Source organism: Parasteatoda tepidariorum, chromosome 4 (assembly GCF_982258835.1).
Source record: "Parasteatoda tepidariorum strain Cologne lab strain chromosome 4, Ptep-v5.0, whole genome shotgun sequence".
In the NCBI taxonomy this organism is placed as follows: Eukaryota; Metazoa; Arthropoda; class Arachnida; order Araneae; family Theridiidae; genus Parasteatoda; species Parasteatoda tepidariorum.
In genome coordinates, this window is record NC_141758.1 from 97,912,067 (window position 1) to 97,984,155 (window position 72,089).

Genomic DNA, 72,089 nt, shown 5'->3' on the forward strand with positions numbered 1-72,089 from the left:
ACATTTTGAAAATATTGACCGGAGAATCTCCTAAAGATGCCAGAAAATGACACTTTGAAGATGGGTGTTTAATTTGCCTTTAAAACTTAGTACCGTAGGACATTTTAAATATATTGACCGGAGAATCTCCTAAAGATGCCAGAAAATGGCACTTGATGATGGGTGTTTAATTTGCCTTTAAAACTTAGTACCGTAGGACATTTTGAAAATATTGACCGGAGAATCTCCTAAAGATGCCAGAAAATGGCACTTGAAGATGGATGTTTAATTTGATTCTGAAACTTAGTACCGTAGGACATTTTAAATATATTGACCGGAGAATCTCCTAAAGATGCCAGAAAATGGCACTTGAAGATGGGTGTTTAATTTGCCTTTAAAACTTAGTACCGTAGGACATTTTGAAAATATTGACCGGAAAATATTGACCAGTTAAAACAATATTTAAAACTGGTTAGGGGAGTTCAATGGAAAGTTTCCAAATAAGAATTTTATCACTTAACAAAGGCTCATTTAACAAAAGATTTTAGCAAACTCATCGCCGAAATAATGCTCTAAAAACGGTATAATGAACAGTGGGCCAGCATCCAAGGTTTCGTGGCCAAAGTTAGTATTTCGATAAAATTTGTTTCAAAATTTGGTGCTTTTTATTTAGGGTTTTCATGTGCAGGTAAGTTGAATTCATAGTTGAAATTTTGAAATACAAAAAAACAAGACGACGGCTGAAATATGGCGAGCAAAAAAAAAAATATATATATATATATATATAAACTCAGTGGCACGACAGCCCATGGAGAGCCAAGGCCTACAATGTCCATCTCTGTTTTCTTGACCTTGGGCTCTGGAGTGCAGGAGCAGGTGTTCCGGTTTGGTGGTCAGCCGAATGCAGAACCCCCAGTGTTTAGTTCCCAAGCATTTATCTACCCACAGTATACTCACTTGGTACTCATTTATCTACCCACTGAAGGGATGAAAGGCTGAGTCGACCTCGCCCGGCCCAAGGATCGAACCCAGGACCTGTAGCAAAGCGCTACCATTCAGCCACCGGGCGTCATATTATATATATATATATATATATATATATATATATATATATATATATATATATATATATATATAGTACGCTTAAATAATTAAGTATAGCAATGAAAATATAATAATTTTCGTAATTTTATATTAAAAATGAGAAGCAAATTATATTTCCGAAGTAAGATTTTCAAAATAACGCGAAAACATGAAAAAAACATAATTTTTGTTTTACGGTATATTTAGTCCACCTTTGCCATACGGGCAAAATGGGGCAGGTTTTTTCGAAAAAAGAAACATCAAAGAAGACAACAACAAAAAAATGTTTAGCTAATTACCTCGTGGAACTTTTTGGAGATAAGTTTCGAAAGTGATTCAAACATTGTAAAATGTCAAATGATAAGTTTGTCAAGAGTATTAACTAATCCAACACGTTGAAAAATTTTACTATAATTTCAAACTAAATACTCTGATAAAAATGTAACAGAAAGGTGAAATTCCTATATATATTTCTGAAATATAAATTTATAAGTTACATTTTTAAAAAAAAATAATTTTAACATAATTTTCACTACATTGTACTCTTGTCGATCCAAAAAGTGTTTGGAATGATTATGAATACTTAATTTGGACGATATTAAAGCTGCCTAAACATATTTTAGTTGAAATTTATTTTTTGACTTTTGGCCAAAGATCATGGTCTTCTGACCCAGTGTGTAATGAGAGAAAATTTTAAAAGTAGAATATGGATCTAATTTAAGTCCTCAATGCCCGGAACTAATTAGGAATATTGAAATTATTGGTTCTTGTCTTGCATTTAAAAACAGATTCCCGGCACAAATTTTATTATTTCAACTAAAGAAAAAGAGGGGAAAAACTCCTATTTAACAAGATATTGATATGACTTAATTCATAATAAAGTATGCGAAACCCGAAATGGGTACTGTCTGATTAAATTAGTACCCTTTAACGCCATGATTTGGGTCAAATCAATTATCAAATCAATCGTTTTGAGAACGAGAAGAAAAATAAAAAAATTATTGGAAAACAAGAAAAGTACATTAATCTATTGCTAAAAACGGATCAATTGCCAAAACTTTAAAAAAACGATTCTAAACAAACGTTACAAAAAAAAATTAAATTACTTCATAATTAATGAATTACTTTAATTCTTGTCATGAAAACTTTGAAATCTGAATGTTAGCTTGTTAAACAAAATGAATCAACTGTAATTCCGAATATTTAAATTTTGATAATGTTAGCAAAGTTTTTATGAGAAAAGATTCGTGCATTTAACTACTAATTTCTATGGTAAAATAATCAAAAAATGTAAAATGTATTAACACTAGATTGCCTAAGGAAGTCATTTTAACTGCTTTTAATTTCAATCAGAAAAACAATGATGTATATAATTACACAATTTCTTAGAATTTTGTACATTATGTATTTTTTTATTGTTAAAACTTTTTAATAATATGTTAGATGACTGTAAATAATATAAAAATATTAAAAATTAATTTTAAACAAATTTCTTTACACGTTATTTATTCTTTTACAATCTAGTCATTTTGACTGCTTTTGGACAATATAGATATTTACTAAGTATCAGTCTTTCTAGTGTTTAAATGTATAACTATAATTCACCTTTAAAATCAAGATACGAAAATCTAAATAAAAGTCATGAAACTTAAATTTAGTAAGTATCCCGACAACTTGTAAGAAAAATCAAAGAAATGAGAACATTAAAAAAAAGTCATCAAATGTAAATCTGGGAAAGCATGCAATCGAACTGAAAATAGAAAAAGAACTTGTCCGCCAATTCATAAGTTTAATTAATAATAAAAAAATTTAACTATTGGTTTCTAACTTTTGTACTTATTTGTAGAATTTAATGATTTGGTAAAATTTAGTTTCTGAATTTTCAAACACTAAGGACTTAGTTCATTATTGAAATGAGTGAAATTTTTGCAAAACTTATATACTTTGTAAATGCCACTTACAATGAATCAATTTATAAGTGGCATTTAACTCACAAAGATATAAAACAGGGGTTTCCAACTTACATGAGGCCGGGAGCCACAATTAAAAACACAAATCAAATGGCGGGCCACAACTTAATCAAAATTTTATGTAGGACTCCTTTATGTTTGAAGGAACATTAAATATTAGTCAGATTTTTAACAAATTAAAATAATGAATTGCAAATTAAAATAAGTAGATTTTTTAAAAATATTTAAATGCATATTAAAAAATTCGGGCTACTATAACTTTAATGTGCACCTATGTATTAAACAATTAATGTGCAGCAGATATCTAATTGTTAAGATATAAAACTTTAAAAAGGTTGCTATTAAAACTTACATAGTAGCACACAAAATGTTCAATAACAAAATTGAGGTTTGTCAGCTGCAAGCACCAGAAAATATAGATTTACATTTTAAATTTAAAATTTACAAATGTGTGTGTAAATATTTTCGTCCAAAATTCAGGGTTTTAAAAAGTTAAATCGGAGAATTCTTTCGAGAAAATTTCTGATACACACATGCTAAATTATATTCACAAAATACAAGCAAATGAAATTAAAAAAAAGAGCAACATGCACGATTATTTTTGTATTTGAATAAATATTTTCTTGGGTGTAAAACCTGAGAAAAAAAAATTTGTTTGCCCCGTTGGTATTATAAATTTCACAGAAACGAAGAAATTAGGTTTTTATTAGCGAGAAAAGTATTTTAAACCCATATAGATTTTTTACGAAAATTGTCCGCAAAAAAATGACAACTATAATATATTTTAGTTCGCGGGCCTCGGGCAGTCAGTTGGAAACCACTGTTATAGAATGTAATTAGTCTTAATTTTGTTTTTCAAGAAGTGATTAGACTAAATTATGATTAAGAATGCATTTAATTATTTGAAAATGTTGTAATTTATACATTTAAACTCAATTGTTTTAAGTTTGATACACCACTATTTTGATTCTTTACTTTGAAGTCGTTATAATAATAACACAAAAGCAGATATGTTAGTATGTTTCAGTAATTATTAGTTATAAGGACAGTATATTGGCGGTTGCTTTTGAAATTGTCGCCAACAAAAACATAGTTACGTATATCGGATAAATACCAAGTTTTAATACAGAAATCAAATATATATATACATATAATTATCAAAATTATAGATATTTAGCAATAAACCCAAAGTTTTTTCTTTAAATAACGTCTATTATTTTTACTGGTATTTATATTGGTCATGACTTTAGTTAAATAAACTTTATCAACACTCAAAGTATTATTACATTTACTAATTATCATTATTTCGGTGTGCAGAGTTATCGATGTTGATCAAAACATTCTCGGTTTTGATATGTATAATTTTCAGGAAATATGGTTTTTTCGAAAATTTTATTTATCGGTATGATCTTTCTAACCAGAATTTGGAATATTTTGTTCGTGGTTCTTTAGAGCCGATAACAATCTCAAATACAAATACAACAATCTCAAATACAAATACAACAATCTCAAATACAAATACAACAATCTCAAATACAACAAATTTCTCAAATAGTCGCATGTTAACCTTAAAAACATTTAATATATTGATAGATGGACAACTTGGTGTGTGAAAAATGGATTACTAGATTAAATACTATTAATTGTGATTTTTCTTTTCTTTTGGCTACTCATTTTTTCAATTTATAAAAGCTAAATAGAGAAAAAAACTATTAACAAACATTGATGAACAATCATACAGCTCGATGATAAAGATACATTTTTCATGTTAATTACTATAAAAACTGCAATAAATAATGAATCCCGTAGCATAATGTCTGAAAGCATGTGAAAAAGTACACTACTACAGAAAGCAATAATTATCACTATAATTTATAGCGTTAAATTTGTGTTAAGTAGACATTTTAAACTTAGTTCATACTTTCTCTGTTATAACAGTAATTGTATTATAAATTATTCAATCCTTATTATTGCATTATCATTAGCAACTTAAAGGAAAAATTTATACCAAATGCATAATTTGAAGAAGTTTAAAATATTTCTATGATGTTACAAAAAATAACTTATTTATGATTAACAGTTCATCTGGATTTTAAACTATTTTTACTTACAGTTTTTAATCAGCTTTAACTGCTTCATATTCGCTACAGCTGCAGCACCATCAAAACTTAACTGCAAAACTTTCAGTTTTTGGAATTCAAATACGACCGACACCCACAAATGTTGAACACAAAATGGATTTAAGCTATTGTTTAAATTATTTTAAACGATGCACACTATTGCAAAAACACGATTTGCAATTTATTAATTTAATCAGTTCTTTTACTGCTTCTATTCTTGTGATGACACAATGGTATAGTTCGCTCACCAGAAGTTGGCACTTGGCTCCACCTTCTCGTACGAAGAGTTCATTTGAGCGCGGGAGTAAGAGGAGAAACGTCTTCCCGCTTGAATTTAAGACAACTAGCGCGCCAAACACAAACAGCGAATTATTTTTCATTCACTCACTTCGCTTCATCATCTGCTATTATACCTTTCGTAACTCTAGCCAATTAAATATATCGCTGCAAAATATCTCAAAAAGGACAAACTATTCACTCGAAAGAGAAAAATATCAAATTTATGAAATATTTAATGTTAAAAAAATGCACATAAAGTTTGCGAAATAAATATTTTTGCCAAATAGTCACCTTATTTAGTACTGTTCACATCCTTCTCCTGATAATAGCGAAATAGTATCGTCGGATACTACGTAAAGGTGGAGCCAAGTGCCAACTTCCGGTGAAAGAACTCGATATAAAAAACTAACTTTCATTGATTAAAAATGGAATATACTAGGTGTCCCATTTTCCCTGCTCTTAGAGGGCATTTTTAAAATTCTATTTTATATCGTTTCTGATGATATTCTTAAGAGCAATTAAACTATTTTCGAATGTCATAATTGCAGCTTTAAATGCTTAAATAAGTAGTACTACTAATTTTTGCGAAAATGTAACATTTTCCATTTAAAATTACTCTATATTTTATTAACTTTTAAAATTTTAAAACTGTCTGCGAATGGCAAAACATATTCAGTTTCGTTCGTAAAAATTTTTACTTTTTTAACTAATAAAATATAATAAAAATGACACCGAAATTGATTTTATCAAAAATTAGAATTTTTTTTTTTGCCGAATTGTGTGTTTTTAAAGTTCGCTAATACGACCTTCGTAAACAATGAAATAACCTTTATATATTTTTAGAAACGAATACTGGTACACATTGAGGGTCAAGTTCTGGTGGCCGAGGGGAAAGAGCGCTCGCTGGCTGATGAGGGGACCCAGGTGTAAACCACAGAGGTGACTGGTCGATACGAAATCTGCATCGGGCTCACAGTATACCAAGATAAAATTTCCTCACAAAGAAAGTTCCCTAGCCAATTTAATAAATTCCTCACCATGCAAATTATTTACAAAGATTTAGGTCTATCGAACCGGGATAGCCCGGTTGGTAGGGCACTGGAACCATGTCCAAGAGGTCGTGGGTTCGATCCCCGCTCGCCGAACACTCCCAGTGTAGTAAATGGTGACTGATGCTAGTTAAATCAGTCGAGTCACAAAATCATTCATGTTCTTGTAACAAATCACACCTCTTAGAGTATTGATCCTGGAGTTTCCTTGTCTTCTGGATAGGGGTCAAAATTACAAGGCTTCGGAGTTGAACATTAGGAGTCGTAAACCCAAAATTGGGTCTGCTATTCAACAACGGTTATAAAATAAAATAAAAAGATAGATCGAGAGATCCCCGGTTCAAACCCGGATGCCCCCTGCTATTTCTTTCTAGCCGTGATGGCTCACGGGGATAGAACGCTCGCTTTCTAATTAGGTGAACAGGGTTCGAATCCCGATGATGGCTGGTTGATTCGAATACCGCGCCCTGCTCGAACCGACCACAGTGCTGACGTAAAATATCTTCAGTGGTTGACGAATTATGGGTAAGAGTCTCCTTGCCGGCAGGTTAACCATGGGAGGTTTTCGTAGTTTTCCTCATCATGCAACGCAAATGCAGGTTAGTTCCTTAAAAATGTCCTCCACGAAGGCAAAATTTCTACCAATACTTTATCCAGGAGTTCCCTTGTCATCTGTATTGGGTTCAAAATTATAATGCTACCTAGTTTGACATTAGTAGGCATTAACTCAAATATTGGGTCGGCTGTTCAACAACGGTTATAAAATAAAATAAAAAGAGTAAGAAGAAAATAATATGTCCCTTAACTGCTAAATTGCATTAAGAGAGGTTTAAAATTGTATTAAAATCGTGTAATGGTTATCTAACTAATACAATTATAAATTCTAGGCAATTTATCATTTTTGAAGGGAAAAATGCAATAAATTTTAACAACTTTTTAATGAATTTACATATCGAATAATCAAAACATCATTCTTCTCAGCCATCATATCATTCGGAAAACAAAGCATGCATTTTATCTGTACCCTGTATCCTGAGAAAAGTTATGAATTTGATGAAGGTCAATTTACAGGATTACATGTTTAAATGTTAAAAGTATCGGAAATATGAGGCTCATAAAAGAAGTGCATCAGACATAAGCATACTTTACACCAGCTACATCTAGCAAACACTCTGGGTGTGTACAGTTTTCTGAAGCGTTTTTAAGCTCTTGAGATTTGCAACCACAAACTTTTTAAAAACACATTTTTGAATTTCACGAATTGTATGCATTTTATCCCCAGAAAAGTGGATTTGCTTTTATCGTAAATAAGGTCTCTGAGCCAAAATCCTGGTACGAACCTGCGCCTGCTCTCCTGAGAGGGAGGCCTATCATGGCTACGGGTATTTTTCAAATTTCTGAATGCCTTATTTTAAAACGGAGTGTGGACTTACCACACGTTATTACTTACCACAAATACAACAACTGACTAAGATATATATATATATATATATATATATATATATATATATATATATATATATATATATATATATATATATATATATATATATATATATATATATATATATATATATATATATATATATATATATATATATATATATATATATATATTGGCCGTGATGGCGCTACAGAAAGAACAAAAAACGCCTCACTGCCTTGAAAATTCGCTTGATTTCCAGCAGGCTTGCTGAATTGGCAAGTGGCATAAGCAAGGGCCGAGCGAGCCTAATTGTTAGAGAACTGGGTCCGTGTCCAAAGGTCGGGGGTTCGATCCCAGCCGGCTGAAGACTCCCCGTGTTATAAATGGTGACTGATGTACTTTAAATCTGTCGAGACGCAAAGTCCTCCATGTTCCCATAACAAATCACACCTCTTTGGGTACTGATTCGGGAGCTTCCTTGTCTTTCGAATTGGTTCAAAATTACAAGGGTAAGGAGTTGAACATTAATACTCGCAAACCCAAAATTGGGTCGGCAGTTCAACGACGAATATAAAATATGAAATAAAGTGGAGTACGTAAAAACAACAGAGCCATGACACCTCGGGGGGTAGAGTTTTCGCTTTCCAATGAGGTGAACCGGGTTTGAATCCCAGCTATGGTAGGTCGATTCGAATTCCGCATCCGGCTTGCACCGACCGCAATGCTGACGTGAAATATCCTCAGTGTGTAGACGGATGATGGGTTAGAGTCCCTTTGCCGTCAGGCTAACTGTGATTCATCATGTGATTTTTAATAACTGATTTTTACGAAGTGACTCGGATTATTTGTACGAATCATGTGGTTTGAATATACTGATTCGATTCACGTGATTTTTATGAAGTAATTCGAATCGTGAGATTCAGGAACAGGAATCTAACGATAGTTAGGAACTCAACCAATAGATCTTATTAACTCAACCCAAAAATCAAAGTAACTCGCAATTTAAATATCGAAGAGCAATTTTATTTATGAAAGCTATGAAAATAACCTGTCCCGCAGTGAAATCGTTAAGACACGGTTCCCAGCAGATCACCGAAGTCAAGCATCACTGGCTGTGGTCAGTGTGCGGGTGGGTGACCACTTGGATCAGTCTGTGTAGGGACAGAGGGTGTGCGGTACGGTTCCTCGATAAACTGTTCTACCGTAAAGTGCTCGACTTCGCGTGCAGGTCGTCGAGCTACCGAAGCAGGGGTGCCATCCCCTCTGCAGAGGATCAAAATTGTGATGGCATGTCTTCGGATCATCCTCAGGAATGTTTCCCAGACCGTCGTCAATAGCCCATTGTGCAGCTCTAGTGCGACGTAAATGAACTACAACAACAACAATAAAAATAACTTATTTCATAACTTATTATTTCGGCGCCAGGTGGCAGAGTGGTTCGCGTTCCTGACAGAGAAGCCAATGGCTGCTGGTTCGAATCCCGCTCTGGGCATGGATGTTTCTCTCTATGTGTTGTCATCTGTTGCGTGTGATGCAGGAATGTGGCCCATCCAATGAACGGGTATTTGTGGCAGTGTGGCGTGGGAAATGTAGCTCGCCTCCATGACTTCGGTTCACGGGTACCCACTGGGTAACGTTAAATGAGCAACACTTCCGGCATCTTCCGAGGTTAAGAACGAAAGTTCAATACCTGCCGTTACAGAAAAAAATTATTAAGATTAAATTATCAAATTTTGCGATGCACGAAAAGAAAAACCACGAAAATGTTTTCAGACTGCTTGACGGTTATAGGATTCCATGTAAATGTTCATTATAGCAATGAAGTAATTTTTTTAATAATCAATCATTTGTTTTATTATCCTTAATACATAGTTTTTCATCTAAGTGAATGTTGTGAAACGATTTTCCTATTTTTGCACTTTTTTTAATATCGAAGAAACTTGTAATTTAAATACAGGAATAAAATCTCCTTTTGAGAGACTTTTTTTGAGGAAAATAATTAGAATTTACGTTACGCACAAACGAGAAAAACGAAAACGTTTTAATAACAAAGTAATTGGAAGCTAGCAGACATTAAGGATATTCTATCTCAGCGATTCTTCACATTTTTCCAATTTATTGTGCTTTATATGAAATTTAAATAAAAAGAAAATAAGCTATATGTGAAAAACGAGAAATTTTTATGTCCCAAATATCTCACTAGATGGCAGCATCATTAGATGTTGTTCCTATCATTTTTAACATACGTTCTCTAACTCAAAGTGGCCCCTTTTTCTGTATTCCACCGTCAAGCAGAGGAAAACTGGCTCCCTTGTTGACAAAGAGAGCAATACAGTAAGAAACCACTTTGGGTTTTGGTTATCTTTAAAAAAATAATAATGCAGTACAGTTTTTTTACTACTAGCCTTAAAAACATTGTTTAAACAATGTTTTTAAGGCTAGTAGTAAAAAAACTGTACTGCATTATTATTTTTTTAAAGTTGTGACTAATTATTATTTTAACAACATTTATATCAACTTGCCTTCGTGTATGTCTGTTTGGGTGGAATTTTGTAATCAATTTTAAACTAGTTTCCCGACTAGCTACAGACTTCAAATTTGGCACATAGTTCAGAATTGGATGAAAATGCATGAAAATGAAGAGAAATACATACAAAGTAAAATAAAATAAAATAAAAATTAATATTTTCGCGATTGTCTTTCGTTGTCGATTCGATTATTTCAAATTAGTGTCACATGACAGTTGAAAAGTTTTGTGTTCAGTGAGTGAAAAAATTGAGATTTTGGAAGTGAGTACAAAAAAAAATCAAAATAAAAAGTAATATTTTTTAAAACCACGTTTTTGCAGTGGAGAATAATAATTAAAAAGCAAAAATTTGAAAAATGAAAAACGTGGTGCGCATGAAATATATAACAGTACATATACACATTTTCTTACTTATACACACGCACAGCCACATACACATCCACATATACATCCTCATACACATGCATATACACAAACATATTCCACATACACGTACACATTCAGATGTAATTACAATTACAGGTATACATACACATACTCTCACGAGCAAACATACACACACTAATATAACATTACTGTTATGTATTTCATGCTCCCCTAGTTTTTTGTTTCTCAAATTTTTGTTTTTTAATTATTATTCACCACTACAAAAACGTGGTTTTTAAAAATATTACTTTTTATTTTGATTTTTTTTAAAAGTTGTGAGTAATTATTATTTTTTCAATCTAAGAGCGTATGCCATTATCTTAAGTAAAACTTATTTTAATGTTGCGTGAAGTAATTTAATATACTGTGTTACTAAATAAATAGTCCCAAGAAACTAAGGCGAAAAGATAAAAATTTTATTGACTTCAAAAAATATGAAGATGACAATAAAAGTAGACTTGTTTTGAGCGTTCAAAAATAGATGTCTCAAGTCATTCTCTCATGTCGAGTCTTGAGAATGGGTGCTTATTTTTGAACACTTGAAACATGTTGATGTTTATTTTCATCTTCATGTTTTTTTTAAAGTCAGTGAAGTTTTCATGATCAAATTATGCTGTGTTACATTTGGGTATTTATTAGGATTTTGAATAGAACTTTATGCTCGTAGAAATAAATCTTTTGTATTTTAATATTTTAAAAAGGTTCATGCAGTCCTTAAAAATGTTAGAGGACCGTAGCATCAATATTGTAATTATGAAGTTATCTTCCTTAACTTTAAAATTAAAATTTGGAAACCTAATATTTGGAGTTAATGAAATTGAACATTGGATGTAAACGTTAAAAAATACATTTTATCATCTTTGTTTTCATCAAAAATTTCCAGTAACGCATTATTTCGCCAAAAGGTTTTTTTTTCCTTGAATTTTTGTACTCAGTCATTTTATTATTATTTATTTATTTTTTTTTTTGAATATCTGAGTAAATCAATTTTTAAAATTCTTGAAATGAATCAATATCCTATTAGTTTCAAATGCATTTTTCTAGATTTTTGAGCTTAAGTCTATTTCATAAACAACTTGATAATCTGGAACCAAATTAACTCTCGCTGCAACAATAATGTCGAGTAAATTTCGCTAACATAAAATGATAGATTGTGCGCCTTTCTACGGTATGTGTTCAATCTTTGATGTTATTTGATTTTGGATTAATGAACAGAAGACCACCAACAAAATCAGTAAGTACATTCCACTTTTTTTCGTTTATATTGCCTTGATTGTTTTCTATTTAATTTTTGTCGTAAATATTTAAATTATCCGGGTTTTGTCCGGTAAGAGTTCGTATATAATTGTTGTCTTTTCTCATATATTTAATAGCATGTGGGGGGGCAGAGTTATCGACCATGCCAACCTTCATCTATCAAGAGGTACCTCGTCATTGAATCAAGTTAGCATGTCTTATATACTAGTGAATTGATGTTTAAGTTTCGTAATGGTAGTTACGCCACAATACTCCCCCACCAGAATTTTAACAGGAATAGAATTCGATGAACGGATACCACTAGTTGCTGTACTTGTGAAAGACCGGGAGAGCTGGATTAAGGCTTCTGGGTTTTTTTGTGTGCTGAATGTGAGAGGTGTATTAACTTCACAATCTTAGTCGCTCCGGTGTTGCATTTAGGAGTCGAGTGTATACAGACTGACGTTGTGTATGATCGAGACGAGACTGAGTAGCAACAGCGTGAGGAAGAGGATAATGTCGCAGTCACAAGTAGCATGTCAACAGTTCAATGTGGACCATCCATTGAAGTGGGCGTTACTAACAAGATTTGCGTGATCACATCACGTCCGTAAGTCACCAATGTGGGGGCGGAGTTATCGACCACGCCAACCTTCATCTATCAAAAGGTACCTCGTGATTGAATCAAGCTAGTATATCTTATATACTAGTGAATTGATGTTTAATTTTCGTAGTGGTAGATTCATTTGCACCGCCACAAGCATAATCTATTACCTTAATTTATCTTATTATAATTATCCTTGTAGCATTCTGAAAAGAGATCCCAGTAATTCAATGACTCTTGTTCATTGTTGTCTATGAAAAATTTATAAGTCATGATTAATAAACAGTAATTTATAAACCATAATTAAAAAAAACATATTATTATGGTAAAAATATATATAAAAATTACCATAAAATATTCCTATGGGGTTTAGCCTATGATCAAATTTTACCACATACGTATGGCAATTATTATTTCCCATATACGCTCATGGCAAAAATTTGCCATAGGCATATGGCAAAATTTTGCCATATGTTTATAGAAAAATTTTACTATAGGCAAAACCCCATAGGAATAACCTATGTTAATTTTTTATGGCAAACTTATGGAAAATTTTCCTAAGGGGATAATTAATTTTAGTTGCCAATTGGAGAAATTTCCGTATCGTGGTCTGTGGCAGAATAATTGCCATCAGCTTCCAGTGTTATCAGCTTCCGGGTAGCGGCCCGCTAGAAGATAAATCAAAAACATCACAGGAAGCGACCAACTCGTAGCCTCTCCCTGGCAAACATCTACATGTTTTGTTTTTTTTTAAATTTGCAAGTTTGAAATCTATTTGGCACCTTGGCGATTGTAGTCGGCGCGACAGATGGCGAAACGGAAATATCCCCAACTAATTGAAGTAAAATAATAAATTGTGTACTAAAAACGATTACTGATACTCAATTGATAAACAGCATGAGGTGAGGGTTCGAATCCCAGCAATGTCTGGTCGATACGAATTCCGCATCCGGCTTGCACAGACCACAGTCCTAACGTGAAATATCCTCAGTGGTAGACGGATCATGGGTTAGATTCCCCTTGCTGTCAGGCTAACTTTGTGAGGTTTTCGTAGTTTTTCTAAACATAGAACGCGAATGACGGTTAGTTCCATCATCTAGTCTTCTAGATTGGGCTTAAAATTACAAGGTTCCGGAGTTGAACATTAGTCATAAACCTGAAAATTGGGTCGGCTGTTCAACGATGTTCATAAATTTAAAAAAAATTTATTAAAGCTGATTGTTTTTTTTATTTGGTCGATTAGTTATTAAATCAACATTACCTAAGTCTTCCAACTCTCTGCTCTTTTGGGGAAAAATTTTTCTCGCGGTTAAGTTTGTTTAAATACATGATTCATTGTTTTGTATGCTTAATTTTCCACTCCATTACATGTAAATGATTCAAAACTTCTAATGAAAAGTCATTTCGATCCAGTTTTCTTGCGAAACTTCAGAAATAGTGGCAAAATTACACCAAAAATTATGTTAACTGCCTGACACTCCATAAAATACTTTGCAAAAAGCATAGTAGTTGGCTGCATGTGTGATTAGTAATGCATTATTTCTTTCTGAAAAAGACTGATAGCAACATACTTTTGTCACAACTTTTTAATTATTCGAAATATATGCACGACTAGTCCCACTCACCATTTTTTTTTAAAACAAACACATTTCATAAATCTCACCACTAGAGTTCTGAATTTAATTATTGTTACACATACTTTTTTTATTTCCTATGAGCTGCATAATCAGTCTTCCCGGTGAGCAGACCTAGTGCGTTCTCCAGAAATGGTATCCACTTGTTCAGGACCACCACAATGGGTGAGATACCGTTAGCCATGTTAATTTGGACGTAAGTTTCTGCCACACTAGATGGCAGCACCGAGACTCTATTTGGATGCTAAAGATAATTTTGCCGGAAATGCCAAGAGCTAATAAGGCACTCTAGTGATCTTTTACATGGCGCATAATCATACAACATGGCCACTGAGGATTTTCTGCATCCCGAAAATCCGATGTCTGGGCCGGGGATCGAACCCACAGACTTGGGCTTTGAAGGGCGACGACAAACCAACTGCCCCACCCAGCCACTTGTTACACATACTTGTTTGCACAATGACAAAGACGGCTTATAAGCCCTTGTCAAGTTGAAGGAGTAAAAAAAGCATATATTAAAGAAGGATATTGCAAAGATGCAACCAGGGTTGCAGAGGGATTCGAATCAGCTACCACCATCTTACAGAGTGTACAATAGACCTGTGCGATTCGGCTAGGGAGGTCCCCAAGATTACAGAAAAAAATAGCGATTTATAGGATTTTTTAATTATTTACATGCGATGGTGGAAAAAAGTGATTTTAAATCAGATTGCCTAAACTATAAATCATCCGTTCTTAGAATTTTATATGAACTTTGAATTATTTACACAAAGCGGACCAAGCTGGTTTCTCTGAATTGATATGTTTCAAAAAATATTATTGCCAAAATAATCCCATTGATGTCATCGTAGTGGCGCAAAATTTATTATTGATATGAAGTGCTAAGATTAAAACTATGGAACATAACTTGACATAAGCTAAAGCAAAATCTATAACTTACAAAAAGATCCAAAAAGATGAAGTTAAACAGACATTTTATTAATTCCCTCGTATTATTCTAGCATTTGAAAGTGTTTTTTTCTTCCAACTAACTAATTTCGTAATTGCGTTTCTGCATTTATTATCTTAGGGATGCCTTTATCTTTCAAAATAAAGCTAAACCAACATAAAATTATCAAATTCTTTTTTTTATTTTCAGTGATAAAAACTCTGAAAGCTGATGTGGGACAGTGCTGATACGTTGTAAATTAACAAACCATGATCTGTAGAAATGTAATTTTCAATATAAGTATTTTGGCAGGCACCTAGGGGAATATATAGGAAATTTATTACAAATATTATTCGATTTTAATATTTAAAAACTAAAATGTTTCCATACACTAAAACTTTTTAAACTTAATTAAAGATTTTCTGCAAGTTTGTACAAAATATCAGAGGCTAAATCAGCTCGATTGTATAGCAAATCTGCCCATTCAGTTGAGCGTAAAATAGTTCTGGAATTTTTGCAGAAATATTCCTGGGCACTTTTCTGAAGCTCTTCGTCTTGGTGGGCATCAGCGAAAACAAAGGCATCACAGATGTTTTTGTCTGATAAATCTCTTCTCAAAAAATATAGGCATTCCTTCTTTAGCAGATCAATCTGGTATTTATCTGCTGCATAGTAAAGTTTAATGGCGGCATCCCACGCAAGATCGCCAATCGGTTCTAAGTGCAAAAATTGCACCAGTAAGAACAAAGTGTTACAATCTATGTCCTTTATGTCGACGATATTGCTCTGATCTTCCATCATATTTCCTTGGAACATGGCATTAAATACGGGAGACCTGGCGCAGAGAAGAGCTTTCTGCACAGCGAAATCTTTCGAAGCTGTTCGCAGAGTGACGTAACGAAACTTTTTCTCTCTGAAAAGTTTCAGTATGTCTTCTAAGTCATTAAATACATTGTCGTCTTCTGTTTGGGTACATTTAGTGCTCATTAAACTAATGGTAGGGTGCAGTGGCAACAACGGCATGTTTAATAAATCATATGGTTTCAAAGATGTGAACTTTTGTAATGATTCATGTATAATTGTACAGTTAGACATCATTCGAGATGTCATAACACATTGCTCATATCGATTTCTAGTCTCCTCATTAGACATGTGACAACTAACCGTTAACTTTCCATCTAGCAAATATCTTTTCATTGGAGTGTGCTCATGCCATTTTATCAGATAAGGAGCGCCTCTAGGTGGTGCCCGAGGACTCATTCCTTGGCAAAGACCTTTTACAACTGATATCCACTCCCTTTCCGTCATTAAAATTGACATTTCTAAATTGATGTTACTTTTACTGGCCGGTCCAACTTTATGAAGGCCTAATGCTAAAGGTTTAGACTCCCGATGATCTAATTCTAAATACCATGTTGAATCTATTAACATCGGAACATCGAATATTTGGCTTTTAATCTTACACTCTGGAACATTTTCGTCAATACAAAAATTTTTTATAATCCAGTAGCAAGTAAATCCATGTTGGAGTTCCGCCATATTTTTATAAGATGCTTCTCTTCTAACTGCAAATTGTACTGAAAAATAATTGAAACTTTATTGGTATAACATTTGCTCTGAATTCATACATTATACATATATATTTTTAAAATTATTTTGTACGATTTAAGCTATAAGCACTGCCAATTGTAATTGCTTACGTTTTCCTTTTTCCCTAAAATATAATAAAATAGAGCGAAATTCATTTGCTACTTTCCCTAGAATAAAAACTTAAGCACATAGTTTTAAAATGCAAATTTGAGCTTCGCCATGGATAGAAAATGTTTTGATTATACCGTATGAAGCTTAATAAAATATTTTTGCCTTCCAACTGCTATCTGCGCGGCTCAACAACACTCGACCATGACTGAAATGACATGGTTGAAAGCCCTTATATAGCAAGACGGAAAAGAAGAAAAACTGGTACGAAAGACATTTTATTATAGCATTTTTTCGAAGAAAAATGAAATATCTGTAACTATCAAGATTTCTTTTATTATTTTAGCATATATATTAATCTGCTTCCTTTCCGAGATAAAATAGACATTGCTGATTAGTTTAAAAAAAGAATAAGTAAACTCCTCTCTCTCTCTCTCTCTCTCTCTATATATATATATATATATATATATATATATATATATATATATATATATATATATATATATATATATATATATATATATATATATATATATATATATAAAAGAGAGAGAGAGTTCTCCCTAGGGGAATAAAATGGACAGGGTGCTTCCTCACAGAATATGACCCTTAGAGTTTTGAACGGTCACTCACTTACCACCGTTAAAATTTACCCAAAGTATATAATATTAAACAATAACTGAATTTGATCACCAACTATTTTTATATTAGAACAGTTAAACGCGTAAACTCAAAGCACAGTATTTTGTACATCAATAAGTTTGAAATTTGATATTCTTTCCCCTCCCCTCTAAGAACACATTCAGAAGAAAGAAAGAAAGTGTTTGATTCTGATAGGAATTTCTTAAATAATATTTACAATTTCTCATAAATTCTAATTTTTCCAGGAAGTAGAAAGGGTTGCTTACGGGGAGATTTCCGTATCGTGATCTGTGGCAGAATAATAGCCAAGTCTTACAAACTTCCGGGCAGTGGCCAGTGAGAAACTTTTAAAAAAAAAAACATCACAGAAAGTGCCTAACTAGCCACCTCCGGTCAAACATCTACATGTTTTTTTTTCTTTTGAATTTGCAAGTCCATTTGGTACCTTGGCGATTGAAGTTGGTGCGACAGATCACGATACCTTGGACAAGATTTAATGGAAAATCTATTGTGGTTCAAAAAATGTGTTCTAGAAGGGTTTTTTATTTATTGAATTTTTCAATAAATAAATGTTTAAGAAACGAACCTTTTGCAGTAAAAATAAAATAAAAAGTCAGTGTTTAGAAGGTTTTTGGCTTATTTTTAAAAGAATGGGCAAAAAGAACGCCTCAGTATTGATTTTCCTTCTAGGCTCGGCTGGGAGGAACGACTTTCTAGAAAACAAACTGTATTAAAACATCCAATATTCGAAGAACTATCTATCGGTTTACAATATTTAATGTAATATTATTATTTGAAACGACAAAAAGAAGACAATACTTTCGTATTTATTTCCTTATTTCTCCCAGTTAAATCGCTCACTAAAAGGCCTGTTTAGACGATCCAATTTCCTGGACAGAGATTGATTGATATTGATGAAAACTTGTTTTGCTTTGAGCTTGGATCGTGTAAACAATCATCCAAGTACTTGGTCCAACCTCTTGGACGATAGTAGAGCATGTTATACTTTCCGTCCAAGTTTTTTCTCCCTTAACCAATAAGCGTCTTAGGATTTGTGACGTCAACAAGCAGGCAGCAAATTATGTCATTGTGTTGTCTGTTTTCATATATTTTAGTTCAAATAAATTGATCTGTTGCGGTTTATTTGTGTTATTATGATTTTATTTGAATTTATTTAGTAATTTTAAACTTATATAAGCATTATTAATATAATGTTAAATATGAACAATGCGCATGCGCAAGTTTTTCTTTCAACGAATCAGCGACATTCAAGAACTTGGATAGTGTCGACGAATCATCCAATTTCTTGGACAGAGAAATCCCTCGAATTTCTCGGATTCAAGAACTTGGACCGTGTAAACAGGCCTAAAGTGTTTACATATTACGGGGAATCCCCGGCTGAAGTGTAAGTAGTAGTTGTTCGGTAGCGCTTATTTTTACCAGTAGGTGTCACTACCACAGTATGACGAGGTTAACGCCCCGACAAAAAAAAATGGTTAAAAACTGAAAACTATTTCAATTGAACATTAACGGACTAACACAAATCTAGAACTACTACACACTGACGCAAGGAACAAGGCGAAACTACAGACAGCACCATGGCGTCGCTGCTCATACTAAAAGAAAACATAAATATTAATAAGCATAATAAAGTTTCCAATGCTCCTTCTTTTTGTACAAAATTAAAATGTACTAAGTTTTAATAAGCTTTCGCAGTGTTCTTTCAATACATGAAAGTCGTTATTCCTCCCAGAAATTTACATTTATTCTATACAATAGAATCAGCCTATTAGTTTAAGTTTACTTTTCAAATAGCAAAATCGATTTTAAATTTACATTTTATCGATTTTAAATCGACATTTTGAGCTATGAAAGTCTTATAGTCACATCTGGTTAACACAGAAATGAAATGGAAAATTTAAAAAATATTTTCTTTAAAGAAAAATTATATCTTACCTGCACACCTATGAATCTCCTTTTATATTCCGAATATTAGCTTAATTTTTTAATTGACTCGATGAAGAATTTATGTTAATTTCATATTTATTTTATGATAATAAATTCAATAAATGCGTTTTTATGATCTTTTTGCTTCCTTAGAAGGTTTGAATGTGAAACTGCCTTTATCTTCCAGCAAACTAAACCTACATTCGCTTATCGGGAATTGTAAGGCAAAAGTATTTTCGATAACAAATGCTATCGATGTGATTGTTTCGAACTGATTATTATAAACGCAGAATGAGATAAGAAGACAAAATTTGACTACTATTCTTTTTTTTTTAAAAATACAGTAAAGTATTTATCGAATTCATTTATATTTATCATTTGCCCTTAAATATTGTCTGTTTTAAGTGCATGTATCTGAGTGTCGCTTAAAATCTTAAATAAAATTAATAAAATATTAAATAAAATTATTTCTAGAGTGCAAGCTCGAATGGGCTTTTTAAAGGCTCAAAAGATGAGTAACAGAAAAAAATGTTGAGGCATTAAAGTTGAGTTTGGTGGTTGTTGTTGTTGTTAATTTACGTCGCACTAGAGCTGCACAATGGGCTATTGGCGACGGTCTGGGAAACATCCCGGAGGATGATCCGAAGACTGGCCATCACAATTTTGATCCTCTGCGGTGGGGATGGCAGCCCCTCTTCGGTAGCCCGACTACCTGCGGGCGAAGTCGAGCACTTTACGGTAGCACAGTTTAACGAGGACCAATACCGCACACCCTCGGTCCCTACGCAGACTGATCCAAGTGGTCAAAGTTGAGTTTGGATTCACTTTTTCGGGTCCGAGCCAAACCCTGCCCGAACACAATAAAAACCAAGCTCGAGATTGATTGGATTTTTCTTTTTTTTTCATATATTCTGAAACCCATCTGAGTCCGAGATTTAATGTAACAGGCAGATGGTAAAACTTTAGAAGAGATAATTTAAGTAAAATACATTATGATAACTAATTTAATAGTTTTCTCCTACTTTATTATTCACACCCTGCTTCTTATTCTATTTTTCGATTCAATCACGCATAAATTAATATTTCGGGTTTTCCCTTAACTAACTGAGGGCACATAGTTCAGAATTGGATGACAATGCATGAAAATAAAGAGAAAAAAGTAAAATTAAGAAAAAATTAATATTTTCGCGATTGTCTTTTGTTGTCGATTCGATTATTTCAAATGAGTGTCACATGTCAGTTGAGAAGTTTTGTGTATAGTGAGTGAAAAAATTGAGATTTTAGAAGTGAGTATTAAAGAAAAATAAAAATAATATTTTTAAAAACCACGTTTTTGTAGTGGAGAGTAATAATTAAAAAACAAAAATTTGAAAAACTAAAAACGTGGGGAGCATGAAGTACATAACAGTACATATACACATACGTATACACATTTTCTTACTCATACACATGCACAACCACACACACATCCACATTCAGATACAATTACAGATATACATACACATATTCTCATGAGCGCACATACTGTTACTGAGGTATTCCATGCCCCCCACGTTTTTCGTTTTTCAATTTTTTTTAATTATTATTGTGCACTACAAAAACGTGGTTTTTAAAAATATTATCTTGATTTTGATTTTTTTTAATACGATATTACTTATTACAATAACTGTATCTCAAAATAAAAAAACACGCATTTAGTAAACCTTTCGTGAACAGTCCGATTCGCGTGATTTCGCCGTCGATTGTTTACTTTCAATCAACAATCCTTAGTCGAACTACCACTATTAGAAATCTGCTACTCTTATCCTATAATTACTAAACCGATAAAAAAAAAAAATTTTTAAAAACATCGCGATCACAACGAAATATAGGGGCGCTGTTGTATGCGACGAATTCCTGCGATTTCCATATGAACAGTCATTCAGTTACTCTGAAGACGTCTTTAATGTAGCGTGTGGCATTGTAATGTTTCTTCTTTATTGTGGCTTATTAAATTTAAAAAAGAAAACTGTTTGATATTCTTTTTTATGCAAGCGGAAACAAAATGGCATCTTTTTTTTTTTTTTTAGAGAGAAGAAACATCCAAAACACATCGAAAAATATTTGTAAATAAGCAGGAAAAAAATACGTATCTTCTTCTTAGAGTTAAAACCTGAGAAATCGTTCTACTAAATTTAATGATGTAACATGAAAGGTCTATTTAAACTTTACATTCCATAGCTTTGAGAATTATATTACTTCAAACATTAAAATAAGCAAAAAGTATAAGCTCATAATTTTATATCATTTGATTCTGCAAAAAAAAAAAATTCTGATAATTTTTATCAAAAAGTTTCAATAAAAATTATTATTTAGAAACTAAAAAGCTAAAATAAAATAAAGAATACTTGCGAAACAAAAAACTATTCTAAAATTTCCTCACATTAAAATAAAAAGCTTTCATGTTTTTTTTATTCATAATTGGACGTAAAAAACCGTTCTATAGAAAATTATTACCAAATAACAAAACAAATTAATTACAAATAAAAACTTTTCAAATCCGGATAACAAATAAAATCCGGAGAATTCTAAAATGATATATTCTTCATTTTAAAACTTTATTCTCAAATAATATATACATAGATTATCCCCTTATTACTTTAAGATGACATACCACATAATAAAATTTTATAATTGCAAGAGCTCGATATAAATTTCAATACGTGACTTGAAAACAGAAACTGAATTCCAGTTGAAATTTATCATTCAAAATTAAAATATACTTACCAAGAAAACGATAAAAATTTATTAATAGTCAAGACAAATGACACTATTTCAAGTTATTCGGATGATTCCTTTTACTGTTGTTTTTCGAATTATATAGATACAGAAATATACACTATTCTATAAAGAAGAAGAATATTCTATAACTATTACAGTTCCTTCCATTCTGAAATCACATTTATTTATTGGAATGAAGTAAGAAATGTTGACTTCACTTCAGTTATGTAATCAATTAAAAACAAAAAAAAATTTAATTTACCGTAATACACACATCTCTAAAGCAAGCGATCATGAAATCGGAAGTTACGTTGTTGATAATAGGAAAGATAAAAACTACCGAGAAATTCTTCAAATGTTGAGCTCTTTCTGTTTCAGAAAGATTGACCGATGTTTTGGGTCGTTCTTCTAGTTCTTCTGTCTTTTCCTTATGGACATTTTGCTTCTTATTTGCTGCTAAGAAAATGGCGTCAGACTTTGCCCATGATAATGATGGAACTAAATGCCTGATATTTTTAGGCTTCCGCTAGAGAGGGCGTACTCAAGCGTTGCAATCGCGAATTGTTGTCGACACTATATTTCGCACAAAATAATGGTAGCACTTCCTATGCCCGTTCATAAAAGAGATAAAATTATGTAAATAAACCTTAAAAATACAACTTTTTAGTTTTCTTTTTCCATCAATGGGAGCTACATGCTGATATTTTCTCTGAACAAATTCGGCACTGTATATTTTTTCAACTTTTGTTTTCAAAATAACTTAAAAAATCAAGTGATTTGTTTTTCCTGTTGATGAATATTTTGCACTATTCTTCAATATACTCTTCATTAGGATGAAAAATAAAAAACTAAGTGATGAGAAAGGTAATATTTCAGGTTGAAAACGTTAGTACAAACAACTTTCTAGTTCTCATTTCTTTATTAGTAGAGTACCGAATGACAATAAAAAAGATAGGGCATTGTTTTTGGGAAAAACATAAGTGAATGAAAAAGGTTTAGTCTTAAAATTCAACTTCTTCGGAATCGGGTCAAAATACAAATAATAGAAACTAATGAACTCAAATTTTTTAACTAGGTCTGTGTCTTTTGAACTATTATCTTTAAATAATGCAGTTATTCAAGAAAAAAATTGATGATGGTTATATAGATAGATATAATGAATTAATATTTAAAAAACGTTTCATTTTTTCTAGAAACTTTTAAAAAGCTATTATATTCCAATCAACAAACTGAACCATTACTTTGGGGTATTACCATTTGTTAAAAAATTTTGTTTTGTAAAAATGCAAAATAATATTTTTAGAAAACCCTTAATCCTTTTGAGCTTTCTTTTAAAAATTACTAAAACTACTAAGACTACAGTACTAAACTAATTAAACTATTACTAAAACTATAGTATAAAATAACCACTTTATTTATATATATATATATATATATATATATATATATATATATATATATATATATATATATATATATATGGGTGATTCTCTCGAAACATGACACTTCGGACCAACAAATTTCTTCAAATTTAAAGTCTTCAAAATAATCTAAATTTTTTTTGTATACTTCTTTAGCTACACTTATTAATATCTTATAGACAGCAGTGTACTATGGCACTTTATGCAGTGGCACTATATGAAGCAGATATTGTGCCTCTGGCTATGAGATTTAGGATTGGTTCCTTTAAATATTTTAATAAACTAATGAGCCTTGGTGATTCTAACAGAACAGCTGCATACATCTTGAATTGGAGAGGTAGTCAGCGTTTGAAAAAAGACACCCCATTGGAATATGTTAAGAAGGAGGGATTTATTGAATTTGAGGTCGTTCCTTCAACCACTCTAAATTGTTTGCCTCCTGCGGTGACCCTTTGGGGCATCAGTTTTAATGACAATCTGAGATCTCAAGCCAATAAACAGGTGGACCATCCAGACCTGTTGAAACAGTTGGTCCATCTAGACCTGTTGTAACAGTTGGCCCTTGAGGTTGTCAATAGTATCCCTTCTGGAGCCTTGGTCATCTACACTGACGGTAGCAGGTTGGAAGACGGTAGAACCGGGAGTGGTGTTTTTGTCAACAGCAATGATAGTGAAATCAGGATCAATATCCGAAACCCTAACAATTGCTCAGTTTTTAGAACTGAGATCATAGCTATTGGAACTGCCCAGACAACGGATAATAATTGCATTTGGATATTGACCGATAGTATGAGTGCTATTCAGTATTTCAAGAACTGGCCGGAAATATTGGATATTCCTGGCCAGATTACGAAGCTTCTATCTGAGATAGGCCTGAAGACAACCACAAGTCTCCAATGGATTCCATCGCATGTCGGGATACATGGCAATGAGACAGCCGATGTGCTCGCCAAGAATGGCTGTGATCTTCCTATGGACTGTTTGAACCATCTTACTCCCACGGAGATCCCTTCCCCGGGAAAACATCGTTTGCTTCCAGTGTGACTCCGTACTCCATCCCATCAGTGGTATGCTGGCAACCGCCCTGGCATATCATTAACATGCTGCGGCCCACGGCCTTTCCAATCGGTCATGGTCAGATTTCGAAGTGGCCACCTTAAGTGTTTAAGGTTTCAAAATGGGGAGAAGACTTTCCCACCTTGTTCCTGCTCCCACCTGCTAGTCCTGATCACCTTCTTTTTTGCCTTGGCTCTTCTTTTAAGCAGCTCCTGGTTGATCGGGACTTTCTGAAGATATATGGGGAACTGAGCAACCTGGTCTAGGCTTTCCTTCTCCAGGGGGATGTGTAACAACAAGATTCAGTGCTAGAATGTGAAAATCTGATCATTAGATCAGAAGTTATTCAGGGTAGATCATTTTTTCCCTCGCATTGTACATTCCAACGTCTTGCTAGAACGTGCTCCCTTGAGAAAAAGTATGATTTTTCAAAATCAAAGACGAAGAGTGGGAAAAAATCGCACTACCTTGAGGAGTCTTTTTTATTTGTAAAGAGTATACGAGGAATACTGGTCATCGTAGTACTTGAAAAAAATAAACCCACCCTTTTAAAATTGTTACATTTATGTTTTCTTATAAAGTATTGATTTTTTCAGAGAGAATCTCTTACGAAGTATTCTTTAAGTCAGAGGGACCAGCAATCTCCCTCATTTTGTCAAAAATTTTGCACAATGTTCGAATTTCCGCTGCTACCTGTGGTGTCGTTGGGGTAAGTAGCACTGTGAGAAGCATTTTCAATCATCTAAAGAAATTTAACAAAGCAACCATTAGTAATAATAGCTTGAACTTCTGTTAAATACATAATTCAAATCTAGTGCTTTAGAAGTGGCTTCTCTTGGCAAAGTACCAAAACTATCTTGAAATTTTCGGCACTTGGACGCAGATCTTCGGGTAACAATCGGTACCCATTACGCTCAAGGATTTACCAACTCCGAACTTATGTAAGTCTAGCGCATACTCAAAATCGACCACCTGCCATGGTGCAAAGAACCAGAAAATGGTTCGTTGCACATTTTTGTCCATGAAGCGGTTGAAGCACCAAATCCGCGCTGTGAAGTGCTGCTGAACCCATAAAAGTTAAAGGACTCGTATATTTCTCGTCTGTGCACTTCTTAATTGATTTTGAATCTTTGATATGGGAAAGGTATTTTACCCTTAACCATGGCCGACTGTGAGTTTTGGAAGGGCTAAAAGAGTAATTTTACTGCACGTACGTCTTACAAGTAATTCTATGTGAAGTTTGTCTTGCACGTAGTTTCGTTTTGCATGTAGTTTGTCCTACATGAAGTCATTCGTCTTGCATGTTCCAAACACGCTCGTATAGAGCAACTGAATGCAGTTTGAATAGTCCTTCAATGTCAGGTGGAACAGGAAGTATATGCGGACCAGATTCAATCATTTTGGCGATTATCTGTCTCGCCAAGGTGAGCTACTTATAGTCTGGAAGAATATCCGCCCTTATCACTAACCTCCGACCCTACGCATCTTTGAAATTTACATGGCTTGGGATGCAGCTCCTTTTTCGCTATTTTGTACTCAGATTTGCGATTGATTTAGATTTCACGTGTGATTTCTCTCATAGAGGCATTCGAATCTCGTTTTATCCGCTCTTTTAGATAATATTGTGGTTCCCAGACGGTAATTTTTTTTTCTTCCTTCGAAAAGGTAACCTATGTAGCCAGACTACTTGATGCTGTTGGAGCCTTGAACAAACGAAAGATTTCGCTCTGCCTTTTTCCTAGACGTAACAGCTCAGGACGCTTTCTTGATACCCTAACGCAGTGATTCTCAACCTTTTTTTTGCCGTGGCACACTTTTAACGATTTCAAAATTTGGCGGCACACGAAGAAAAAGATAGGTTTAAAAGTTGTTTACTTACCTATACACTGTGTAAAATAGTTTATGATAATAATTTGGAATGCAAAATAAAATAATACAATATGTACTACAAAAACAGAGTTTATTAAGGGATTAATTACAAATGAATAATAAGACTACTTTTAATAAGAAATTTGAGCTTTACTTTTTTTAATATTTCAATTTATATTTGGTCGTAAAAATGACAATGCTACTCTCATATCGTCTTCTACATTCAACAGTCTCGATCTTTTTTTTCGTTTTTATGTTGGTTTGTACTGAAAATCCGTATTCACACAAATAAGATGTAGAAAATTGTAATAATATTTTTAAAGCTTTTTTCGCCATCATGGGATAATCGCATCTAATGTCAATCCAAATAAATTAATTGATACTTCTGAATATTTTAAAATTAAATCTCGATTATTAGAAAGCGAAATTAGTTCTTCCTCTTCATTCAAAGTTGATTCAAATACAGAAGTATTCATTGTCACAAATGGATTACGAACCCAATCAAATTTTTTTTATTTCTAAATTTGGGAAATGATGACTAATTCTCTCCTCTAATGTTGTCAAATGGTCAATAACAATTTTATGAATAGTTTTATTAAAACTTTTCCTAATATTCTTCCTGAGCTTTATTCTTCCATAAAGTTATTTGTTTTTGGAATCCCACCCTTGCATACTTGAATTTACGTTAGTAAAAATAACAAAAATGTCTGATAAGTAAGCTAGCTTAGCACACCATATTTTATCTTCCAACAAATGAACAAAATCATAATTTTTATTTTGTTCAAAAACATTTTCATTTCGTCTTTTAATTCCAGTACATTATAATTTTAAGTATTATAATATCAAGTAAAAATTATATAGTAAAAATTATATTGCAAAAATTATAAATAGCATGTAGTAAAAATTATAAAGCATTCGGATTTTTACTATATACACTTCTAAAATTTGGTGGCACACGAAAGTGCAGCGTTACAGTGGTTGAGAATCACTGCCCTAACGTAACAACGTTAATCAACATTATCAAACCAAAAAAAAAGTAATAATAATAATAATTTATGAATCGATTCAAATTTTCTTTTCAAAGGAGATTAAAAAGAAAAAGTATCAAATGAAATTAAGGAAATAAAAAAAAATTGTGATAGCTTTATTACGATCACTGGTTTCCCATTGGTCAAATGCTTTTTTTTCTGGTTTAACTCCAATAAACGCCACAACATTTCAAATAATGGGTTGCAAAAACTGTCTCAATTGATGTTTGTCGTCTGATTGATCTTCATATCCTGCCTTTGTACGTGTTTCAAGACGTCACAAAATACTTTTCCTTCTTCAGTATTCACATTTATATTAAAATCACCATCAAGACAGTGTATTATAAGTTAATAATAAAAAGAATATGAAAATACTTTAAATAATTATTATGTAAATACATTAAGACTGACTGCCAATGCAAATCAAAAGATAAAAAGAATTCTAAAAAAATTATCAAACAGCAGCTGTCGCCATAGCAACGCATGCAATGACGACGCACGCGCACTGCTTACTATTACTCTAGAACACTGTTGAAAAGCGTGATGACGTCCAAATAAAGTGCGCACGCCATCAAACCCAAAACAAGACCCTTTTTGCCAACGGGGTAAAGAAAACTGTGATAAATTTCAGTATGTAAAAATAATTTGGCTGGGCCAACACAAATCTTATAGAATGATTGCTTTGAAATTTAACAATGGGTGTTCTATTACGACTGCTTCTCATATCTATTTTCAGATTCCTTGTAAAAAATGAAATAAAAAATAATTATGCGTATGAAGAATATCTAAGTAATTAAAATATTTTCAACTGCAAGCAAATGTTTGTTGAAGAAAAAAAGAACAAGGGAGGTACTAAAATACAGCTATGTTGCAGGACCCATCACAGAAAATCCCCTTTTTATGATTTTGCTCTACTTCAATAATCATTGTTCAGAGTTTGAAAACAATTTTGTTCTTTTTCTATTTAAATGTCGTTATTATGTGATCACCGTTTTAAAATTTTTACAACAAAAAAAATCTAAAAAATATATTTAAAGAACTGTCGTAACGTACCTTGTATACGAAATCTAAAACTCTCTTTCTCGACTCTGTTTTATGACCTTGAAAAAAGGATAGGATAGCTAAAATAGCGGTTAATTCTTGCGTAAGTGATTCAGATCCAAATATCACCGGTGACAGCCAACACCTCCTAGAAGACAGAAAGCCTCAGCACGGATCAATTTAGTACTCCGGAGTGGTTGTTGTTATTGTTGTTAATTTACGTCGCACTTGAGCTGTACAATGGGCTATTGGCGACCGTCTGGGAAACATCCCTGAGGATGATCCAAAGGCATGCCATCACAATTTTGATCCTCTGCAGAGGGGATGGCACCCCCCGCTTCGGTAGCCCGACGATCTGCACACGAAAGTACTCCGGCGTAACGAATATAAACTGAGCAGTGGATAAAAAGTGAGAAATATGTCACTAAGTTCGGACTACTACAGTGGTGGTTAATACGAAAGATGTCATTACGTTTGGACTACTAAAGGATCAAATTTCTTGTTTATGGTAACCGAGGCCTTTTCTTGTTTAGGGAGTTTTATGACATCACAGATCTCCTGTTTAGTGCTTACCAATCTGTTTCATACAAGACGTATGTTTATATTTGTAGTTTTCAATTTTTTAAGTAATTTTCCATTTTCCAAAATTTATGTGTGTATATTTGCAGTTGACTGGCATGTTAGTTTTTGGTGCTTCTGAGTGGCTACATACAGATCCAACATGCCAGAATAATCTGCGAATTGTGATCAGTGGAACGAGTCTCGCTGCTGCTACACTATTCGCATTTGGTTTCTACGGTTATTGGGCGGCTCTTCATCTTCAGCACAACATACTACACTTGGTAAGTACCGAAGTATACTTGGTGAGTACTCTACTTAGGATACCACGAAATATATTCTCACTCCAAGTTTTGAAAAGTATGTAAAAAAATTGTTAAAAGAGGGTGTTCTCAGCTGAAAATAATATAAATCTAATAACCTCTATTTAACTGCAAAAGCATGATGCAGTCAACGCATGTAATTGCAAAAGTTGATCAACAGAGATTGGTTTATAGCTTTTTTCAGACTGAAGCGCCATCTGTTTGCAATATTTTGTATTAATCTTGGTAATCTTTTGTATCTGTTGGTATTCTTTTGTAACTTGATAGAAGAATTTTATTTTATTTAGTAACCGTCGTTGAACAGCCGACCCGATTTTTGGGTTTACGACTACAAATGCTCAACTCCGTAGTCATGTAATTTTGAACGCAATCTAGAAGACAAGGGAACTCCTAGAGCAAGTATTGGGAGAAATTTGTCTTCGTGGAGAGCTTTTTCATGGAATTTACCCGCATTTGAGTTAGATGGAGAGTGAAGCATTGAAAACCTCCCATGGTTAGCCTGAGAGTACCCATGATCCATCTATCAATGAGGATAATGTTACTTCAGCATGTGGTCGGTTCAAGGCAGATGCGGAATTCGTATCGACCAACCATCGCTGGGATTCTAACCCGGTTCACTCATTGGAAGGCTAACACTCTATCCCCTTACCCTTCATGGCTCTGAGAAAAGAATTAGCATATTTCCTAAGCGAAGCTCAACAAATTGTAAACTTGCTCCTAACATTTTTCTGTTCGAATGGTCGGTCGCTTACGGCACGCACGGTAATAGCTAATGCAATAAGATTAGAATAAACATTTCCTTCATAATAAACCCAAGTTTTAGCTGTGACGTCAGCACACCATGCACAACCACGTGATTGGACACAACCATGTTATGAATTGCAAATACCCAAATTCAAAAGAAGAGATAGAAATTAACAAAAATAAACTATGTAAGCGAAAGTAAGTTTGAAAAAAGGTGTTTATTCGTTAAAGGGAGTCATAAAAAAATTGCCATACTATTATTGATGCCTAGTTAATTTTTGTAATTGATACAAGTGGTATTATGATAATTGATGTTGTTTTTAATTGGTGCCAGGAACAATCCTAGGTACTATAGTAAGGAGAATTTTTCTGTCCAATGGAAGGGATAAGTACCGGAGAAATTATCTTACACGATAGTAATCAATTTTAACTCTCATGAGTTGGCTTCGATTAACAGCATCGTGCCAAATGGTAGTGATGACAGTTAATCTTTATTTTGTAGGAATGAACTCCTAAGAAACGGTGGTTTAGTAAGAAACCGAATTAAAAACATCAAATAAAAGCCGGCTTTTTATAATCACTTCTCACTTTACATAAAAGGAACATAATATCTGGAAAATTAACTAAGACTATGTCAACTCGATTCTTACACCCAATATTTTATTCCTTACTTTTTCATGCAGGAATGCAGTAAAGTTGTTTTTAATTTATTCTTATATAACTCGAAATAATCTGCTTTGTAATGTTACTTGAGTCCAAATTTCCTTTGATGGACCAACATAATCTTGATGGTAACCATCAATAATTCCATCATGAACCATTATATTTTTTGGATGGTAACCAACATAAGTAACCATCACATTAATGTAGGAATTTAGACTGATTCATGATGGTTCAACAAAAGAATAGCAAAGTAGGTTTGTTCGTGTTAAACCATCACGAATTTACATCATAGTATCTTAAAAATCAAATTTTGGAGCGATAATGAACCACCATCATCCCAATGTAGGAATTCGGTCTGATTTATGATGGTCCCACTTAAAAAAAACTGTTTCGATGGTATATTCCTGGGAACCAACAAGAATTCCCATTAAATCATCGTGGAAATGTATAGTTGGAACCATCATGAACCCTCACGGATGTTCATGGCTTGTTGGTCCATGAGAATCAAACTTTTCTTGATGGTTAACCATCATAGTTTTAAAGTAGCATTTTCCATCATGGAATGATGGAAGTTTGCTGGCATATCAAAAACCATGAACACGTAATGGAAAATGTTGGATGATGGTGACCATCAAATGATGTTGGACCATCATGAATTGGACTGAAACCAACATAAACCATCAAAATGTCTTGATGGAACCATCAAGAATTTTGACTTGGGTAACCATTGTATAATCACCGAAAACGATCAAAATTGCAATTTTTCTTGTAGTTTACTCTAATCTTAATGATCTGTTTTGTGCTGGAATTGTGCTTTGGAGCTGTCATATACTCTTTTTCAGGAAAGGTATATATTTATATATATTTAATTGTTAGAATTTTTTATACTTAAATTTTTATTTTAAAAATTTGCGTCGAAACACATTTCTTTTTGTTGCCGGTATGTTGGTGTTCATATGAACCCCTATTGATGTTTATATATATATATATATATATATATATATATATATATATATATATATATATATATATATATATATATATATATACACTATCTAGCCATTAATGACCGGACACCCCTTGAACAGCAGGTGGACTCGTCCTGGTGGAATAAATACGGAACCTGTGGTGGGGGAAGGACCACTCGCAAGCAGGCGACGGCCATACGAGCGTTAACAGTGAAAATGAGTGGACGACGAGAGCTGAATGAGGCGGAAAGGGGCATGATCATAAGCGCCCACCGATTTGGTCATTCCATACGTGCCATCTCCGACAAGTTTCAGGTACCACAGTTAACAGTTGGTGACGTCGTGTTGAAATGGGAACGAGAGGGAGTGAAAAACCGCAGTCCCGACCCGGCAAGCCCAAAATAATGTCCGACAGGGATCGACGATCTCTTCGACGTGTAGTGAAGGCAAACCGACAAATGTCGTTGGACACTGTCGCTACCAACTTCCGGGCTGCATCTGGCAGTGTTGCCAGTGCACATACCATTCGTCGGGAGCTGATTGCACAAGGATTCCATGGACGAGCAGCAGCACATAAGCCAAACATCTCTCCATCAAACGCCCGTCACCGATTTCAGTGGTGCTGCGCACGTCGCCAGTGGACAGAAGAGCAATGGAAAAGCGTTATGTGGAGTGATGAGTCACGCTACATGTTGTGGCACTCTGATGGACGAGTGTGGACCTGGCGAATGCCCGGAAAATGGTACCTACCGGAGTGCATTGTCCCCATTGTGAAGTTCGGCGGTGGAGGAATTATGGTTTGGTCCTGTTTCTCACGGTTTGGCCTTGGAGCCTTGGTGTTATTGCGTGGAACCCTGAACGCAGAAGGGTATAGAGACATCCTGGACAATTCGGCGCTTCCCACCCTGTTGCAACAGTTCGGTAATGGCCCGTCTGTGTTTCAACACGATAACGCTGCCATTCATAAAGCACATGCCATCACGGACTGGTTTGATGAAATGGAGGTGCAAGAGCTTGACTGGCCATCACAAAGTCCCGACATCCATCCAATTGAGCATCTCTGGGATGAGTTGGAGCGCCGATTGAGGGCCAGACCACAATGCCCCAAAACCACCACTCAACTCTTCGCCATGTAACAGGAGGAATGGCGGGCAATACCTGCCGCCGCGTACCAACACCTAGCGGATAGCCTTCCTAGAAGGGTTAAAGCTGTGATTTAGGCGCGTGGCGGCCCTACGCCCTACTGACTTGATACTAGCACCTCATGTATCCGAAATGAGGGGTGTCCGGTCATTAATGGCCAGATAGTGTATATATATATATATATATATATATATATATATATATATATATATATATATATATATATATATATATATATATATATATATATATATATATATATATATATATATATATATATATACATCGTTGAATAGCCGACCCAATTTTGGGTTTATGACTACTAATGTTCAACTCCGTAGCCTTGTAATTTAGAACCCAATCCAACAGACAAGGAAACTCCTAGATCAAGTATTGGAAGGAATTTGCCTTCGTGTAGAACTTTTTAATGGAACTAACCCGCATTTGCGTTACATGGAGAGGAAAACCACGAGAACCTCCCAGGGTTAGCCTGATGGCAAAGGGACTCTAACCCATGATCCGTCTACCACTGAGAATATTTCACGTCAGCACTGTGGTCGGTGCATGCCAGATGCAGATTCGTATCGACCAGCCATCGGTGGATTCGAACCCTGTTCACCTCATTCGAAGGTGAAGGCTCTATCCCAAGAGCCATCGCGGCTCTCCTATAGATAGTTGACCGTGTAAAGCTAAGCACAAATGGTGCTCAGGGTTAAAATTTGTCATAAGACTTCCAAGTTACAGCTTCCGATTGATTTTTTCGCCTAAGCTTGAAAAAGCGTTCCATCTAATATTATTATACTTTCAATGTTTTAAATCTAGCGCGTTCTTTCAATTTAACTTTCAAGGCAGCAAGCAACAACTAAATTCGGAAATCTCACCTAGCTTGCTTGCTATGGTGCTACCCAAAAAATAGCAAATGGCGCTATTTTACACTAATTATACCCAAATGAGGGATAACACTCAAAACGTGGCTAATCTTACACTTTATTTATGGTGTAATGTTAATTTTCTTAAATATATTTTAGACTCACGACCTGACAAAATATGAATGACAGAAAACTCTTATGAATGATAAAATTACGTGTAAATTTAAATTGAAGTCACAATGATGAAATTTCCTAAAATCTTAAGCCTGTTCACACATTGCCTCGTAAGCATAACATAAGCGGAGGGATACATCGGAAGTTTTCTAAATTCCTTCCGGTTTCAGGAAATTGTTTATATTCAGTCAACCATCCACTGACCTTTCCTATTTACCACTCGAATTTTGAAATTTTCGAATGGCGGCACCAATATTTTTTAATCGAAACGTGATCTTCACAGTAAAATACAGAAAATGGCGTTGGAACGATACTTTTAACATAAAAAAATGGCCGCTTTTGGCAGGGATTAAGGAAGGAGAATTTTATACGTTTTCGATGTGTTAACCCTTTAGTTCTACTGAACGAGTTCTGACATGAAATCTCCGTGATTTCATTGCTATTTCTCGCTCTTTTTATCTCAGTATTTCGCGCTAAAACTATCATTCCAATTCTACCTACATTTTTGAATACTTTGCAATCACGTTTTCTTTAAATCACGTTTTAATGACGAAAAGTTGAAGTCGCCACTTAAAAATTTAGAAATTTGTTCACTGTAGCTGTAACCGTGAGAGTTTATTTTCAATCATGGCAATGTCAATATAACTTTTGGTCATAGATGGCGCCACTGGAGAAAAAAATAATCGCACCCTTCTGCGTTAACTGGTAAACGTCAACAACAACAATGTTGCTTTCCTTAAATATCACCATAGAATATTTTATTTCGTTTGGTCAAGTAGATAGGCTACTGGAGGTCCATTTGTATGGGAAGTCCTTTATGATCGCCCTAAAATTGGTAGTATTAAGTTGTAGAAAAAAAGAAAGAAAAAGGAGACGTTTTCCTTAAAAAAAATGCTACCACTTTCCAGGAGCTAAACTTACGCAATATTGTGCAAGAATTCCTCAATTAATTAAATTATTGAAAATATATTTAGTACATTACACTTCTTTTTATAAGAGATAGGCATCCATTTTATTTCTAGGCGCTTCGAAATGATTCTTTATTTCTGATGCAAGAAGCATCTGATGATCGAATTAAGTTCTTTCAAATACAAGAAAAAGTAAGAGAAAAATGTCCTTTCTCTTCTTGTTATTAATCAATAAAAATTGTTCTAATAATTATTCTCGTTTAATAAACGTTCTCGCTTAATACTTTAACGAAATCTCATATTTTTATTTAACAGAATCTCGTATTCCATTTTAACAGAATACTATAATTTAACAGAATCTCGTATTCTTATTTAACAGAATATTCAAATTTAACATAATCCCGCATTCTAATTTAGCATAATCTTGTATTCAGATTTAGCAGAATTCATATTCAAATTTAACAGAATATTATAATTAAACAGAATTTCGTATTCTTATTCAGAATATTAGAATTTCAGTGACTTTTCTAATTTAACAGAATTTTGTATTCTAATTCAACAGAGTCTCAGATACCTATTTAGCAGAATTTCATATTCTAATTTAACAGAATATTAAAATTTAGTGCCATCTCATATTCTTACTTAACAGAACATTATAATTTAATAGAATCTCGTATTCTTATTTCATCTCGTATAGTAATTTTACAGAATCTGGTCACACAATTCTTCAAAATTGTTCCTAAAAAAATTAACAAATTATGTAATTATTGATATTTATTTTCACTATTTATAATTTAACAGACTTTATGCATAATTCAACAAACTATTTTAATTTAACGGAATCTCGTATACCAATTCATATGAATCTCGTATGCTAGTTCAATAGAATATTATACTTTAAGAAAAAATCTCGTAAGCAGAACATTATAATCTAATAGAATCACGTATTCTTATTTCAAACAATCTCGAATAATAATTTCACAGAATCTAGTTACATAATTCTTTGAAATGATTCCAAAAACCGTCATCAAGTTACTTACATTTTGGGATATGTTTTCTCTATTTATTTAAGATAGTTTCAAGCATAGGGGGAAACGGATAAAGTGGGCTCATTGACAGCTGGAGTCTTAGCCATTTCTTAGCGCTGACACCACACTTAATTTCAAATACTAAGGCACTTTTCAGGTAGAAGGTAGAAAAAGTACTTACCCCTAAGTTAGTTTTTTCGTTAAGAAGACAGTGTGCTTATTTGCTCGTGCCAACGCTGCCACCAATATATTAGTCTCTAAAGACGAATGAATTCTTGCCGCAAAGTCGATCAGCTAGCACCTCAGAATTTATTTATTGACAGTGCTACAGATGCACAAAACAGACTCATAACAAATTTAGCAGAGACACAACATTTCAAACCCACCATCCTTTTCTATGATAATTTTAAACAAATTATCAAATATCCTTACAAATGCCACAATTCATGTGTATATACAAGACAATATGAGCATCTTAAATTAAAAAGTGTGATATTTGTTGTTGTAGTTGTAGTTCATTTACGTCGCCCTAAAGCTGCACAATGGGCTATTGGCGACGGTCTGGGAAACATCCCTGAGGATGATCCGAAGACATACCATCACAATTTTGATCCTCTGCAGATGGGATGGCGCCCCACTTCGGTAGACTGACGACCTGCACGCGAAGTCGAGCACTTTACGGTAGAACAGCTTATCAAGGACCAATACCGCACTCACTCGGTCCCTACGCAGACTAATCCAAGTGGTCATCCACCTGCACACTGACCGCAGCGAGTGATGCTTGACTTCGGTGATCTGCTGGGAACCGTGTCTTAACGATCAGTCCTCTGCTGAACTGTGATATTTAGTCTAAAATAAAAGGGTGGAAATTATCATACTTAATTAAACAGTTATTTAAGACATTGGTGTCTTGGAGCACGTGGTCAGCTCAATTTGATACTAGCATTGAGACCACTGACGCGTTATTATCAAACGCAATAAAACATTTTTCTTGGATCTATATTATATTCTGTATAAAGAAGATTTGGACGCTAGGTGACTGAGTGATAAGGCTTCGCGATCTTGTGCCACGGGTCCTTGGTTCAATCCTCGGGTCGGACAAGGTTGACTCAGCCTTTCATCCCTTCAGTGGGTCATTAATGCCAGCTTGGGGAATAAACACTGGGGGTTCCGATGTTGGTTGACCACCCTACTGGAACATCTGCTCTTGCACCCAAAACCTGAAGTCAAGGAAACTGAGATGGGCTCAGTAGGCCTTGGCCCTCCATGAGCTGTCACCCCACTGAGTTCATGTTTATAAAGAGGATTTAAAAATACGTTGGATCCAACTAAATTATTTTGCTGAAACACATTAACTTCTTCGGTACATATTCTGGCAGAATGGGGGACAGCTATTTCTTCTTTTCTTCATTTTCGTGCATAACACCCGTGATATTCGAAAAATAGTTCGAATAATAGGTACAGAAGAAATAATACCTTTATTATTAAAATGAGACTATTTTGACGTCAGTGTCATGCTTAATCATAATTTAACGAGTAAAATAACTATTTAAGAGAAAAATTTAAAACTTTACTAAATAACAATTATTGGGATATTGTGGAAAAATAGGTGAAAAATCACAATGATTCCTATAATTCGTAATTATTTTTTAAAAGATTAAGTAATTACAAAATAATTTGAAATTATAGCCAGTTCATTTGGATACAAAGAAATTATGCAGTACATCAGATATAAAAACAAATATGTTTAAATATTTGAAGAAGATATTGAAGACATATTGAAGGAGAGAGAAAACATTTCGAACATTACATCTCTGAAAAAAAAAAAAGACTTAATTTTCCAAATTAGAATGAAGGCAGAAAGAAATAGTGCTGCCCTCTATTAAGGTAGAAAGTAAACAATTCTGGTGAAAACTAATTTTCTAATAATGTATATCAAATAAAATGCTCATTTATGACAAGAGCAGGGGCGGATCTACATAAGGGCTTTTTGGGCTGCAGCCCAGGGCCCCGTGAAAACAAAGGGCCCCAGTCCCCTCTGAAAACAATAGGTGATATTTTGAATTAAAAAAAATATCTAATATTAAAAAAAAAATTATAAGGTTGGCAACCCTGAGATCAATCAACCCATGCATGTGCGCGTCTATCGAACGGAACGGGGAATTACCCGTTGCTTGTTTTTGGTCAGTGTATTTTTTCGCGTCTATTACGGCGGACTTCCGCAGCGCCGCTTAACGCCCGACGTAATTTTTTTTCCGCACTTCTGTTCTCATCGTCAATGACAAACTTGTTGAGTTTACTAATTACTGTCTTGACTACCATAAACCCTCTGATCCCACTGAAAACTATATTGGTGTTCAGCAAGAGGGCGGTAATACCGAGGCGGAAAGAAATTTAGATAATATTAAGTTTGAGAAATATGTTGACGTGGGCTTGTGGCCAGAATTGCTAAATAATGATTTTATTAATGACATACTCTCACATGAAATGACTGACTTTTAAAATAAAGATCCGAAAAATATATAATCAGCTTCAATAAAGAAATACAAAGAACAAAACAGAAAATTTTCAAATACGTATTTCATTAAGAAAATGAAAAATGGTCAATCGCACTGGAAAGATTTTGGTTATATTATTCAACCAGGGTTGGTACTGTTTATTGTTTGACTTGCAAACTTTTTCTAAAATCCCTTCTCAATGCACAACCTGATCTTTTGATTGAAAACACATAGGAGCTTGTTAAGAAAATCATGAAAATTCTAATGAACATGAGTTGTGTGGTTGACACGTGAAGGCAGCAAGTTAATTGTATCATTAAAGGACTTCGTGAGCAACATAAGGCACCAATCAGATCAGAAGATAAAGGACTACGAAGAGAAAGCTAAAAAATTAAGTACTAGTGTGGGAATAGACTACAATGACATAAACAAGAGACGCATTACTCCAAAATTTTCAGATAAGTCTACAGATAAACTCTCAGTATACGGCGCAGAAGAATTTAAAAGAGACACGCTAAACGTTGCGTGGGATAAGCTGATTATGGATTTAAACAAAAGGAGCCAAGTCTATGAGATGTATAGCAAGAAATTCCAATTTTTAATGGATTTGCAAGACAAAAATATGGAAAACATAGATCTGGAAAGTGTACGTAATATTGTTGATTATTATCCAGATGGCGTAGACGAGCATTTAGTGAATGAGTGCATTCAGTTAAAATCTTATTTACTTCAGTCTAAGCTAGAGTCTTACACCTCTTGCAGTCAAATTTTTATGCTAATTTATGAAAAGAAATTTGTTGACGTTTTCCCAAATTGCTACACAATCTTAAGGATTTTTTTAACTTTTGCCAATCACTAGCTGTGAAGCTGAGCGCTCTTTTTCCAGGATGTCATATTTAGAAAACAAATGTAGGACAACAATGTCGAACCTTCGACTAAATCATTTATCAGTTCTTTCCATAAATTGTGATTTAACGAAGGACTTACAATGTGATGAGCAAATAAAGAAATCTGCAGCAGAAAAATGCAGAAAGGTTGCTTTATAATTTATGTAACATAACTATACATAACCTGTCAATTTCTTTTGCAATAATGTTGTACAGTTGCTGTTTGTATAGACAAATAAAAATAAATAAAATTATTTTATTGTTCTATTTTTTTCTATATACTTATCTACATCACTATAGAAAACAGTTTTTTGACAAAATGGCTATTAGGGCCCCAAAGTAGTTTCAGCCCAGGGCCCCACAAATTCACGATCCGCCCATGGACAAGAGAGAGGGGTTTGTAATTTTCTCATTTATTTATTTTTTTGAGGCTAAGGGAATGAGCAACATATTTACTTAATACATTAAAAGACCCCTATTTTCAAACTTTTCTTATCAAGAAAAAAAATTAACAAAAAAATGAATTGAGGGAGAGTTTTAATTTTTTAATAAAAGTTGAATTCGAGTTAGGAAAAAAATGGAAAAAAACTCGTCGCACTAGAGCTGCACAATGGGCTATTGGCGACGGTCTGGGAAACATCGCGGAGGATGATCCGAAGACATGCCATCCCAATTTTGATTCTCTGCGGAGGGGATGGCACCCCCGCGTCGGTAGCCCGACGACCTGCGCGCTAAGTCGAGCACTTTACGGTAGCACAGTTTAATGAGGACCAATACCGCACACCCTCGGTCTCTACGCATACTGATCCAAGTGGTCACCCACCCGCACACTGACCGTAGCCAGTGATGCTTGACTTGGGTGTTCTACTGGGAACCGTGTCTTTATGATCAGTCCACTGCATGACTTACCAAAAGTGGGCTAAGCCCCCAATTCACTAACTCTCACCAACTCCGATGATTGCTACGCAATAATTGTTTCTTGGCACAAAACAGTTGAAATTATTCAACTAAATGTGTATGAGAACACTTGTGCCATCACACCCCACGTTCAAATATTTCTCTTGTGATGCTATTAAAACATATTAGTGGACATAAATCAGTTTTTAAAATAACATTTATAATTAAAAGCATAATGTTGTAACAAATTTGTGAGTTCACAAGTGTAATTTAATATATTCGCTTGCCAAACAGACAGATATATTTTCAATACAATGTTTCCACTCATCACCTTGTGCATGAAACTGAAAGTTAAGTTCTGAATCATTAAACGATTTTCTTTAACTATAATTCATATCTATATATATATTTATCTTACACGGCGACAAAAAAAAGCCTCATTACAACTCCCCGAATGGCAACGCTGGAAAATCGACCAATGATTGCCGCGAAAAATGTCACATGCCACATCTAGCTGAGGTGGCTCAACATATAGCGCTTTTAAAAACGGAAACTGAAATAACCAGAGAGAGCATTCTTACCAAGTGTCAGCTATCACACTATCAACTGCAGCAATCTCATACTATTAAGCTAGGCAGAAATGAGTAGTCTTTGTCGATAGATCTCTATTTTAGTATTTCGTTAAAAGCGCTTTTTTTCACGAATTTTACAAATTTATTTCACGATTAACTATAGCCAAAATTTTAACCTTTTTGAAGAGATATCAGTTTTAGAAATTTTATCTTAAGATTTTATACTATAGCACATTTCTGATAGGTTTAACGAATTACATGTCATTTATTTGAATTCAAATTTATTTTAATGACTTAGTATTTATTAAAAGATGTAATTTTTTTTAAAGTTGTTATATGGATTTGAATGATTGTTTTGAATTCTTAGAATTTTGTGCATTTGCAATGTACCTAAGTCAGTAGCGAGCGAAGCAAACCATATAAGATTGCGTAGCAATTTTCGGGGGTTGGCGAGAGTTAGCGAGCATGGGGCGCAGCCCACTAGTTAGAATATTAATGTAATTAGCACCAAAAAATAATAATTGTAAAATGTTTAATAAGAGCGGGCACTGATTTAGCTAACTTTATCTCAATATGTAACGAAGAATTACGTTTTTCTAATAATAATAATAATAATAATAGTCCTCTTAAACTCTTAATTTAAAAAACAAACAAAATTAAAAACGTAATAAGAGTACAAGTAAATACCTTTAAATTAGGGATGCAAAAATATTTATAGGAAAACAATACATTTATGACTTATATCAATTTTATACAGATGACAACCAAACCAATAAAAAATTTAATGTGGATTCTACCATGTGAACACCGAAGTTAAGCATCACTGGCTGCGGTCAGTGTGCTGGTGGGTGACCACTCGGATCAGTCTGCGTCGGGACCTAGGGTGTGCGGTATTGGTCCTCGTTAAATTGTTCTACCGTAAAGTGCTTGACTTCGCGTGCAGGTCGTTGGGCTACCGAAGCGGGGGTGCCATCCCCTCTGCAGAGGATCAAAATTTTGATGGCATGTCTTCGGATCATCCTCAGAGATGTTTCCCAGACCGTCGCCAATAGCCCATTGTACAGCTCTAGTGCGACGTAAATGAACTAGAACTTGAAGTCTACCATGTGAACAGACCCAGTCTTTCTTATACGATTATCAGTGCTCGACTCCGTCACCATATAATTCTGATCCCAATCCTGAGTCAAGTACTGGAACATACTAGCCATCGTAGAGGAACTTTTTTGATGGAACTAACTTGCATTTTTGTTACATGGAGAGGTAAACCACGAAACGCTCCCACTACTAGCCTTACGGCAAGCGCATTCTAACCCATGATCCGTCTACCGCTAAGAATGTTTTAAGTCAGCGCTGTTGACGCTGTGGTCAGCACTGGGGCCAGAATTCAAATCCACCAGCAATCTCTAGAATTGGAACTTGGGAGCATTTCATTCGGAAGTGAGCTCTCGATCACCTGAGTCAAAGTGTTGATATTTTTCTTCAACGTTGAACTGATTTTTCTGAGAGTTTAATAGTGTACTTTTTTGTTACAAAAGATAACCACTTTAAATCGCCAGTTAATTATGGGATAACTAATCTCCAGTTAGTATTAGTTATCTTCTCGAGAATTTCTGGGTCTTTCTTCATAAATATTAAAATTTTAAAACGATTTTTTATATCCAGACAATAGTTGAAGATGATTTCTAGAACATTTTATTATTATTATTATTTCCTTTTCTTTCTCTCTTTTCCCTTTCCTTTCTTCTTCTTCTTCTCATTATTATTATTATTATTATTATTATTATTTCTTATTATTATTATTATTATTATTATTTTTATTATTTCTTCTTCTTCTTCTTATTATTATTATTATTTCTTCTTATTATTATTATTATTATTTCTTCTTCTTATTATTATTATTATTATTTCTTCTTCTTATTATTATTATTATTATTTCTTCTTCTTATTATTATTATTATTTCTTCTTCTTCTTATTATTATTATTTCTTCTTATTATTATTATTATTATTTCTTCTTCTTCTTATTATTATTATTATGTTTAAATGGGCCAACCGAACTGTTTAGGCGTCAGGGAACTGGCCTTGCATTGGAAAGGTTCTGGGTTCGCATCCCGGGCAAGGCATGGATGTTCTTTCATTCTCTATACTATTTGTCCTTACAGTAGGAGCAACGCTGGCCCACCTAATAGGGTGCACCAGAAAGAGTGGCCAAAACATTTACCCCGTAAATGCCTGAATCGACGAAATGAATCGACGCATTGGAAATAAAACTTTAAAAAAAATCGTTAAATGTTATATGAAAACATAATAAGTGTTCTGAAAAATCCTAATTTTTATGATCAGCTGTTGCTTTCGTTCGAATTTCAATTGAGGAAAGAAAGCATTGAGAAATCTGGAACTGATTTACAGATTTCGAGGTCCAGGACACAAACTTTTTCGGATTATCGGAATAATTTTTCGAAAAAAAATTTTTATTGAAAATTATTTCTAGAAAATCTAACAAATTGTTTAAAAACAAATTGTAATCCACATTTAAATCAATAGTTATATTTAGTTAATGGTAAGGAAAGAAGAATGAAAAAAATATGTTTATTTCTTCGTTTATTTAATAATTTTATTTCGCGTTATAAATAAAATAAATTGGTTGAAAAAAACTTCATACACACAAATTAGAAATTATAAAGTACGTTTTGTTTCTGAATTCAATCCAAGTATCCTAACTCTAGCATTTTTTTGGGGAGGAGGGGGTTTCTGTATTTTTCTTTTATTATACTCTACTTGCAATGTACTATCATTTCTTACGATGGTACTTTTACTATACTCGTCTTAAATAAAATGAGTGCCTTGCGCTTATACGATTTCCCCACTTTCCATTATCATTTCTTCGTCAAATCTTCCCTCCTTCCGCGTCTGTGTATTCCCAGTTTTTACTGAAACGTACTGGAATAAGTAAAAAGGCAAGATTTACCGAAACCATGGTAACAGAGAGGAGAAACGACTGGAGAGTGGGGAATGTTTATTCCATTTACAAAGGTCCCGCAGTGGACAGATCGTGAAGACATGGTTCCCAGTTGAACACCGAAGTCGAGCATCACTGGCTGCGGTCAGTAAGTGGGTGCATGACCACTTTGATCAGCCTGCGTAGGAACCGAGGTCACGCGGTACCGGTCCTTGTTAAACTGCCCTACCGTAAAGTGAACGACTTCGCGCGCAGGTCGTCGGGTTACCAAAACAGGGGAGAAATCCCCTCAGCAGAGGATCAGAATGGCATGTCTACATATCATCTTCAGAGATGTTTCCCTGACCGTCGCCAATAGCTCATTGTGCTGCTCTAGTGCGACGTAAATAAAATACCTACCTACATCCATTTACTGACAATAGACCACCAAACGAATTGCAAAGTTCGTTTGTTTATTTTTTGAACGCATGAAACTTAAACATATCTCGTTTGATGTCAGAACAAATGCTGCGGATCGAAATCCTACAAAGACTGGTTCGAGACTCCCTGGTGGAAAGCAGAAAGGAAGAAACATTCGAATCTTGTAGTTCCCGAATCCTGCTGCAGTGTACCGGGATGCGAAATCGGAGTTCCACCATTTTATGACGTCACTGATCTTCGCAATTTGTATCAGCAGGTAAAAATATAAAGCTTTTTATCTATCCCTGTCAAGGCTTAATTAACCGTTTGAGCCCCAAGAGGTATAAAAAGCACTGTCGAAGAATCCCAAACAACGCTTTCTCTAAATGAGTACGAAAACACCCAAGCAACGTGACAGCGCTTGTTTTCTTTTATGTCGAGAAATACCAGCGGCGCGATAGCACTCTGTTTATTTCATATCGATTAATCCCAATCGGAGCAATAGCTCTTCTTGTATTTGTCAGTTAACGCGTCTTTTACCAGGTAACGGGTGTGACGTATGGGTGTGGCAGAAGTCGAATTCTTGTCCATAGATGGCGCCACTGGAAAACAAGAACAATCGCACTCCCTCTGCCTTAATGACATACGTCAACAACAACGCGTCTTTTTCTCATCGCTCCATCACAGTTTGCAAAGCGATTAGACGTATTCTTGCTTAAGTGTTTCTCATTGTAAATAATTGTGTGTTTCAAACTGATTCGACGAAGCAACGCAAAAAGTAAGTAAAAAATTAATCTAGATTTACTGTTTACCTTTTTTTAAATTTGGTGCATCCCCCAAAAAGTAGAATGAATCGAAAAGGAAAATCCATGAGCATAATCGCAAATCCATGTGATCATATTGACGACGGTGACGACTAAATTGTTCCTGTAAAGTGCAAAAGATAACGCATTTTGAATACTTCCAAGGAGAGTGATAAAAATGAAATAAAAAAATTTATTTTGCAATGTATTATTGCATTATTATAGTATTATTTTACATATTGCAAAGTGTACTATTTACATTAAAAGGTGCTGTGTGATGTACTTGCTTCAGCAAATCTGAGCGCGCCACTTCGACAATCGGTAATGCACGGTCAGTTGTCCACAATGTTCGAAATGTACTTGGTTTTCTCGACATAAAATCTCAACAACACGATGCTTGGGACTCAAATGGTTAATAACACAAATGCAGCAAAAACGGACCTCGCATTAAATTGTAGAAACAATTCGAATTTTTGGTAGGTAGGTAGTAACACGCATCATATTGTAAGCAGTTGATATTCGATATTTCATTACATAGTTATCAGAATTTATTATTATTATTTTTTTAATTTATTTTTACTGTTGAAAATCTGAAAATCTTGTTTTCTATTTTATCATATAGATGAAATAGAAAGAAAGAGAGAAAATTATAGACTTAAAAAATAGCATAAGCCTTTACATGACTATTTAATTGCTGCCCTTCAACGCTAAATACCTCAATTCAAGGGCCATTAATGTTTTTATATAAAATAAAAGGATAGTATGCTTTTTGAAAGGGGTAAAAATATATTGCAAATTAGAATTGTAAAGCTGTTCATTTTGGAGGATGAAATTCGAAGAAGAAAAAAAATTCTTTTTTTTTTCTTTTCCCAGTAATACAGGCAAAAATCTGGCGATCTTCTCGTTAATCTAAAGAAGGTTGTGGAGAATCTTTACCAGTTATAATCTTTACCAAATGAATAATCCAAAAAAAAAAAAGAAACTGAAGCGAAAAGTAATACTTATAAACTTAAGCCGTGGGGGCTCAGAGAATAGAGTGCTCGCCTCCCAATGAGGTGAACCGGTTCCAAATCCCGGCAATGGCTGGCTGGTTCGAATTCCGCACCCGGCTCACACCGACCACAGCGCTGACGTAAAATACCCTCAGTGGCAGACGAATCATGTATTAGAGTCCCCTCGCCATCAGGCTAACCTTGGGAGTTTCCCGTGGTTTTTCTCTCCATGTAACGTAGATGAGGATTAGTTCCATCGAAAAGTTCTCCACGAACTGTAACGATAAGAGAGTAGCAATTCTGGCATTTTTTTACACCAATGGGAAATAGACCCAAGTACCCACCATTTAAAAAAAAAACATTTATGATTATTTACTTTAAAATGGTTTGTAGATAAGCTGTCGAATCGGCTCGTTTCGCTGACAATCACATTGCTTAATTTGTAAGTTGAATGTCATTGTCTTTCGTTCATTACACTTGAATGTTGACAAACCTTTTTTTATTCTTCATTTTTCCAGTGTTGCCAAGATACAATCCGTGATAGAAGAAATCTGCAACAGTGGGTTACAGCTGGCTTGACGATCTTGTGTGGACTCTTACATCTTATAGCCTTTTTTGCTCTACACTATCGCGCCAATATTATTATCATACTGCAACAAGAACTGGCATCAGCACGGATGGATAAATCTTAAATTGATTTGTTTCCCCAAGCAGTCTTAATAGCATGCAGCCCCCCCCCCGGGCACAAAAATTTTTCAGACCCCTATAACATCTTATAATGTTTAAGAACTAACTAAAAAACTTCACATACATAAAAATAAATCATTCCTCAGATGTGATGCTATGATTTTAACAAATTTAAACATATTATGATTACCCCATAAACTGAAATGAAGCATTTTTAAACTATGCATTATTTAAAAAAAAAAAAACATAGAAAAGCAACCAGTTGTAATAAAATAATTTTCATAACCATGGAAGTTAATTAAAATAATTAAATTAAATAAACATAACGATACAACAAATTTAAAAAAAATAAGAAGGTATTAATTATTTTGTCAAACTAAACAGTTGTCAAATCTTAAGTACCTAAAAATTTTTATTGAAATGTAGAAAAACAAATTGGTGACAAACTATTCAAATTATTGATGCTTGGTGACAAACTATTCAAATTATTGATGCTTGGTGACAAACTATTCAAATTATTGATGCGTGATAATCAATCACTATTTGTAGAGAAAAAAATTCACACTTTATATAATAGAATTTATTTTAAAAAATATATAGGCCAATGTTGTTTATTCTTAGATTTTTTTTTAATACAATTTATAAAAAGAAAGATTCTCAAGGAACCCCTGAGTGCATGGCACTGCCCGGGTGTGTCCATGCGTAAAGATGGTATTGTCCAAATGTAATGGTAAATGTGACATTGGAAACATTTGCATGCTTTGAGTGGTATGTATTAGTAATGTATGTGTATTAGTCCTGCTTGCAACGAAAACTGCTGTTGACAAGATTTTAAAATATATTTTTAAAAAATTAAGTTTTTTGTCATTTTCGTGTAAAATGTATCACTTTACTTATTTATGTTATAAGAAACCTTGACAGGTTTGACATTGTGCCTAATGTTGAAATTTAAAGCAAGCTCAATATTTATATTTTCTATGAGAAACATAATAAAACGCCTTATTGAATGTTTTTTAATTAATATTTATCATTAATTCTTGTTTAATTAGAAATTTTCTTATCAGTTTTCAAATTTAGCTCAGTATTGTTACTATTAAAATAGATACTACTCAAAAAGCTATTTCTTTTATCAAAAACAAAAATTGTTATTTGTAGAATTGTTTGCTCGAAAAAGCATGACCTTTTTCCCCTTTATTGCTTTTAATAAACTGATTCACTTTAATATATAAATACACTTTTTTCAGTAACTGTACTAGTGCATCCGTATGCCTTTAAGTTAAAAGAAGTTTTCAAATTTATTGCTGCAGCGTTGCTATAGAATAGTTTGTTAAAAAGCTGCTTGATGTCCTATAAAAACAACAGAAACCACAACAGTTTAAATTAAAAATTCGAAAATGATTGCGGAAATTAGCCATATTTAGAATCGTTTGCTTTAAAAAATGTGTTCTATTTCTGACATTGATAAACTGTTTTTTCAATAAATTATGCATATTAATGCACGTTCAATATAACTAATTATTCATATTTAAGTTATGCCTTCATGTTTCTGATGTTCAAGTCTTTTTAAAACACTACAAACCACAACAGTTTAAATTAAAATTTAGAAAATGATTTCGGTAATTAGCCATTTTCGGAATAGTTTGCTTTAAAAAATTTGCTCTGTTTCTAACTTTGATAACCTGTTTTTTAATAAATTATGAGTATTAATGCACTTTTAGTGCAGCTAGTTAATCGATTTAATGTAACTAATTATTTATATTTAAGTTATGCAGAATTTAAAAGTTAATTTAAGCATATTCTTTATGAGAAATATGATAAGAATGTTGACAATTTCACTTCAGCTTTACACGGCTATATTAAGGATAGTAGAAACGCATGCTTCTACAATGCCACCAAGTTGAAGATCCAAGATTTACACGAAATTTCAAATGCAAACTTGTAATAATTATATGGAATATAAGTTTTAAAAAAAAACTATAAATTGCTAAGTGTAAAAAAATGGCTTTCATCAATTTAAAACTATCACTCTGCATTTTTTTCTTCTTCTCATAAGAATTTTTTTGTTTTAAACTTAAAATGTATTTTGTTTAGAATTTAAAGTTGAAAAATTAATTTATCTAATTTGAAATTTGTCATAAAAACTGGTGAAGAATAAACATCTTAAAACTATTTTTAAAAATAATTTAGTTTTATTTCTAAAACCCTAATCTAGTTTCCTTTACTCTCTTTAAATTTAGAAAAATTGAAATCCTGAAATATCAAGTATTAGCTCATTTAATACTCCATTTTTGACTTCTGTTGCATGTGTGGAACATTCAAAATAAAACAAATTTCAAGATAAATAATTTTATTTAAAATATTATTTTTATATATATGTATATATAAGTACTATTTTAAAAATGGTTTGATCAGTTTAAAAAATGTATAACATATTTCTTTTATATCAAGTCAGTTAAAAGTCTCGCCAACACGAACAAACTGCTGTTTCCTGAAAAGAATAACTTAAATAGTTCTTACAAATGAAATAATAAATATCACCTCATCTTCAATTAGATTAATAAATAAACTTTATTATACAGCATCATCGAAGGACAGTTGTTCTCTTGAAGAAAAAAAAAACAGCAGGATAAACACTGAGCAGTTTTTTGATTGATTATTTACGCACGTAATTAAATACAAGTTCTGTTTAGAAGCACTTGCGGTGGACAATGGATGGTCCAGACTCATCGTACTCCTGCTTTGAGATCCACATCTGTTGGAAGGTGGAGAGTGAGGCTAAGATGGAACCTCCGATCCATACGGAGTATTTCCTCTCAGGTGGTGCAATGATCTTGATCTTCATGGTGCTTGGGGCAAGAGATGTAATTTCCTTCTGCATACGATCAGCAATACCTGGGTACATGGTGGTGCCACCTGTAGGAGAAGAATTAAATCATCATAAATTATCTATAATCAAAATTATTTTTCAAAAATTTCATAACTGAGTAATCTTGAAATCACTAAAATTTCTGAGTTTTAGCACGATAGCTATGCTATAAATAAATAGGGGTTATCTATAGGACAGCCTACTAATTGACAGCTACGGCAACCGATAGGAGTATTATATAAAATTTCAGCATTTAAATAAGGATGTTTTCAGGAAAGAAAAAAAATTTTAAACATTGATATTTTAAATAGAATTAAAAAAAATTAAGAAACACCATTTATATTTCATTTGAAATCAATAAAATTACGCCTCTCCATTCCCTGGCTGCTTAATTTTTGCTGATGATTTGTAAGAAAAATGTGATCTTTTCGATTTTCAGTATAATGAAAGTAGAAAACAAAGTTAATGTTAGCCATATTAAAAAATGTAGTTTTGAAATAATTTGTGTTAGTTGAAACGAAGTATTTATCAAATGTACTAACCAATTTAAGAAAGAAAGTTTAAAATGAAGTAAGAAACTTGTTTCAATTTAGGTAAAGGAATAATTTTTATACTAACTGATGGATATCATCATCAATTGTTCCCAGAAATTACTCACAAACGATTATCAAAAACTACTAGCATAATAAATTTATAAAATTACTTACTATAGATAATGACAAGCTTATGATAGCTTAAAGTTACTAAATAGAATTCGTGGTAAATTTAAAAATTACGACCTATACGTATATGATAAGTTTACGATTGCCAAATTATTTTTAAGATTGCTATTTAGAACTTTTAGATACAGACGACTTAGAACTTTTTGCCATTAGGCATATAATTTCTAAAAGCTCCAAAGTACATCTTCAGATGTGAATTTTAAAAGTATATCTTAAACAGACGTTTGTAGTAAATACATCTTAGACATTGAATTCTAAAAGTTATAAAGTTAAAATTGCGAAATTGTGGGATTCATTTTCATATTATTGCAGAGTGGAATTCGTCACAAGCATATGAACGCTAAAAGTTTCAAAGAGTGAAATCCATCTGTATACAAAGCAGAATTAAAATTAACTCCATAGAATATGATACCTAAAAAAATTTCAAAAGTACATCTTAAGCAGACGATTGTAATAAGTACATCTAAAACAGACGATTTCTATAAGTTACAAAGTTGGAATTGCTAAATTGTAGAATTCATCTTCATATGATTATAAAGTGGAATTCGACTCAAGCATGTGAAAGCTAAAAGTTTCAAAGAGTGGAATTCCTCTGCATACAAAGTAGTATTAAAATTAATTCCATGGAATATGATAACTAAAAAAATTTTAAAGTACATCTTAAGCAGACGATATCTAAAAGTTACAAATTTGAAATTGCTAAATTGTGGGATTCATCTTCATATGATTACAGAGTAGAATTCATGAAGGCTAAAAGATTCAGAGAGGGGAATTGCAAAGTAGAATTAATTTGAAATAGAATATGATACTTACCAGAGAGTACAGTGTTGGCATAGAGATCCTTACGGATATCAATATCGCACTTCATGATGGAATTGAAGGTGGTCTCATGGATACCGCAAGATTCCATTCCCAAGAAGGATGGTTGGAAGAGAGCTTCGGGGCACCTGAACCTCTCATTGCCGATGGTGATGACCTGTCCATCAGGCAACTCGTAGGACTTCTCGAGGGAGGATGTGGAGGCGGCGGTGGCCATTTCCTGCTCGAAGTCCAAAGCGACATAGCAAAGCTTCTCCTTGATGTCTCTTACGATTTCCCGCTCAGCTGTTGTGACGAAAGAATAACCACGTTCTGTGAGGATTTTCATCAGGTAATCAGTGAGATCTCGGCCGGCCAAGTCCAAACGGAGGATGGCATGAGGAAGAGCATAACCTTCATAGATGGGTACTGTGTGGGATACACCATCTCCAGAGTCCAACACAATACCGGTGGTCCTACCGGAAGCGTAGAGGGACAATACAGCCTGTTTCAAAAATTAACAACTTATTATTGTCATCAATGCATATAATATAAATTAACTCTTGCAATCAGTTAGAAGCGCATCTGATAATAAATGTATCACTATTGTTTCAATTTCTAATTTATAAACTTTTACTTAGAGTTGAAAATCATCTTTTTTTTATTTATTTTAGACTAAACACAATAATTTATATATTCAGAGCACTTAAAGGAGCTTTATTGAAATGAGGTATTTAATAATATTCTTTGATAATATTTGTATTGTTTTCTGAGATTCCTGAGATAGAGATTAACTATTTTCTGAGATTCTCAGGGATTATTTTAATTGCGCTTTGTAAATTTTTATTGATTCAAAATTAAAAAATAATTCTATAAAGTTTACACTATTTTCTGATATTCTGCAAGATTATTTTTGTTTTTACACTAGAAAAATGAATACGACTTTTGCTTAAATATTTTGATACATTTTTTAAAGAGATAATTTAAAATTAACAATAATTTATTTAACTGTTTTCATTTTGAAATTAAACTTCTTATTTACTGGTTAATTTTTACTCACAGTTTTTTTTTTTTTTAATTTTGCTTGACATTATTCAAGAATATTTTTTTTTCGCATTGAATACTTCAATTAAAAATTCAATGCTACTTCAATTCAAATTCAAAGCAAATTCAGGTAACTTTAAAATCTGTTATAGTTACCGTTATGAAGTCTAAAAATATCTGGCTAGCAAAAGCATGAAATTAAAAATGAAAGCACGGAACAATTTATGAAACAACAGAGAGTTACTGATTTTTGTCGAGAATAGTTTTTACTTTGGATTTAAGGTTCACACTAACCTGTTACAGGTGTTTTAATTTGATTTTCTTCAGTTTATGTGTGGTTGTCAAATTAAGGTGCTTTTGCAAAAATTAAAAAAAAAGAACAGTTTACCGTACCTGGATGGCGACGTACATAGCTGGAGTGTTGAAGGTTTCAAACATGATTTGTGTCATCTTTTCCCTGTTAGCCTTGGGGTTGAGGGGAGCTTCTGTAAGAAGGACGGGGTGTTCTTCGGGGGCTACTCGGAGTTCATTGTAGAAGGTGTGATGCCAGATCTTTTCCATGTCATCCCAGTTGGTGATGATACCGTGTTCAATGGGGTATTTGAGGGTGAGGATACCTCTCTTGCTCTGGGCTTCATCTCCTACGTAGCTGTCCTTTTGACCCATACCGACCATCACACCCTGAAGAGAAACAAAATTATTAGCAACATCGACAGATAAGAAAGTGCCTTTAAACTCCAGGATAAATGACAATTTTATTAACTTTCTCTAAACAATTATCGGAATGGATAAGTGTTTGAAAACTTTTAAAATTGAGAAATTTTTCTATCTGGATTAATATTATTAAAAATGTTTATGAGACAAACAATATTGCCTCGGGGTGACTTTTCAATTGGGTGTACCACAGCCTACGTCACACGTCCTGTTATTCCTTCTAAATTTAATTAGCGACAAATAAACTTCCAGCAGCAAATGAATATTAAGCGAAGCTTGTTGGTGTAAGTCACTGGTCTCAGTATAATTTGCAATTATTTTTTAATATTAAGTATTCTTCAGTATAAATTTTAACTAAAACAGTTTAACTTTTGAAAGCTAAATGTTAAATATTTCAGTCATAGATTTTTACAAATTGTGTTAATTTTTAAGCATTAAATATTGAAATAGTATGACAAAAAAAGCTTACAATTATTTCCTAAATTACATGCATAGTTCAGTATTAAATTTAACAAGACTGGTACAATTTATATTTATTTTTTAGCATTAAATATTGTCTAGCATTGTAATTATGAGACTAGTTCAATTTATATTACGTTTCTGCTTTGCTGATGTTTTATGCATTAAATTTAAAGGATTAGATGTTTATTTTTAAAATACGAAATATTGTGAGACTAATAAAATTTAAATTCATTTTTGAACTTCCAATAATACTTAATATTTGAATTTTAAAATCTTAACAATTAATGGTCTAAATATTGTAAGAAGAGTATAATGTAATTTTTTTTTTTTTTTTTTTTTTTTTGCATTTTAAGACAGTGATTTAAATATAACATTGCAATGTCTTATAAGACTGCACTGGCTTTTTTTCTAAATTAAAGGATTCACTTTCAAAATATGAAACACTGTTTGACCAGTAAAATTTAAATTCATTTTTAATTTCAAATAATATTTGAATTTTAAAAACTTAACAATTTATGTTCTAAATATTGTAAGACCAGTATAACTAATATTTTTCTGAATTTTAAGACAGTTTATGATTTAAATATAGCAGTGGAGTATTTTTTAAAGACTGACCTGATGTCTGGGCCTTCCAACGATGGAGGGGAAGACAGCTCGGGGTGCATCATCTCCAGCGAATCCGGCTTTGCACATACCGGAACCATTGTCAACTACGAGAGCGGCAACGTCGTCGTCACACATGGCTTATCTGAAATCAGTAATACAAAATTATAGTTTGGTAAAAAAATAAAAACTGTCTCTTCTAGTGCACAAACCATAGATCCTCATTTTTTGACTAAAGAATAGTTCGAAGGAATTCCATTCTCATATTTTAACTAAAGAATAGTTCGAAAGAAGAATTCGATCCGCATATTTTGACTAAAGAATAGTTCGAAAGAAGAATTCCATCCTCATATTTTAACTAAAGAATAGTTCGAAAGAAGAATTCCGTCCGCATATTTTGACTAAAGAATATTTCGAAAGAAGAATTCCATCCTCATATTTTGACTAAAGAATAGTTTTCGATTCTTTAAATTTGTCATGTCATTTATATCCGGAATGCTGCCATACATTGGTACAACTTTCTAACTAATTAAGATTAAATGGATCATTCACGAACTTTCTTTCAACAAAATAAATATTATTAAAAAAATCAGTTAATTGTTTAACAACAAAAAAAAATTCGAATGATAAGAATTAAAAACTTTTCGAACGGATTCGTTGAAATTCAAAATGCTTTTAATATTAAGTTTGAATACTATAAATGGCAGCAACGAAAATCAGAAATGTTTAATTAAACTTAAAATTTCGAGAAATCTATTACGTTTTCAGAAATTATCGTATGAAGTTTAAACATTTAAATTCTATTTATTTTATCTTAATGTTTCCGATTTATAAATCAATAAGAGAACCAAATAATTGCTTTTGCAAATCTTAATGACTGATTCGGCAACCTAAGCAAATGTACATATATATTTATTTAATCTTACAGGCTATACTATTCTGAATTATCATTTAATCAATAGCACAATTTCGCGAAATTTTTAAATCCAAATTGAGCAATAAAATAATTTCGAATCTTATACTTAATTTCAACGATTTCACGGGTTCAAAATATTCACAAAAAAAGATAGTCTGAGAAATCTAAAGGAAGTAATAAGTCGTAAAAAAAAATTTTGGAATTTCAAATGATAAACTCAATCTGAAATTTTAACAAATTCTAAAATTCCGATGATGGGTCGGCTAAATGGTCCGATTAAGAATTTCAGAATTTTGAATCTTTTACTCAATCAAAAGTTTAGATTGATAAATTAAATTAAACTTTAAAAAAGAAGAAGAAAAAAATCGTCACTTAGAACCATATACTTTCACTATTCAATCAGAAAATTTCAAAAATTTAATCACAAATTTTAAGACTAAAAATTCAGAAAAGGAAAATTCGAAATTTCGAACCACACATATTTACTATAGAATTAGAAATTTAATAAGGCAAGAACTTCCGGGAAAATAAACACTCGGTATTTAAAATCCTATTCAATGAGAAATTCCATGTAACAAGAAATGTCATAAAAAAAATTTTGGAATTTCAAATCCGATACGTTAGTTCTTCAGTCAGAATTTTAATTCGGTAAATCTTTAACTGAATAATGAGAAAAAAGCTGATTTTGAACATAGAATCGAATTTTTTTACTGTTCAATCAGAAATTTGTTCTGGCGAAGTCTGAAAAAAATTCTTAAAAGCTCATTCGTAACTTTGAATTCTATACTTATATTAATTGATCAGACATATAATTTGGAAAAAAATTCTTAATCACAATTTGGTAAATCTTTAACAGAATAATACGAAAAAGCAGATTTTGAACTTAGAATCGTACTTTTTTACTGTTCAATCTGAAATTTGATCTGGCAAATCTTAAAGTTTAAAAAAATCCTTAAAAGCTCATTCGTAACTTTGAATTCTATATTAATTGATCAGAAATTTAATTTTGAAAAAGAAAAATTCTTAACTAATTTCTGAAATTTTAAATCCTACGTTCGATTAATCCTAATGATCCAGGTTTGAGCACTGCATTCACAAAAAAGGTTAATCCAATAGGGTATTAATCCAAATTACCGTTGGCTTTGGAGCGGCGAAGAGAGAAACAACTGCTGCTGTTGCTGCAAGAGTGTTGAGAGTGAGGATTTCGAGGTGTGTGCTGGGCTTTAAAAATGGGATAGCGAAGGAGGATTCCTTGCCTCTGCCATATAGGGTTGAAGGAGGATGGAGCGCTATTTCGGGTACACACACAACCAAATATGAAATGGAGGGGGAATCGTTCAGTCGGCGTGGGAGAGGGACCCCCTTAGACGGCTCTATTTTGAGGAGGGCGCGTTCTCGAACATCACCTACTTTAGAAGCACCCACAGGCATGCACGTGAGGGAGGAAGGAATGCATATTCTCACACCATCAACAAACATCAATGATCCCCAGGGTCAAACCCCATTACAATCCAGGAGATTCTCTTTAGAAGAAAAAAAAAAATGTTCGAATTTTATGAGGAATTAGATTAGTAGTAAAAAATTAAAGATGTAAAAACATTCGAAATGCAAATGCGATTAGAACAAAGAAACATTAAATAGAATTTCTATTGTTGATATTCGATTTAATGTTCCTTTGTTCTAATTGTTTTTGTATTTCGAATGCTTTAATGCTTTTATTTTTTTTTAATTTGTTGTTGTTCCTTACGGGTTTGCACATCAAGTGTTGTTGCTAGAAGTAATAATAAAAAATAAAAAGAAGATTCATAGATCTGATTAATTGAAGTTAATACAATCCAGGATACTTTCCTTAGGAAAAAAAACGTTCGAATTGGTTGAGGGAATTAGATTGGTAGTAAAATATTAAAAACATTAAAACAGAACAAAGAAACATTAAATAGAATTTATGTTGTTGATATTCAATTTAATGTTCTTTTGTTCTAATTGTTTTTGTATTTCGAATGTTTTAATGCTTTTAATTTTTTTTTAATTTGTTGTTATTCCTTACGGGTTTGCACATCAAGTGTTGTTGCTAGAAGTAATAATTAAAAATAAAAAAAAGATTCATAGATCTGATTAATTGAAGTTAATACAATCCAGGATATTCTCCTTAGGAAAAAAAACGTTCGAATTGGTTGAGGGAATTAGATTGGTAGTAAAATATTAAAAACATTAAAACAGAACAATGAAACATTAAATAGAATTTATATTGTTGATATTCGATTTAATGTTCCTTTCTTCTAATTGTTTTTGTATTTCGAATGTTTTAATGTTTTTGAATTTTTTTTTTATTTGTTGTTATTCCTTACGGGTTTGCACATCAAGTGTTGTTGCTGGAAGTAATAACAATAAATAAAAAAAAGATTCGTAGACCTGATTAATTGAAGTTAATACATCCAGGAGATTCTCTTTAGAAAAAAAATTTTCGAATTGGATGAGGGATTAGATTAGTAGTAAAAAATTAAAACCATTAAAACATTCGAAATACAAAAACAATTAGAACAAAGAACCATTAAATAGAATTTCTACTGTTGATATTCTATTTAATGTTCCTTTGTTCTAATTCTTTTTGCATTTCGATTGTTCCAATTTTTTTTTAAATTTGTTTTTGCTTATGGGTCTGTGTGGAGTGTTTTTATACTCCAGCAAATGATGTTAATCAAGTGTTAATGCTAGAAATAAAAAATAAAAAGAGAGATTAGTAGATATGTCCAGAATGTTAATTACGTTCGGATTGAATGAAGAATTAGATAAGATAAGTAGTAAAAAATTAAAAACACTAAAAAATTCGAAATACAAAAACAATTAGAACAAAGAAACATTAAATAGAATTTCTATTGTTGATAATCGATTTAACGTTCCTTTGTTCTAATTGTTTTTGTATTTCGAAAGTTTTAATATTTTATTTCTTTATTTTGTTGTTATTGTTTATGGGTCTGTTAGGAGTGTTTGTATACTCCAGTAAATGACGTGCACATCAAGTGTTGCTGTTGGAAATAAAAAATAAAAAGAAAGATCAGTAGATATGTCCAGAATGATAATTACGTTCTAATTGAATGAAAAATTAGATTTGTAGTAAAAAGTAGTTTTTAGTAAAGTGTAGTAAAAATTTGTGTAGTGTAGTAAAAATTTGAAAGAAAGTATTTGAATAGTGTAGTAAAAATTTGAAAGAAATTATTTTCTTTTCGTGCAATCCGCTTACTTTCAGTTTAAATAAAAATAAATCTTAAATATATAATTAAACAAATAAATGTATATTACTCAATTACATAGCAGAAATCGTAAACGATATTTATTAATTTTTTCAAAAAAAATTACTGAGCAGAAATAAATTAAGAATGGCGAGAATAGAAAGCTATTAATATATTCTTACTTTCTTATATTACAAACGATTTCTTATTTCTTTTGCACAAATGTAGAAAATAATTCCAAAAGCGCTACCATTTACGGAATAAATTACCAATTTGTTTTTTGAATAATCCCAAATGTATTTGATGTTTCATATTCTTTTTATAACTTAGAAAAAAAAATATGAAACTGAGAATCAAAAAACGATTATGAAAAGAGCATAATTTCTTTCCAAAAAGCTAGTTTCTTTTTTGGTTATGAGGTATTCCCTCCTAATGATTTGAAGAAATCAGCAAACATGAAAAACATATTGAGTCCTTTTTGTAGGTTATAAATTTTTTTACCGTGAAAACTAAGTATTCTACTTATTTCTTTTAGAAAATCGTCATTTCGAGTTTTTCTACACATTAAAATACAGTATCCTTTTCATATTTTTGCCTAAAGTATAAAATATTGTCACACGCATTAAACAAGGCCATCTAAGCTGATGGTGATAAGTATTTAAGCGTTTAAAATCATATCAATAATTAAAAGAAATCATTCTCGAAACAGTACATAGTAGACCAAGAGATTTATGGAGGTTACGGCTCAACCATGTCGTGACCAACGGACAATGTGGTCAGTATTGCGCACGATAACACCTTTACTCTCCAGGCAAGTTGGGACCAATCGACTGAAGCTGGGTAAGCTTCAAACTGCCACTGAGAATCGAACCCTAGTTATGCACAATGACAGCTCAGAGTTTTTAACTGTCAAGCTATCACCGCGCGATAATTTTATAATAATTGGATACTTCCCCTTCAAGAAGAAGAAGACCTCCCATACCCACACATGTGACCTATGACGTCAGCGTCAGCTAATCTTTATCAGTAAAATGGCGTGTTAAAGTGAAGCTAGGTTTCTCCACATAAGTTAGAATGTTAATTAACGATAATTTAAATAAATACAGAGCCGTTTCACACTTTGAACAAGTTGAAATATAATTCTTTCTCGTCTACTTCTTTTACTTAACTTAGGATTTATTATTTGTTTATGTATTTTATTGTAACCGTGACCTATTTTTGTTTTGTGTACCTGTCAACTTTGATGAATAATTAGTTTTTTTATGTTCCACATGGCCTCGTGTCTGTCTTTGTGTTAAGTCTCGGTATAAATATATAGTGAAAGGATTGAAATCTTTGAGAAAGAATATTTGTAAAAGAATTTAAAATTTGTCTCTTAGGATAATTGATGCTTGACGGACTGGACTTACTCGAAATAGAATGCAAAGAACAGTTTCTAACATAAACAAATGACACGTTTCAACAACCAATCAGGATCGAGATACCCACACTACGTCACTTGCAGGGATCTCATTGTGAAATATATTTAAATATCGTTTGCTCCAATCGTAATTTTATTCAGACGATTATCAATACTTCCAAATAAGTAGACAAGCCGAATGAAAGTGTAATAAACTAGTAATGATTTCGAATTTTTCCCGCATGTGTTGCAGTTATTTAAACTTATTTTTATTTTCATGAATGATTACGTAATTATTTTCGTAACAGAATGCAGATGTCGAAAATTCGAAAAACAATATCTACAATTTCATATTTCTTCTTTTCAATTTTCTCTTTAAAAAAAATATTAAAAAAAGTATTAAAAAATATTGCCCTATAGAAAGTACTTATCAAAGCAAACTGTTGCAATGTTTTCGGCAAGCAAATATTTTTAAGCAAACATTTTCAGCAACTGATAAAAATTAAGAAGCCTACCTTTCAAAAAATTGGATATCTCGATCTCCTTTGCTATAAGAGCAGCTTATCATGCCATAATTTGTTTCCAGTTACAAAAAAGAAATTCTGAATTTGAAACTTCATAGTTTACTCCTTGTTAGTTTGCACTCCTTTTTTTTCAATACTATGTATAATATTGAAAAATAGTTTTACTTGTAACAAATAAATTATTTATGTATTTGAAAAAAAATCGTCCAGAAGGTCTTCTATAGAATATTGAATAGAATATAGTCTATTATTCCATGACCATTCTTATAATAACATAGCAAATATGCCTGTTTTTTTTCCTTTTAAGTTTGGCTTACTAAAATATGTCTTTATTTATAATGATTCTTCATATAGTAAGTAAATAAAGGAATAGGAGAATAAATAAATTAGCGAATCAGTGAATCGGCAAACCAGCTAATTTGTAAATTAATTTAAAAAAATTAAGCCCATAAATTGTGGTACGGCAGTGTACCTCTGAGATTTCTTCATTATCTATACTTCTAATTTTAAACACAGTTACTTTACATTTAGTTTCGAACAAATAAATAGTTTAGCAAATATTAATTTTAATTTTTAGTGCTTTAAGAATTCTCCTTTGGCTCTAATCTTTGACTATTATGAAATTCAAAAAAAAAAAGGAAACAAAAGAAACTTTCGCTTGTTTAACTTTTTATTTTTTCATCTTAAGTGACCTACGTATTATCTTAATTAACTTGTAGTGTTGGAATTAAAGACAAAGGAAAAAACTGTTTATCGTCTACGGGAGCATTTAAGATAATCTGGAAATAGAAACGTAAACAAACAAGTATTAGGGTTAACAAAACAGCTTTCTCTTTTGAGAACTAACTTTAAAACGTACTATTGGCGAGAAAATTCTCTGGTTGTGATTAGTTTAGGATCATTTTAAATAAAGTAATTTTATTTTCATTTTTTTTTTTTTGAATTATTGAAATCTTTAATTACACAAACAATATTATTCGTAACAACTGATTGGAATCACTAGCTAAAATCCTTAATAGAAATCAAATGATTATGCATTCGCTGGTTCGAGACCAACAAACTAAAATTACTTGGATTTAAGCTAATTTGAATTAAGATTTGCACTAATTTGGATGGCCGGGAAAGCCTGGTTTGTAAAGTGTTGGGCCCATGTGAAAGAAGTCTTGAGTTCCTAGCTGAAGACTCCCCACGTAGTAAATGGTGACTGGTACATGTTTAATCTGTCAGGTCACAAAGTCCTCCATGTTCTCTTTTATATATATATATAAAATCATACCTCTGGGGGCACTGAATTGCAGATTGATCGTTCTCTGGTTTAGGTCAAAATTACGATCGGTGGATGAATGAATGAGTCCGCCCTATAAACGGGCTGTGACGTATGTGTGCGGCACAAGTCAAATTTTTGGCCATAGATTTCGCCACTGGAAAACATGAAGAAGCTCATGCCCTTTGCCTTAACGGCATTAATGAACACGACAACAATAACGAACAATTTTGAATCAGTAATAAAATTAGCTTGGTGTACAGATTCAGAACTCAAATCTGATAAAAGAAAGTTTTAGTGACTATTTCTAGTACTTAAATTTGAAAGATGAGTTGGTTGTACACAATGAATTTTAACGCTTAATCAATTTGACTTCCTTATTAAGATCGAAATCTCAAATGTTTTTCCTCAATCACATCTCTAGTAATAGGTAACCGGTAACTTTGCTCAAAGGAAGAGCATAAATTTGTTTTATAATTTTATACAATTTAATCCTTTTTTTTTTCTTTTTCACGTCAACGATAGTTTTAATAATCGAATAATGGTAAAATGCAGAATTAAAAAAAATATTTATCACATTTATTACAGTTTATCAAAGCCAAAGCTAGTTAGAATCGAGCACTGAGTCCGGGTAAATTTAACACTGAATGAACGAATTTATGGTAATTATTCGAATCAGTTGATACTAATGCTGTTTATATATCTCATTTCAAATCAGCTGAATCGAATAAGATCGTTTTATTCATTTCGATATTGAATGAAATGATCTTATTTTAAGGTTTCAAAGTGGGGACTCCATAATTTGATCTCAATCATATTTGTAACAACTGATTCCCACAAATAACATCCGTTACTTCAAAATTGACTCAATTCGTGATTCGTCAAATCATCAAACGATTTTAAAGCTTGATGATTTCGGAATTCAGAATAAACGCAAGCGGCACCTCGTACTCTATAATTCGCGAAACTACATTTTTTCGAATCATCAATTTGAAGTTGTTTCGAATATCAACGATTCAAATCAGCTGAGTCGAGTCAAGACGAGAATAACTTAATTTGAATCAATATCAGAATAACTTCAAGATCCGATTTGAAACAGTTGATTCGAATCGAGATCGGAATTAGTTTATTAGAATTAAGATCCGAAATAATTTATAAGAATTAAAGTCGGAATAACCTGAATGAACTGAATCTATTAATTCGAATCACTTTCAAGATTTAATTTGCTGAATTATACCTCGGAGACAAGAGTTCCGCGAATCACCTAAATTGATTAGTTTTTCGTCTCATATCGCTTGGTGGATTCGTTTTAGCTAATGCAAGTGTTAGTAAACAAAAATTGTTCCTTCTGTATAAATCACTGGGTTTTCTTTAAGAGTCAATGAAGTTTTCTATTTCTAAAACTCAAAACCATTCGGGGAAATAAATACTTATTTTTAATATGTTTTTAAAATATGTAAAAGAAAATGGTTACTAGCAACAAATCGTTTGATGAACGGTTAAAAATATGTGTCAGTGACTTAGAAGAAGAGCAGACGAATAAGAATCGGCTTGTTAAAGAAGAGCGGAATTGAAGTGAAGCCAAAAAAAGATCTGCCTCCATCACGTCTAGAAAAGGAGAGAAGACCTCCTACACCTTCTCTTCAGAAGCTGCTGTTTAAAAAAAGAATATCCATGCCTTTATGACTTGCTTTTAGATATTTCTTTAAACTCAATGTTTCTTACTGAGATCATTTAGGAAAGAAGAAGCATACAATTCGCGAAAGTAATATTATTAGCAACGTGAGAGACGTTAAAAAATGTGATAGCTGCGCATATATGTGCGCAACAGAGATTCCTTGATACGTTTAATTGCAATAAGTGTAAAAAGCCGTTATAATGAGAATTCTTAATATCAAATAAAATTATCGTTTTAAACCATATTTAATTTTGAAATAGCAATAAAAAGAATTAAAAAATGAACAAGTATTTTGATTTTAAATACATATCTCTTTCTGTAGGTTAAATTAAGTAGCTCTGTACTTCATAATCTGTTTACAGCGAAAATTTTCCAAAATGTTTTTACTAGAAGGAAAATGCAATATCTTTTCATTGATATGTCGATTTTTTAATAGAAAGTTGCCAAGAAAGGAAAGGATAATATATATGGGACATTTTAAGGAATTTTTAAGAAATAGGTGAAGAATTTTTCTTTCGTTAAAAAGAAGACAACTTAGTCGCTGGTTGCCAACACATTGCCTTATAAAACAAGGGGTTCGAATTCTTATCTTCAGGTGCAGGTCGTTCAGAAAGGAAAGGATAACAGATATGGGGTATTTTAAGGGATTTTTAACAAAAAAGGTGAAGAATTTTTCTTTCGTTAAAAAGAAGACAACTTAGTCGGTGATTGCCAACACATTGCCTTATAAAACAAGGTGTTCAAATTCTTATCTGCAGGCGCAGGTCGTCGGGCTACCAAAGCGGGTTAGATATTCCCTCGGCAGAAAATGGCAATGGCATACCTGCAAGTGACGTAGTGTCGGTATATCGATCCTGATTGGTTGTAGAAACGTGGCATTTGTTTACGTTAGGAACTGTTCCTTCCATTCTATTTCAAGTAAGCCAAGCCCGTCAAACATCAATTCCCTTAAGTGACAGATTCTAAATTTTGTCACAAAGAATCTTTCTCAAAGATTTCAATTATTTCACTATATATTTACACAAAGACAGGCAAGAAGCCATGTGGAACAAAAACAAACTAATTATGCATCGAAGTTGCCAGGTACACAAAGAAAAAATAATATCACATGTTACAATACAATACATAAGCAAATAATAAATCCAAGTTAAGTAAAACAAGTAGACGAGAAAGAATTATCTATCAACTAATTCAATGTGCGATACTGCTTTGTAATTCATTAACTTATCGTTGATTTATATTCTAGCTTATGTAGAGAAACTTAGCTCAACTTTAATACAGCCATGTTGCTGATAAAGATTAGCTAAAGTCGTAGAGCACATGTGTGGGTATGGGAATCTTCTTCTTCCTGAAGAGCAAGTACACAATTGGGATGGCTGATTTTCGGATCAGGCCATCGCCAATAGCCCATTGTGCATCTCTAGTCGTAAATAAAGTACCGATCAAATTGCAAGAGGATGTTCGCTTTTCCTTATTGATATCAGAAATAAATAAAAATGTTTCCCATATAAACCTTTTTCGTAGAGCCGCGATGGCTCAGGGGATAGAGCGTTCGCCTTCCATTGAGGTGAAGCGGGTTCGAATCCCGGAGATAGCTGGTCGATACGTATCCGCATCAGGCTAGTGGTAGACGGAACATGGGTTAGAGTCCCTTTGACATCAGACTATCAGTGAGAGATTCTCGTGCTCTTCTTTTCCATGTAACGCAAATGCGAGTTAGTTCATTAAAAAAGTCCTCCATGAAGGCAAATTTCTTCCAATACTTGATCCTTGTTTTCTGGATTGGGTTCAAAATTAATGCCGGTACTTTTTACCGTAAAATCCATTTTTACAGGAGAAAAAAAATCTGATTTACAGTAATTTTTACAGTAATAATGGCTGTAAAATCACTGAATTAATATGATTAAAAATATAACTATAAAAATTACAGTATAATACTTTACGGCAAAAGTGGACTTTTCAGTAAAAAGGGATTTTAAAGTAAAAGGAATTTAAAGATAATGCAACGACCACAGTATAATATATCCCTAGTGGCACACTGATCGTGGGTTAGAGTCCCCTTGTCATCAGGCTAACCGTGGGAGGTTTTCGGGGTTTTCCGCGCCATATAACGCAAATGCGGGTTAGTTACATCAAAAAGTCCTCCACAAAGGCAAAATTTCTCCTAATTCTTAATCCAGGAGTTCTCTTGTCTTCTGAATTGGGTTCAAAGCTACAAGACTACGGAGTTGATCATTGGTTGTCAGAAATCCAAACAATTGGGTCGGCTGTCAACGACGATTACTAAATAAAATAAAATTTGTTTAAATTTCGAATTAGTTTAGAAATAATTAAATAGTTTGGAATAACGATTTATCGGATTTTTAAGAAATGTAATCGCAGTAGAATAATTTTTCTGCAGCTCTGATACTCTTATGAATAAAGATAAAAAAACACTTTAGATCTTTTGTTAAAATTTTCAGTTTGTTTCAGATTTATTCAATTTTAAAACTTAGATTCTTTCCTTAAATTAGTAAACCCTTAGATTAGTATTCCCTTATTAGTATTCCCTTAGATTAGTAAAAAAAAAATATGTATTTTTTGCGTCTATTATAAGTAACGAAAATAAAATATCTTTCTTTTATTAAAAAAGGAAATATTTTAATTAGGGTTATCTAAACTAATATCGCGAATTATTCGATTTATTCTTTGTCTTTAACTCCAGTGCCTTTCTTTCCTTTATCACTCATATCACGTCCTGTGGAACGTTAATCTTTTCTCTCCTTCTTTCGAAGTTCTTTTTCATTTTAAAGGAATTATTTTTCCAGTTAAATATTTGTGATTCGAAAGCTATATATTTACTTTAAAATTTAATTGTCTTTCAGGTTGAATTCAAGCTTATTTACCATCGTTTAGAAAAAATAAGAGTCAATTTAACTTTTTCGGATTCGAATTTTCATTCTTTTGTTCGACAGCTGGTACAACAAGTGGACCATTTTTAGGATATTTTACCTGTCTCGTAAACGCTCCCTTAGGGCAGTGTTTCCCAAAGTGTGGTACTCGTACTACCAGGGGTACGGGAACAGTTAAGCGGTAGTACGCGTTCTTATGAGAAATATCTTGGAACAAACGAAAATTTCAAAAAATTTCATTTAAAAACAATGCTACCCATGAGAATTTACGATTACGTATTTTTCAATTGGTTATTTTTTGCAGAGTTAACAGTTAATAATTAGTGGTATTAAAAGCCAATTGTGATTTTTAACTTTCGTGCATTTATTTTATAGTAAGAAATACATTCAATTTTTTTATTAGTGGTACACAGCGTTAAGAAAAATTTAGAAAGGGTACACAAAAGTCATAAGTTCAGGAAACACTGCCTTAGGGGATAGGGATTAGTATACTTTATCTGTCATTATAAATCAAAACTGTAAATGATTTACAAAACGTAGAGGTATACTCATCAAATATTGATTGATCTGTAGAGAAAGAAAATAAAAAATAAAAAAAATGTTAAAAGCAAGTATTAATCACAAGCGTTTTAGTGCCTCTTTAGGCACTATGCCCAAGGTTCATCCCCTAAAGCCCGAGCAATTTATAAGGTCCTGGTTTTTAAACTAAATATTCCTTGGGAAAATGCATGGATTTTGAATTCGCGATAGTTGGAAAATGGCTAAGAGAAAAACGAAACTGGCAAAAGATTTCGAAGTTTGGGGTTCGAAAGTTCCAACGTTCTAGTTCCATACCCAAAAATAGAATCCCTACCGATCATCCTCATTTTTCGAACATCCTCCCTCTCTTTCCGTTCACTGTGCGGAAGAAAAAAAATTACTGGTAAGCAGCCAGAGTGAAAAATGAATAATGAAAATTTTAAAAAAGAATTTTAAAGCTGTTTGTCTTTAAATGAGGTCTTAGAAATCACAAAAATAATTTCTTTTTTTGACAATAATTTGTGTTAACTCTTCCGTAACATTCTAACAAAAGCCTTATTTAAGTAACACTTCGTTTTAAAACAGAAATCACCAAACTTTTTTTTAAGTCACTTAATGCGTGTGTGTAATGGGTATAAAATTTTATTTTTCAAATGTATACTGTATTTAGTGAATTGCATGAACAAAATTGTATGAATATAATGCAATGTAGTCTCGCCGCTCACGCGTGGATGATTTGACCTTTATATTTTCGATTTTTGGAAAAACACTAGAAAAAAAATCAAGGCAAATATTGTGAATTCATAATTTTTCTTTCATTTTTTAGCACTATCACAACACATTTTTACTTGGTTTCATTAAATAAAAAATCAAATAGTGAGAGCGAATCTGCACAGTATGTTTGTATATTGTATTTGGCTAATTTTCAGATAGTGATGCCTTTTTTTTAAAAAAAAAAAAATAACAGGATGTTAAACTAACGAGTAGGGCCGGGATAGCCTGGTTGGTAGGGCGCTAGACTCACGTTCGTTAGAACGGGAGCTTCAATCCTGCCAGCCGAAGACTCCCCATGTAGTAAATGGTGACTGGTGCACATAACATCTGTCGGGGATACAAAGTCTGTTCCCATAACAAATTATACCTCTGGGGATATTGAATTGGAGATTGATCGGTCGAAATTACGATCTGCCTTTGAATGAATGGATGTGTGAATGGGTTCACCCCATAAAACGGGTGTGACGTATGGGTGTGGCAGAAGACAAATTCTTGGCTGTGGATGGCGCCCCTGAAAAACAAAAAAAAGTCGCACCTCTCTGCCTTAATGGCCGACTACAATAAAAAACTAAAGAGTTAAATTATAACTTCGTTTTACTAAGAATATCTAGGTATTCAAATATTTTCCCTACCTGTCTCGTAAATAATAATTTCAATTTTGAGTATTAAAATTGATTCTTTTTTTTTCCAAGTATTAAACATTTTGCTGATCGAAGGAAAATGTTTTGCAAAACGTTTAGTGCTCTGCGGAACATAGTTAGAAAAACCTTTGACTTAAAGCGTTTGTTTTAAATTTCTACTTACAAACAAGAAGTTAAACCATTCTCGAAAATCTCGTAATAAAAAATGTTGAGTCTTAAAATTAGTTTTCCAACTTTTGGTATCATTCAAATCTAAATAATGGAGGTAGGTCTAAATTATTTTAAGTCAGCAGATTTCTCTCTGACCAACCGTCAATGGTGTTCGAACCTGGCTCACTTTATTGGGAGGCGAGGCTCAGAATCATTCTTTTATAATTTTCACTGAAAAAAAGAAGATTTTAAACAAAATAAATATAAACTTTTTTCTGTCCCGGTGAGCCAGTCCATCCCTGACTCCCACTCTATACAGATTGGGAAAAAAAAATATTCTTATTTAAAAAAATATTTTGTCTTGTTTTTAAGTCTGTTAATCAGATTCCATCATTACCAATAGAGTACATGTTCCGGGCATACAGTTATTACGTAAGCACGTAAGGGAAGGAGGAGTATGAGAAGTGCCTGTATGGGAGTCGTGATGGCTCAGGAGATAGAGCGTTCGCCTTCCAATGAGGGGAACCGGGTTCGAATCCCAGCAATAGCTGGTCGATACGAATACCCGCATCCGGCTTACACTGACCACATTCAAAAATGCACAACAGAAAGAAATACATTGGCGCTAAGGAACTCAGTGGTAGACGGATCATGGCTAGAGAGTCCTGGCCATCAGGCTAACCGTGGGAAGTTTTCGTGGTTTTCCTCTCCATCAGGGTACGTGGCCAAATTATTCAACAAAAAATACGCACTTGTCAAGCACTCAAAAAATTATCTTGAGCTTTTGAAAAAAATATCATAATTAAGCAGGGTTGGAAAGTTTTTGACAATGGACGGTTTTATCTTGTTTTAACCGTCACGTCAAAAAAAGAACAAAAAAAATTTGGCATAGTTTTTGACAATTGTCAAACACCATGAAATTTTGAATCATGTAAAACGAATGGTGTTTTCATACGCTACGGACTGACAACACGCCGAAATAGATTGGGGCTGAATTAATTGAAAAAACGTTGAATAGAACAATGTGAACTGTGTCTTTTTGTATAATTCGTAGCGAAAAGCGATAATCCGAAATAAGCACCTTTAAGCACTTTCTAAAAACACTACGCATCCTGTCCTTGTAACGCGAATACAGGTAAGTTCCATCAAAAAGTCCTCCCCGAAGGCAAATTTCCCCCAGTACTTGGTCCAAGAGTTCCCTTGTCTTCTGGATTGGGTTCATAATTACAAGGCTACTGAGTTTAACATCAGTAGTCGTAAACCCAAAAATTGGGTCTACAGAGGGTTATAAAATAAAATGCTTACACGGGACATTAAAATTACATGATTTTCAAAACTTTTTATTAAAAAAACGGTAAACGAGGGCAAAAAATAAAATTTAAAAAATAAAAAAAATTAACATTTGGTAAAAATTCAGATTTTAAATAGGAAATGCTTGAAGAAAGAAAATGCTGGAAAAACACATATTCTAGGAGTTTCAAAGATTGAGAGTTTTTACCACTAAAGGAAAGAACTAAAGATTCCTTAAAAAAATATACTACTCAAAAATTTATGAAATGAATCTTTTTTTTTTCTTGCAAAGCCGTGTGATTTATTTGCATTTTATTTATTTATGGTTTATTCTAGTTCAAAATTGAAAAATTAGATTAAAACAGTAATTGTTAAAGCGGAAATAGGGGGAGCTAATATTTTTGGGGAGGAACTTCATTTTGTTCCCATAACTGGCAAAGGACTTCCTTAGCGCCAATATATTTCTTTCTGCTGTGCATTTTTGAATGTAGGACAATTTCAGGGACATTTAGGAGAAATACAGTTTGCGTCATTTTCGCGGATGGCGTTCGTCTGCCATTGTAAATTAGGCGAGTGATGCTGGAAGATGAGTGCCAAGGATTTCGCCAAGCGACTCATCTTTCTAAAAAGAGGAACAAGGATCAACCTACTGCATCCCAGACGGTTGTTTTTCTCTTCTTAACTGTTCATCCTTTTATATTTGAGTGAATTATTTCCTTGTTTAAGTCCCAAAGAAAAACCATTCTAGGTAATATTTTTTTTTAAATTGTATTTTCGATTTCCTTTCCTGAAAGAATTATTTCCTTGTTTATGTTACAAAGAAAAACCATTCTAGGTAATATTCTTTTCTTAAATTGTATTTTCGACTTCCTTTCCTGAAAGAATTATTTCCTTGTTTAAGTCCCAAAGAAAAACCATTCTAGGTAATATTCTTTTCTTAAATTGTATTTTCGATTTCCTTTCCTGAAAGAATTATTTCCTTGTTTAAGTCCCAAAGAAAAACCATTCTAGGTAATATTTTTTTTTAAATTGTATTTTCGATTTCCTTTCCTGAAAGAATTATTTCCTTGTTTAAGTTACAAAGAAAAACCATTCTAGGTAATATTCTTTTCTTAAATTGTATTTTCGACTTCCTTTCCTGAAAGAATTATTTCCTTGTTTAAGTCCCAAAGAAAAACCATTCTAGGTAATATTTTTTTTTAAATTGTATTTTCGATTTCCTTTCCTGAAAGAATTATTTCCTTGTTTAAGTTACAAAGAAAAACCATTCTAGGTAATATTCTTTTCTTAAATTGTATTTTCGACTTCCTTTCCTGAAAGAATTATTTCCTTGTTTAAGTCCCAAAGAAAAACCATTCTAGGTAATATTCTTTTCTTAAATTGTATTTTCGATTTCCTTTCCTGAAAGAATTATTTCCTTGTTTAAGTCCCAAAGAAAAACCATTCTAGGTAATATTTTTTTTTAAATTGTATTTTCGATTTCCTTTCCTGAAAGAATTATTTCCTTGTTTAAGTTACAAAGAAAAACCATTCTAGGTAATATTCTTTTCTTAAATTGTATTTTCGACTTCCTTTCCTGAAAGAATTATTTCCTTGTTTAAGTCCCAAAGAAAAACCATTCTAGGTAATATTCTTTTCTTAAATTGTATTTTCGATTTCCTTTCCTGAAAGAATTATTTCCTTGTTTAAGTCCCAAAGAAAAACCATTCTAGGTAATATTTTTTTTTAAATTGTATTTTCGATTTCCTTTCCTGAAAGAATTATTTCCTTGTTTAAGTTACAAAGAAAAACCATTCTAGGTAATATTCTTTTCTTAAATTGTATTTTCGACTTCCTTTCCTGAAAGAATTATTTCCTTGTTTAAGTCCCAAAGAAAAACCATTCTAGGTAATATTCTTTTCTTAAATTGTATTTTCGATTTCCTTTCCTGAAAGAATTATTTCCTTGTTTAAGTCCCAAAGAAAAACCATTCTAGGTAATATTTTTTTTTAAATTGTATTTTCGATTTCCTTTCCTGAAAGAATTATTTCCTTGTTTAAGTTACAAAGAAAAACCATTCTAGGTAATATTCTTTTCTTAAATTGTATTTTCGATTTCCTTTCCTGAAAGAATTATTTCCTTGTTTAAGTCCCAAAGAAAAACCATTCTAGGTAATATTCTTTTCTTAAATTGTATTTTCGATTTCCTTTCCTGAAAGAATTATTTCCTTGTTTAAGTCCCAAAGAAAAACCATTCTAGGTAATATTTTTTTTTAAATTGTATTTTCGATTTCCTTTCCTGAAAGAATTATTTCCTTGTTTAAGTTACTAAGAAAAACCATTCTAGGTAATATTCTTTTCTTAAATTGTATTTTCGACTTCCTTTCCTGAAAGAATTATTTCCTTGTTTAAGTCCCAAAGAAAAACCATTCTAGGTAATATTCTTTTCTTAAATTGTATTTTCGACTTCCTTTCCTGAAAGAATTATTTCCTTGTTTAAGTCCCAAAGAAAAACCATTCTAGGTAATATTCTTTTCTTAAATTGTATTTTCGATTTCCTTTCCTGAAAGAATTATTTCCTTGTTTAAGTCCCAAAGAAAAACCATTCTAGGTAATATTTTTTTTTAAATTGTATTTTCGATTTCCTTTCCTGAAAGAATTATTTCCTTGTTTAAGTTACAAAGAAAAACCATTCTAGGTAATATTCTTTTCTTAAATTGTATTTTCGACTTCCTTTCCTGAAAGAATTATTTCCTTGTTTAAGTCCCAAAGAAAAACCATTCTAGGTAATATTCTTTTCTTAAATTGTATTTTCGATTTCCTTTCCTGAAA

The 72,089-nt window shown here is 32.8% G+C and overlaps 3 protein-coding genes across 3 annotated transcripts; 1 reads left to right on the top strand and 2 right to left on the bottom strand.

Annotated features, from left to right (window-relative positions):
• Positions 1–15,441: 15,441 nt before the first annotated feature.
• LOC107454185 (TD and POZ domain-containing protein 3) lies at positions 15,442–19,757 on the bottom strand. The gene is made up of 2 exons (XM_016071285.5): positions 19,558–19,757; positions 15,442–16,838 (listed from the first exon to the last, which is right to left on the bottom strand). Exon 2 carries the CDS (start codon positions 16,798–16,800, stop codon positions 15,673–15,675), a length of 1,128 nt encoding a protein of 375 aa, XP_015926771.1. The 5' UTR covers positions 16,801–16,838; positions 19,558–19,757; the 3' UTR covers positions 15,442–15,672.
• A 4,761-nt stretch (positions 19,758–24,518) lies between these two features.
• On the top strand, positions 24,519–46,799 carry LOC139425935 (uncharacterized). The gene is made up of 7 exons (XM_071182785.2): positions 24,519–24,756; positions 25,382–25,494; positions 29,392–29,565; positions 31,784–31,858; positions 35,188–35,265; positions 44,413–44,589; positions 46,626–46,799. The coding sequence occupies exons 1-7, from the start codon at positions 24,519–24,521 to the stop codon at positions 46,797–46,799; spliced, it is 1,029 nt and encodes a 342-aa protein (XP_071038886.2).
• A 2,544-nt stretch (positions 46,800–49,343) lies between these two features.
• On the bottom strand, positions 49,344–56,103 carry LOC107454166 (actin 403). The gene is made up of 5 exons (XM_016071249.4): positions 56,054–56,103; positions 54,016–54,148; positions 52,618–52,905; positions 51,196–51,685; positions 49,344–49,707 (listed from the first exon to the last, which is right to left on the bottom strand). Exons 2-5 carry the CDS (start codon positions 54,139–54,141, stop codon positions 49,481–49,483), a joined length of 1,131 nt encoding a protein of 376 aa, XP_015926735.1. The 5' UTR covers positions 54,142–54,148; positions 56,054–56,103; the 3' UTR covers positions 49,344–49,480.
• Between the last annotated feature and the right edge of the window lie 15,986 nt (positions 56,104–72,089).

Coding starts and splice junctions, on each gene's coding strand:
- LOC107454185 (XM_016071285.5), bottom strand. CDS start 16,800: ATGGCGGAACTCCAACATGGATTTACTTGCTACTGGATTATAAAAAAT.
- LOC139425935 (XM_071182785.2), top strand. CDS start 24,519: ATGAGTGCTATTCAGTATTTCAAGAACTGGCCGGAAATATTGGATATT. Junction 29,566..31,783: donor AGCACAACATACTACACTTG/GTAAGTACCGAA, acceptor TTTTTCTTGTAG/TTTACTCTAATCTTAATGAT. Junction 44,590..46,625: donor TTCGCAATTTGTATCAGCAG/GTAAAAATATAA, acceptor TCATTTTTCCAG/TGTTGCCAAGATACAATCCG.
- LOC107454166 (XM_016071249.4), bottom strand. CDS start 54,141: ATGTGTGACGACGACGTTGCCGCTCTCGTAGTTGACAATGGTTCCGGT. Junction 52,906..54,015: donor TTGGAAGGCCCAGACATCAG/GTCAGTCTTTAA, acceptor GTTTCTCTTCAG/GGTGTGATGGTCGGTATGGG. Junction 49,708..51,195: donor TGCCAACACTGTACTCTCTG/GTAAGTATCATA, acceptor CTTCTCCTACAG/GTGGCACCACCATGTACCCA.